General features: G+C 40.3%; 1 protein-coding gene across 1 annotated transcript; it reads right to left on the reverse strand.

Moving 5' to 3' along the window:
• Window positions 1-12,081: 12,081 nt before the first annotated feature.
• npffr1l2 (neuropeptide FF receptor 1 like 2) lies at window positions 12,082-34,279 on the reverse strand. The gene is made up of 3 exons (XM_032579770.1): window positions 32,495-34,279; window positions 17,307-17,406; window positions 12,082-15,313 (listed from the first exon to the last, which is right to left on the reverse strand). Exons 1-3 carry the CDS (start codon window positions 32,835-32,837, stop codon window positions 14,311-14,313), a joined length of 1,446 nt encoding a protein of 481 aa, XP_032435661.1. The 5' UTR covers window positions 32,838-34,279; the 3' UTR covers window positions 12,082-14,310.
• Window positions 34,280-72,089: the final 37,810 nt, after the last annotated feature.

A 72,089-nucleotide genomic window follows, 5' to 3' on the forward strand; every position in this document is an offset into this window, starting at 1 on the left:
TAGTAAGTGAATTCAGAAGCATTTTTCCTCTGTATTTGGTAGAACTACATTTTAATCTATGTAGATTTTTTAAAAATCCACCATTTTTAAGCAGAAGAAGAGGAAAGGAACAGATTTTTCCTTCTTTTTTTTAAGTAGGTCTATTCTCGGCAACAAGAACAGGATTTGAGTCACTCATATCCCAATATTCATTAAAGATCAAATACTTTTTTATATGGCTGACATAGTTCATTTTCTAAATATTTGTCACTAAACATTTTACACACACAAAAAAAAGGTCTTTATCTTCATCAACCACCTGCACTAGCAAGCCCCAAATATGTACAGTCCTGGAGTTGCAATCAGGGGCCACAAATGGGCCCCTGGCCACACTTGGGACACCACTGTTACAAAGTAATAGCTTCTGGCTCACCGAGTTCCCTGGACTTGTTTAATCTCAGATAGCAGCACACTCTTCCCAGCTTCAGCCAACCGCTTTTAAAAGATCATTTGCTTTTGCTCTGAGGCAGATCCACTCAATTTGCTCCAAAACATGTTCCTGTCTGGGACACTGAACCCCTTCTCCTTCCTGAGCTATGCAGACTACCAGGACGTTCCCATGCAGTCTCAGAGAGCCTGGCTTTTGGTCATCTTTTTTTTAAATTGGAGCACTTTGGAAAAAAACTTGAGTGCCAAGTCGCTTCATCTAATCCACATTTTCACTTTGGGGAGTCCATCCCGGACACGCCCGGCCCCAGGGAGCTGAAACGACAAGCTTCTAAGCGGCGCTCTCGATGCAGGTCTGTCGATGTAGCACATCTGTTTCAAAGTATCTCTGGTAAAGTTTGGGAGGTTTCGTCACCCGTGGTGCCTTTTTTTCCCCCGCTTCTGTGCTATCTCGGACTTTCAGACCGATGAGGGGAAAAACTTTTGAAAGCAGGCTCCGGCGGAAAGCGGAGAACACCTCTGGTCGCCAAGAATTGACATTTGTAATTCATGGATTGAAGACCGTCTGGCTTGTTATGAGCGGTGATGGCACTGCAATCCGCATGACTAACTTGTACATCTGTGAAGGCGTCGTTATTGCTGAAAGATATATACAGTGCACATGGTTTGAAGGGACATACTGTATGCTGCCATAGACATGGCCTTGTTTACTTATGCAGATCCAAACATATATGCATCCGGCTGCTGTTGCAGCTGCCTGACTCAAAAAGGAGAAATGTGCCAGGGCTAAGCCCGCCGGTGCGCGGTGCAGGTGGGAAACCTCTTAGTGCATAACAATGCAGAAGTGTTGAGGTGTGTTGTTGCCAGAAATGTTGGTTTTTCGATTTATTTCTGAACATATTTTGCACTTCATACAGCATCCAGATTTTGATTTAATAAAAAAAACAAAAAAGAAGAAAAGTGGTCGTGTGTGTGGGGAGGATCAAGCTTTTGTCACTTTGACTGGAATAGGATGAATTCAAAGTCATCGGAGTAATGTGAAACAGCTAACAGGGGTTCTGTTGTGATATTGATTAGAGCTGGACGATGTGGCTGAAAAACGTATCACAATATCAATATCCTGACTATTTTTATCGACGGGTATTGATGAAATATCTGTTGATTAAATTACATGCGTGCATTGATATTGACCGCATGTCTATTGCGATATGTATTGTTATTGATCTGTTGTCCAGTCCTGAGACTTATTGCAATCACTTCCTCCAACTTCCCTGTGACATCGGAAGGTAGGAGATGGGCATATTTATAATTAAGTTAATCAGATTACATGTGAAGCACCAATGGGTGTTCTCACACCTGATAGTCTAGTAGACTTGGTTCAACTTGGGACCAGAATTGCGATATTTATTAGATTTTCTTCTGGTGTGGTTCACTTTCACACTGCACCGTTTTAAAACAAACCAAACTCTGTGGAAAAACCCGTTCTCCCTCCTCGCCTGTGGTGGCGCTGCACCAAGAACCACTGAAGTAAACAACACAAACCCCTCTGAAGAAGACGCAGAGCGCAACTTTCTTCTACGCAAAATGTAAATAAATAAATGGCACAACGTCAGGTTTTAGCGCTTGTAGGCCACGCCCCTCAGTAGAATGTGCTTTTTTTTCTGCTTAAAAATCTTCAGTAAAAATTTAATTTAAAAAAAAAATCACAGAGTCAAAGTCAATATCGCTGGTTTATTAGAGGTTGCAGCTTGTCAAACATTTTCTCATCGATGCATTTGCCATTAAAGCAAATAAATAAATGAATAAATAAAAAGACCTCAAACGAGGAACAAAAAGAGGTTGCTGGGGTGAGAAACTCAGCAACACAACCCTAAGAAAAGCATGTGGGGTTGAATCGTTTTGAGACGGATACGAGGAGCAGCTGCGAGCTTCACAACACAAGATCCACAACACCAGAGAGCTCAGAGAACCACAGCACACACTGTTCAAAGTTTGCACTGCGAGCCACAGACACGGACTGACACGTTTGCTTTTCCTGAGTTTTCATCAGGGAACACTGACTCACCGGAGGGGAAGAATAAATCATACGGGGCTTCTTTTTTTTTTTTTCTTTTCTTTTTGACATCTGTAATACATTCACAAAAAAAGTTCAACAGCGATAACAAAACCAAAGCCCACTGTGGCTTAAACATTCTTTGTCTATGACACTGGAGGAAGTAAGCACACGTTGTTTTAAAAATACAGACAGACGTTTTGTCACGTTGCGCGGACAGTGACTCAAACAATGACGATGACACACGTCTGTTCTGTGCTTTGATAGAAAATGATTCTGCTAATGAAGACACAGACGTGACCTGGAAACATTAACACCACATTTAGTCACCACATTTAGTTACCAGTCGACAACAAACTGTGCACCACTGCGAACCATCAAAAATCACATTGACCTAAATGTTACTGAGACTTGCAAAATGTTTTCCCATCCCTGCAACTTTTCCGCGTTTTGTCACACGACGACTTCGATGCGCCTGACTGGAATTTTACAGGACAGAACCAAAAATCAAAGAATTGACATTATTGTCAAGGGAAACGAAAAAGAATCAATGTTTTGTTTTTTTTTTCACAACTAAAAATCAAAAATATTTTGCGCTTTTTAAAAAAAATAGTCATTCCTCTTTACTCTTCCACCCCTGAATAGGTTTTGTTGAAGAACGTTGGTGAACAAGCGGCATCGTGAAGAACAGGAAGCTAATTCTGCTGATGTTACACATCGTGTGTCACAAACAGCGCTGGTCTTTGGGAGTCTAACATTTCCCCCTCCTGGTTCTAACTCACATAGAAAGGCATAAATCTAAACAGCTTTTTAAAATTCATCCGAGAAATGCCAGCTGCACAGCGGCAGAGTTCTGGTGGCAAATCTTCCTTTGAGAGGATCGACATATTAGATGGATGTTAAAAGTCTGATTTGTTCCTGACCCGTTACAGTCATTTACTGGATAAACTAAAATTGTGTAAAATTGTACTTCAATCTTCTAGAGCCAATGGCCTAATCGTTGTTGCTTTCCAATTTTATAAGAATAAATTTATGGTTAGTCTTATCTCCCAAAAATAAAAAAATATATCAAAAATGAAAGAGAAATAATCAATAAATAAATGATTAAATAAGACAAAAAAAATGAAAGAGCATAACCACAATAAATAATCACATAATTATGCCTTTAAAAGATGACTCTAATGTGACTTTTAGTCTGTTGCGTTATATTCCAGTCGTCTATTTCGAACACCTCACATTTGTCTCTCTTTGCACTATTTGGGAAAAAAGCAATAAGGTTTAATAGTTGACATTTCTCCACACAGAACTTTTACATATTGTGCTTACCCACCTTATTCGCTTTTACAGTCATCTTTATGATAAAAACATAGAACTAGAAACATACAATTTTTACAGTAATCACATCTGCTCAGAGTTTGCAATTAAGGTACTGTCATCATGCTTCACATTTGTTCAGTTTCGTGGTTGTTGTTGTTTTTTTTTTTTCAATGCACTTTATCCCTGTTCATTTTGGGAACACAACAAGGCACAGCCAGATTACCAAAGCATTTATAATTAGGAATCTGGCTTTAAGTTTATGGCTAACCAATACTAAGCCACATCAACACATGACTGCTTAAGACCACACAGGCCTTGGGTTGTTCACCCTTACAGATACTGGCAACGGGTTTAACCCAGGGTCATGATTTGGGAAAACCACTTTGAGGTGCATATTTCATGTTGGGTTCTGTGAGAAAGGCTGGGGGTACACATGACGAAAAGAGGAACTCTATCTAAAGGTGAGTTGAGGTCAGTAGTTTTCCATTCATCACATTGACTAAAGAGTTTCTTACTTCTACTGGGCTCAGCTTTATGGGCATGTTGATGTCCTAATTTAATGTCCATTTTCATTCTGCCTGTGCTAATGCAAACATATACTACTCACAAAAAGTTAGGGATGATCCCACTTGGACAAAACAAAGATGGGAGTCAGAGACGGCCAAAATAATTTCTGACGAAGCATGGGAGGGAGTCTGGACTGAGGCACATCGTGTTACAAACTCAAATACGTGGCGGGAATATAAATGGAAAATTATTAGCAGATATTTCAGGAACCCAGATGTAGTTGCTAAGATGGATCCTAAAGTACCAAGCTTGTGTTGGAGAAACTGTGGCTCAGCGGTCCCCAATCATACACACATTTTTTGGTCATGCCCCAAACTTCAAAACGTTTGGGATGAGGTGTACAGGGCTATAAACCATATCTTTCCGAAAGTTATACCAAAGCATGTTACAGTTGCGTTACTTAGTATTTATACCAGATGGTTTGCAATGACGGCCAAAGTATATCTGTTGAATGCCCTTTTTACAGCAGCCCTGAAATGCATTACAATCAGGTGGATGCAATTGGAACCACCTTCCTACAACTTATGGGTTCAAAAAGTAAGGGAATTGTATAAAATGGAAAAAATGACCTACTCATTAAGACTTCAAAAACCTATTTGTAGCCTGCGCTGGGGGCCAGCAGAAGCTCTGTTGATGTAAATAAGTCCAACAAGTTTGTCTTTTGGCATATGGTGTTTAGCTATCCCACCCAAAGTGTTATCCTTATTTTATAGTTGTAGGGTGATGAGTCTACAGATGTTATACTGAGGTCGTAAGGTATCATGCTAAGATTTTTATTTTATGGAAAGCTTCATATTGTCAACACTTGTGTTAAATACTACTGATGTATGGCTGTATAATTGCTCGCATCTGTAAAAATAATAAAAGTGTAAGTTCTAAAAAACAAAAGTTAGGGATACCCCACTTTTGGGTAAAATGCATAGAAACCATGAAAGGCTCATGTTCCTATGATTTTATATCATAAAAGTATGGCATAAATGGAGACGAATGCAATGATGATTGCAACATAACAGTGGTAGGCATGCCACAACAAAAAATATTAGGGATTTGATTCCCTTGAGCATTATTTCCAGATTGGCAGCAATGTCTCATGATGTTCACAAGTTGACTCATTGTCTGTTCAGGCATGGCATCCTATTCATCTTGAAGAATGGCCTTCAAGTCATTGAGGTTCTGGGGTAGAGAGTTATGATCATCTTCATGATGACTCAAGTCTGGAGAAATGCAGGCCACTTAATTTGAGGTACTCCAGTTCCCCTTAGACGTTCCCTAATGATGTAACCTCAATGCAACCTCAATGAAGAGAAAATTAGGCCTGTGTTGTTCATGCGGGGGCACAGTGAACAGATTTATAATGCTATTCAGGTGGTACGGGCTGGTCACTGTAACCTTGACAAAATGTGGGGTAGTTCTGTATTGACTAGACACATCTGCCCGCTTTTTACCAGCACCATCACCTAAAACATCTCCTCTGCCAAAAACAGTGGCTGATGCTTAGCACTCTCATTGACAAGTCCAACATCATTGGTGGCTATAATTTCTGCTCAACATAAATCGACTTTCATCAGAGAGCAGTACTGAGGCCAGTGTAAACTCTCTGGCCCATGCAAGTCGATGAAACCTGTGCGTGGTGGTCTGGTACCCCCACAGGTCATCTAGCACACAGAGGTAAACAGTTTCGAATGGTCTGATGTGACATTTGGGTGCCTCTCAACTCCCTTAAATGTGGTTCGGCGGGACACTACGCAATGAAGCGGCCATCAGCGTAAAGTCTGGCCAACGGACGTTCATTTCTATACCTTCCTGTGTCTCTCCCAGTCTTTCTGATGACGCACTCTAAAGTGGCCACTTCCATCTAGGAAAAACATCCTGTTCGAATCCTGAGTACTGTTGACCAGTTGTTAGGTGACGTGTTGGTCTTAAGAATCATTACCGATTAGGACACTAGACGTGGAAGGATACAGCTCTGATCAGACATTTAAACAACATACGGCAGCCGCACTGTAACATCCAAAAAAATAGTCTCAAGAGGAAATATATATATTTATATATACAAAGAACTGCTGGTGTTCTTTGTAGATCTAAGATTTCTTTAAGATTTATTGAATATCATACTATTCAAAATGTGAATAGTATGATAAGGAGAACTCTTTAAATACCAATTCTGATTGAACTAGGAAATGAATTGGTTGATCAATGGATCAAACACCTGTTGTGAATTTTGTTGTTTGGCTCCTTGTTAAAGAACAAAAAGTTGTGCAAAAAGTAGAGAAACATTGAACAGTTGGACATGGGAAATTGACTGTTTAGAGAAAATCGCCTTAAGTTCACCTGTAAAGGTTGTTGTGAATCTCAGTTTCAAATTTCACCCAAAAGGAGAATATCTCTAACATTTTGCGAGTAGTGTACATTGGATTTACCCAAATGCCATTTCGGTAGTCTACAGTGCAAGTACATCCATACGGTGCTGATCCATTTTGTCTGCTAAGACTTTGTACACAGCTGAGAAATTCCTCTGCAAGTCTGCATAGCGACACTTCCGGTGTGAGCTGAGCAGTTTCAGACAGCCTGGATGTTCTGCCGCCGTCATCAAGGGAACCAACCTCGACTGGGTTCAGCGAACTGAAGTAAATAGAAGCTGACAACATCCATGGAGAAGTTTTACATTTTAGAGTTCTTGGACAGCTGGAATTCAGCCCAAAACCAAAAGATGCGACACCTTTCTAATCATTTACTCTGACTCCAAGCAGCCCTGTCAGTTAACTGGGAGGGGTTTTTTATTTTTATTTTTTTGGCTCATGTGTAAATTCTGCTGTGAAAGTATGAGTCACTTGGTGTGCCAGGCTGTGGTTGTTTAAATCTTCACCGCAAGAGCCATCTAAGTGCAAATTTGGCAACTGAAACATAAATACAGTCTAAATTCATCCAACTTCTAAGAAAAATATTCGTAAGCAGCAAGTAATCATGATTATCAGTTTAGACTGCCTTTTTAGTATGCTTAATGTCATAAAGTTGCACGTGAATAAGCTCGAGTTATTTATCGTTAATTGTTATGAAGCGTTCTAATTTTACACAGCAGTTTGCATATTATCCAAATGCACAGTTAGTTTATTCATGCATCAGAACACATTTGCATTAGAAGAAGCAAGAACATTAAATTAGGTAACACCTAGTAAGCTGTACTGTTTAAGTATCTTTTATAAATTGAACTTTATGTTGGCTTCAGCTCATATTTTCACTTTTCACTCTCTTACTTCAGTACTTTGTTCATTTTTACTTTGGTTTCTTTTGACACATCTTCTTTCATGTGTCCAAGAACTTTTTTTTTTAGGTTTTTAGTTCTCACACCTTAAATCTTTGAAAACTTTATGTGATTCCTTCTCTATACCTGGATAAAATAGAGTTCAATTTAATCATCTTCTCTCCTCTCTGCTGACTCTCACACAAAACAGTAGGATGAAAAGTCAAATTAAGAACGATGTCATTGAACCTTTATTCTCCTTCATTTTAACAGATTTCCCCCCCACCAATGCAGTTCCAGTGCCAAACCAGAGCTGGCTCTCAACTGGTTCTAGCAATCTGTATGGGTTTGGTTTTCCACAAACAGACCACGGCATAGTTAAATCACTCAAAATGTTCCTTTCAGTCAATAGATTTCCCCTCTCCTGTGTTACGACTTTGTGGAGAAACAGCGTCTGTCTTAACATTACCGCTCCCAGATTTCCTAACATCACCATTCCAATGCTTAAGCTCACAGTCGACCCGAACGCTCTCTCAGCTGGAAACCGGCATTTTCATCTTCTGACTGATATTTATTGAAGGCTGCTTCCATCTGGAGATATATACTCCGAGCCTTCAACACTTCTTAAACCAATGACGGTGCTGTCATGAGGTGGTGTGTTGAGGTGGTGAGGCAGACGCAGCGGACCCAGGTATGATGAATTATGATGATTTAATAATAAATAAGTCCAGTACACGGCAGCTCGCACAGAGACACACCGACGACGAACGGACTAAACATTGACGAGGACCCGACGAGGAACAAGGAACACAGGTGGAGTTAAATACACGGGAGGGTAATCACAGAAACGAGACACACCAGGGAACAATCAAGGGGAGGACAGGACAACGAAGAGACTTAAGGACACAGAAAACTCTAAATAAACACAGAAAAACACAGATCCTGACAGTACCCCCCCCTCAAGGGCGGCTACCAGACGCCCACAAAACAAAAACACAACAAGGGTGGGCGGAGGGGCGCCGGATGGGGGGCCAGAGTCCAGAAAAACAAAAAACAACCCACCATTGTGGGCGGAAACACAGGAAGGGCCAAGAGTCCAAAAACAAACAAAAAACTACCCACAGGGTGGGCGGAGGCAAAGGAGGCGGGAACCACGGAGGTGGTCTGGCGGTCGTCCGCGGCGGCGGGAACCACGGAGGCGGTCCGGCGGTCGTCCGCGGCGCTGGAGGCGGGAACCACAGAGGCGGTCCGGCGGCCGTCCGCGGCGCTGGAGGCGGGAACCACGGAGGCGGTCCGGCGGCCGTCCGCGGCGCTGGAGGCGGGAACCACGGAGGCGGTCCGGCGGCCGTCCGCGGCGCTGGAGGCGGGAACCACGGAGGCGGTCCGGCGGCCGTCCGCGGCGCTGGAGGCGGGAACCACGGAGGCGGGAACCACGGAGGCGGTCCGGCGGCCGTCCGCGGCGCTGGAGGCGGGAACCCCGGAGGCGGGACCCCAGGAGGCGGTCCAGCGGCCGTCCGCGGCCCTGGAGGTGGCGATGATGAGCCCCGGGGGCCGCCCACAGACGGCGATGACGAGCCCCCCGAGGTAGGGTCTCTGGTGGAGCACAGGGGGTCTCGGTCGGAGCACAAGGGGTCTCGGTCGGAACGCTGGGGGTCTGAGTCTCGGGTGGAACGCTGGGGGTCTCGGTCTCGGGTGGAATGCTGGGGGTCTCGGTCTCGGGTGGAACGCAGAAGGTCAGGGTCTCGGGTGGAACACTGGGGGTCTCGGTCTCGGGTGGAACGCAGAGGGTCTCGGTCTCGGGTGGAACGCAGAGAGTCTCGGTCGGAACGCAGAGGGTCTCGGTCTCGGGTGGGACGCAGAGAGTCTCTGGAGGAACGCAGGGAGTCAGAGTCGGAACGCAGGGAGTCAGAGTCGGAACGCAGGGAGTCTCTGGAGGAACGCAGGGAGTCTGAGTCGGAACGCAGGGAGTCTCGGAAGGAACGCTGGGGGTCTGGGTCTCCGAAGGAACACTGGGAGTCTCGGAAGGAACACTGGGAGTCTCGGAAGGAACACTGGGAGTCTCGGAAGGAACACTGGGAGTCTCGGAAGGAACACTGGGAGTCTCGGAAGGTGCGCCGGCTGGAACGCCGGCTGATTCGGCCTCGGGTGCGCCGGCTGGAACGCCGGCTGATTTGGCCTCGGGTGCGCCAGCCGGAACGCCGGCTGATTCGGCCTCGGGTGCGCCGGCTGGAACGCCGGCTGATTCGGCCTCGGGTGCGCCGGCTGGAGGTGAGCCGGAGCGGAGCCTCGGGGCCGGCTGCGGGGGCGAGCCGGAGCGGAGCCTGGGAACCGGCTGCGGGGGCGAGCCGCAGCGAAGCCTTGGAACCGGCTGCGGGGGCGAGCCGCAGCGAAGCCTTGGAAACGGCTGCGGGGGCGAGCCGCAGCGAAGCCTGGGAAACGGCTGCGGGGGCGAGCCGGAGCGGAGCCTGGGAACCGGCAGCGGGGGTGACCCGGAGCGAAGCCTGGGAAACGGCTGCGGGTCCGGAAAGCGACGAGGGGCCGGGTCTGCCGGCGGCTCACGTCGCTGTCTCCGGGCAGACCGTGGAGGTGGCGGCTCCGGAGAGCGACGAGGGGCCGGGTCTGCCGGCGGCTCACGTCGCCGTCTCCGGGCTGACAGCGGAGGTGACGGATCCGGAAGGCGACGAGGGGCCGGGTCTGCCGGCGGCTCACGTCGCTGTCTCCGGGCAGACAGCGGAGGAAGTGGCTCCGGAAAGCGACGAGGGGCCGGGTCCACCGGCGGCTCACGTCGCTGACTTCCCGGACGGAGGAATCGACGGGGGCCGAATCCGGGGGGTGCCAACACCAGTCTTGTCCCCCGGAATAGCTCCCGCTGCAGGTCGGCGAGGGCTTCAGCTAGCTCCCTCTCCTCCCTGCCAGATCTCCGCCTCCCTCCGCTCTGCCTTTTTGGAGGGAACCGCACTCCAGCTGGGTCCATTTTTTAGCAGCCTCACCGTTCCGGTCTGGTCGGGTCCTTCTGTCATGAGGTGGTGTGTTGAGGTGGTGAGGCAGACGCAGCGGACCCAGGTATGATGAATTATGATGTTTTAATAATAAATAAGTCCAGTACACGGCAGCTCGCACAGAGACACACCGACGACGAACGGACTAAACATTGACGAGGACCCGACGAGGAACAAGGAACACAGGTGGAGTTAAATACACGGGAGGGTAATCACAGAAACGAGACACACCAGGGAACAATCAAGGGGAGGACAGGACAACGAAGAGACTTAAGGACACAGAAAACTCTAAATAAACACAGAAAAACACAGATCCTGACAGGTGCTTATAAACTCAGGTGCGAAGAGCATTTATAAATCCAGGAAAACATCACTCTACGCGACCTGTTCATCTCCAGCTGCATTCCAGGACAACTGTGTGCAAAATTTTGTAAGTGTTCTGCTATTGTTGAAATAACTCATGTTAAGGAAAAATGATTAATTTTAGTGCTTAATACAGTTAATCTTACAACATGTGTAAAAGTTATATTCAGCACTCTTATTTGGAACAGTTTTCTGTTGAGCATGTGGGAAGGAGCTGAAATAGCAGGCATTCAGCCAAGCAGGGGCCTCCCCCACACACAGGGCAATAAAAGTAACATTCCGATGGGGGAAGAGACTTTTCGGCGCCCGTATCAGACAGAGATGAGCACTAAGTGGTCCGCCCTTTTACTGAGACGAAAACCAGACGGCCTTCAATCTTTGCCGTAGATCAGGGAGTTCCAAGTTTCTCTGGGTGCCTGAGGGGGTTTCCAATTGGTCAAAGAACGGAACGCCTTGGCTGCATAAATTAAATAGGGAAACACCTATTTGGTATAAGATGACCAAAGGAGAGAAAATGCAGCGAGCGACCGCTATTTTTTTGCCTTTTTTCTTTGTCTTTGTTTCGTATTTTGTCTGTCTTCCCCTCGTCTGTCTTTATTTTTATGAGAAAATGCATATCTCTGTTCCTCTGCAGTTTTGTTGTTCATTGCTTTGTATGGAATAAAACTCTGTGATCTGTGACGTCAACACGCTTTGTTGTTGTTTCGTTTTAGCAGAACGCCGCCGCTCGTCGAGGATCCCGGGCAAATTAAAGAGGAAAGAGCCAAACGTTTTGTCCAAAGCTAGCATTGAATTATCCTCTTTTTTAACACTCAATTTCGATGCACAATTGTGGCGTTTCCAATAAGTAGGAAATGCAATTAAAGTCACACGTGAATAAGCTTGTTCTCACGCGTTAAGTCAATAAAGAAATATGCCGCGCAGTCGTCCTCCTACTTCCTGTCTTCTTCTTTATGGTTTGCAACCAGCGGCAACATCTGGTTGTTGATCATGTGACTCGCCTGATGCAAAACAAAGATTTCCATTGCAGTTTTGCAAAATAAACTAATTTTGATATGGCCAAAGAAAACCCATCTCAGCGGCACAATCTGCAATCAAAAAATTTGTCTGTTTGTAATTGCCGTGTTCCCATTAAGCTAATTTTATTTTCGAATTGTCAAATCGTGCAATATTCTGGTCAATGGAATTGCAGCTGCTGATGATCCACCACTGTTTAGTATTTTGTGGGAGTTTTGGTGTGGTGTGAAATTTACAGTAATCTGTTACAGACTGATGAAGTTACTTTCTGCATTTTTTCTTTGTTTCTTTCCTTCTTTCTGTCTTACGACCATCTGGATTAAAGTTTGATACTCTGCACACACACAAGCTATGACCACTGCCCCCCAGTGGTCAAATAAATATTAGCTAACTTATTCAATTGAAAGGGTGAACTCAAAGGCAGTCACTGCATCCAGACTGAAACAAAATGTCAACGTTCGTGGCACAGATTCTTACACGTATTCATACTGCAGTTAAGGGATCACTTACTCCAGTTTGGCACTGAATTACTTGTGGAAAACTTCAGAAAGGACAGCAGTAACAATAGAACAATATTTATTCAACCTAAAGCAATGTTTTTCGTTATTTAAATGAGATGAAGTTTATCTTATTTTGGGATTCAAGCTTTGTTTAAGTCAGAGTAGCTCAGAGTTAAGGCGGAGGCTTATGTAACATTACATTATGTAAAGTACTTATGATCAGCAAGGATTTTCTGATTTATTTTCAATGGAACTTAGATTTTTTTTTAATTTCAAAAATTGAAGTTGGTGGTGCTAAACTAGCTTGATGATTCAGTTTATATACAAATTACCCTGGCGTGAGTTGAGGTAGTCGACTAACAGTTTTTTTTTTGAGTTCTTAATTGTGTATGAAAGCAGCTTTCACTGACTTTTGTGCATTTACAAACAGAGGTAGTTTTATTTTCTTTAGAGGCACATTTTTCAGTGAATGCTAGCTGTTTTATGTTGCAGGATCTGACATTTTTTCACGACAGAGAACAAGCTGAGCTTAACGTACCGGTTGAAAATAAAAGAACAGCAAACAAAATGGCTGTAAAGCAGCTGTCAGAGAAGAAAGGAAGGCATGGCAGCTGAAACGAGAACGTAAATGCTCTGTTTTTATAATGTACAGGTCAGGCTGATGCTGAGCTTCAATATACATGAATGGAGAGGGAGCATTAATTGATATAAATTATAGTGGCAGTGTGATGAGGCTCTTTTTGCACTGACTACAGTGCATCTTAAGGTCACCTTTAATGCTTTTAATAGTCATTTTGTGTCCATTAAGCAGACTGGGGGACAGGTTGTGTAATGTTTAATATGCGCACATTTTCTTTAAAATTACTTTCATACAAGAGCCTCAAAGGTTCTGCGGTTCTTCTCGAAGGCTCTTTGTAGCCAAGCCGAAACGTACTTGACAATATGGCGGCTAAGAATATCTCAGACCTACATAAATGTATGTTTAGTCTGTGTTTCCATTTGAAGTAGTTGATGATTTCAGGTCCGACCAGTCGCCTTGTTGTCTCCTCATACGTCTGATAGTTTGATCTGGGTTTTATTCAAGATTGCATTCTTCTACAGGCATTTGCTTACAATACCCACAATGGAGTATTTTACCCCTTAATTCCACCATGCCTGCAAAGAGGCAGCAATATTCAGCTGAAACGACTTAACGCTGTACCTTTTACAAAAATATTTGTTAAAACTGATAGACAGCACTAGTGGCGCGTTCACACGAAACGCACTGAGTGCATCAAAAACGCGTCTGACGCTTCAAGTTCGACGAGTGTGCACTTTTGGTGCGTTTGCGCCAAACGTCTTTTGAGCGTCAGGTCTGGTTTACGTTTAAAGTCTAGGTGGTGCGTTGGCCGCGTTGGATGAGCTCGACGTGTCAAACTCTCAAAATGGTTCAAATTGTGCCGCGCTAGACGCTCGATATCGCGCCTCCACATAGACTTTGAATGTAAACCAGATGCGCCTGACGCTCAAAACGCGTTTGGTGTGAACGCGCCATAAGACCCTCCTCCTGGCTCTGATTGGTTGTTTATGATTGAGTGTTGTATTTCTGTAGTTACCGCAGAGAACTGAGAAGGCAGAGGAGTTTGATTTTTTTCACAGATTAGCTATCTTAAACTTTTAACAAATATATAAAAAGCATTTTTTTTATATATACTGCAGCTTTAACTGGAAAGTTTAGACTTGATCCAGGGTTTGTGGGTTTTGAGTGAGAGTCCTAATAATGACGTTGTCTTTACCAATGCACTGTGTTATGGCTTTGTTTGATTCATATTTTGTTCCAGGCATTCCTTAGTTATCCCATGCCTGATACACTGAAACCGCTAGTGAGCTGACCTTCTCGGAGCCTTCGTCATTACTGCTTTTCTTATGTATGGCTACCATTTCTATCCCCTGATCAGAGAGACTTCTGCCTTTGTGGACCACCATACACCCCATTCTCGAGCTCCTGTTTATTTCTGGCGTTTCGCTCAGTTTGTTGTCATTGTGAACGCGGTTTCTTAGTCCCAACAGAAAGTTGCTGTGGTTGTTGCTGCCATCTCTCAGTTCGGTCCCTTCCGACAGCGCTTGTGCAGATCTTCCTCTCCGTCCCCATTGAGGCATTCTGCACTGCAGCCGGGCGACGCAGCAGAAGGGCTTCGTCTTGCACACCGCCTGAAAGCCCCTCTTGAAGTTCTTATTGTAGTAGCCGTAGACGATGGGATTGACGCTGGAGTTGGAGAAGGCCAACCAGTGGGCGAAGGGGAAGATGTAGCTGGTGAGGAGGTCCAGCTGGTCCCTGTCCAGTCCACCATAGTCCGCCATCATCATGAGGGTCCAGAGGGGCAACCAGGACAGCATGAACAGCAACGCCACCATGATGAGCATCTTTATGACCTTGATCTTTTTCTGGGATACCACTTGCTGAGCGTGTCTCCTGCCTCCCGCCTGGACCGTGATGTTGCCCAACTGGGGCTCTCGGTTTGCGACTGCGGAGGAGCAGAGTTTGACGCCGATGCTCACGTACATCAGCGTGATGACGGTGAGGGGAACCAGGTAGATGTGGGCGAAGAGAACCGCCGTGTAGACCTTTCTCATGTGGGGATTGGCAAAGTTTTCATAGCAGGTGTAAAGGGGCAGCGTGTGATTGAAGTCGTCATTGTAGACCATGTAATGGAAAGGGACTTTCTCCACAGTCAGTGCTATTGCCGCGGGACACATAATAGCCACGGCTAACACCCAGATGGACACAATGGCTACCTTGGCAACGAGCAGAGTCAGCTTGGGCTGGAGAGGATACACAATGCAACGGAACCTACAGTGGAGAGGCAGAGAAGAGCAATGCTGCTAATTAGTGAGGACACAAGTATATGAGAGGTTAGGAAAAAATACAGTTAAATATTGAACTACAGTCAATGTTGTATTTGTACAAGACTTTAATGTACAGTATGCACTCCCTCTGTGTACATTCATGATCCAAGTGTCTTCCTGCTTATCCACAACAAGAGTTCTGCTATATCAGGACTGTAGCAATGTGCTCATCTGCAGAAACCCATTTCCTGAAAGATTTGAGACTGTTCTGGAAATGTCTCCAACTTGCATATACATTTTGGAACCAAAATGCAACTGACATGTTCATTAATCCGAGTTAGGATTAACCAGTGGCGCAGTTGGTAGGACAGTTGCCTTGCACCAAGAAGGTCCTGGGTTTGAATCCCTGTCTGGAATCATTCTGCCAGGAGTTTGCTTGTTCTCCTTCATGTGTGGGTCAAACAGCCCCACTGGTCTTTAAATTGTCCTCAGGTGTGAGTGTGAGCATGGTTGTTTGTCCTGTTTGTCTCTGTGTTGGACTGGATAATGGCTGGATGGATAAAACTCTGGTCCGGTCTTTCAAGTTTTATTTGTGCCTCTGGGTCTACATACCTGAATCTAAAGGAAGAATTACTTCCTTACCAAGTAGGTGAGCTCCACAAACTCTTGCTGATATGGTCATTATTGGAGTCTGGTGTGATGAAGCAGAGACACATCTGAACTCGTTCCTCTAGGATTTGAGTCTGTAACTAAGGGGGCACCGAAAAATCAGCACAGATACCCTTCATTTTGTGTGATCTGCAATCGGCTGGTACTAACATGAGAAACCGATTTTATGTACCTCTGCAAGACTCTGACAACCAGCCACCGAGAGAGCGTTGACTAACAGACCCGCCCACTAAGTCCCACCTCTGAATGTGCCCAGTTAACAAAACTCAACTCAATGTTGCCAATTTAGCAACTTTTCGAGGAAAAATTTATATTGGCCAAAATCGGAATCGGGTTTTTTAAAGCTCAGTAATTGGATAGGAATTTGCAATAGGTGCACCTTTCTTTGCAACCCCTGTATAAATGGTTAATGTCCTCACCTTCCTAAAATAATGTCCAATAATTTTTTGCCAATAGTATTTTTGTTTTGCCTCAGAAACATCTTTTGGAAAGAAAGAGGTGGTGATTTTTTTAAATATTCTTATTATTTTAGGAAGGTGACAATGTGACCTCTCTAAAAAGTTTGCTATGGTTTTCTTATTTATCATAGATTTCTCTAAAGTATGGTCGTTGGATACTATTTTACAGTAACATTTGTAATGTTTTCTCTCTTTTTGGCTTGAAATAATGATTTACAATGTTTGACTTTTTGTTGAGCTACAGTTTGCTTAACATCTCTTACAGTGCGTTCCCATGGCGATAATAAGGGTCTCTGTTTACACTGAGAGGCAGCAGCTGCGGGTCACCAAATTCCCACACCCGCCTTGATTACAACTACATCCCGGCAGAAGTGGAGACATGATGGATGTGTGAAGAACAAGGAGGAGAAATCACAAGCTTTCTCTTTCAATCGTCAGGGGAAATTTAAGTTCCTTACTACAAAAGATGGATAGAGGGCATGACTTCTGAGAATACTGTATAATGTTTTTCTCCAAACTCTGGTTGAAGAAACATAATATTTGATGCATCTGTATTTGGATTTTCGGCACAGATTTCGTACATTGCTCTTGTGGATGTGGGAGAGTTTTGATGAATAGCAGTGATTTTTTGTTGTTGTTGGATTCGGAGTCTGATATTGATTTTAATGCATTGATAGTTTCTAATACACTGTCAGCTCAGACTCGAAAGGTCACTGATATCCTACAGTGGTTCTGCTTTTGGCCTTTTTTGTGTCAAGATATGTTTAAAATGTTTGAATCTTTCCACAATATTTGCTACAACTGGTCCAAGAACCATATTCTTTGGAATTATGAATTTAGAAAAATTATTTTTATGGTTGCCAACCTCACCTTTCAATGGCAATTGCTACCAGGGTGAATACCGAGGCTGACACGGACACGCCCTGCACAAACCCACTCATCTTGCACACTGTGTTGGAGAATGGCCATCCTAAGGGTAAGACAGAGAAAGAAGATTAAAAACATGTGCTTAATGTTGGAATAAGAAATGTTTCACACAGTCAGACTCAGTTCTGTTGGGGATCAAAATTGCAATATTTGTTACTTTTTCAGCTGGTGTGTTTTGTGTGTCAAACCAACAAAACCCTTTGAAAAACCTGTTCTCCCCCTCACCTGGGGTGGCACTGCAACAAGAGCCATTGAAGGAAACGACACAAACTTCTGAAAAAGGGATGAGTGCAACTTCCTTCTTCTCAAAATGTAAACAAAAAATGGAGTGTCGTCAGATCTTAGCGCTTGTAGGACTTCTCTTTTGTCGTTGGTAAAAAAAAAAAAACTACTAGTCATTTCTCCTGCTAGCGCTTTTGCTTTAGTTGTATTTACCCAGGATGCCCCACACTGTAGTCCACTTCCTGCTTTTGGAACGGTCTCTAGTCCACTTGGTGGTCACATATGCATTCAAACTGCTCCATAGTTCACTTCAGTCAAACAAAGACCGAGGCTTTCAGGCGGACCAGATTTAGCTTCTTTTTTTTTTTTATCTGCATCAGAGTTCATTACACATTCACACCTCCTCAAACGAACCGGACTTTTCTAGACAAATGAACTGGAGTTGGATTAAAGCGGACTAAACAGGCCTGGTGTGAATTCACCGCAGATGTCATCTTGTCTGTTCTGTTTTGAAGTTATATATATTTTGTTTTTAGTAACTAAGGTCATTTATGTAGGTCAAAACAGGGGAAAAGCCTGCCCTCATGTGTTCTTTACAGGAATTGCAAACCCAGCAACCTTTGGTTATTTGAAACAAAACTTTATTGAACAGCAGTAGCAGTCAAGCAGACAATATGGCGTCAGTACCCACTTTGTGAGGTCTGGTCGGAGTGAATATCTGCAGACATTGTCATTGTCATTTATAGCTGCATTGCCGGTGTGTACTGCGGGAGTAATTCTGTGGGATTATTTCCGTGCCAGATGTAGCTTACTAATGTGTTATTTGACTGTACAATAAGTTTCTTTGTTATGCAAATTCATGTGATTCGAGAGGTTATCCCATATGGCGTTGGTAGCATAGATTTATAGATGTATTTAGGATGGTATTTGGCAGAAACTGAGTGTAGAAGTGCATTCTATGCTGCACATATTCATGTATTTATTGTATTCTTTGTCTTGGTTTCAGTTTCACCCTTTTGGTCAATTAACCTTCTGACAACGGTCTTCGGTCTTTAGGGTTTTGATTAGAGAAAGGTGTTAGCCAGCCTTTGCATCAGACATGCATCAGTAACGGCACACTGTCTTTACATTTTAAGAACAGTATAGGTGATTATCTTTCAGCTGGCAACAAGTTATTTAACCCCAGCTGATGCAATGAGTAACTCCTCATTTCTTAAACAACCATGGCAAAAGACACATCCTGTGGTTGTGGAAAAGACGTTAGTCTGTTTAAGAAGGGTCAAATCATTGGCATGCATCAAGCAGAGAAAACATCTAAGGAGATTGCAGAAACTACTAGAATTGGGTTAAGAACTGTCCAACGCATCATTACAAACTGGAAGGATGGTGGGGAACCATCGTCTTCCAGGAAGAAATGTGGTCGGAAAAAAATCCTGAATGATCGTGATCGGCGATTACTTAAACGTTTGGTCAAATCAAATCGAAGAAAAACAACAGCAGAACTCAGGAGTATGTTTAATTGTGAACGCAAAAGCATTTCCACACGCACAATGCGAAGGGAACTCAAGGGGTTGGGATTGAACAGCTGTGTAGCCATAAGAAAACCTCTAATCAGTAAGGCTAACCAGAAAAAAAGGCTTCAGTTGCTAGGGAGCATAAAGATTGGACTCTGGAGGAATGGAAGAGGGTCATGTGGTCTGATGAGTCCAGATTTACCCTGTTCCAGAGTGATGGGCGCATCAGGGTAAGAAGAGAGGCAGGTGAAGTGATGCACCCATCATGCCTAGTGCCTACTGTACAAGCCTGTGGGGGCAGTGCTATGATCTGGGGTTGCTGCAGTTGGTCAGGTCTAGGTTCAGCAACATTGTGTGCCCAAAGAATGAGGTCAGCTGACTACCTGAATATACTGAATGACCAGGTTATTCCATCAATGGATTTTGTCTTCCCAAATGGAACGGGCATATTCCAAGATGACAATGCCAGGATTCATCGGGCTCACATTGTGAAAGAGTGGTTCAGGGAGCATGAGACATCTTTTTCACACATGGATTGGCCACCACAGAGTCCAGACCTTAACCCCATTGAGAATCTTTGGGATGTGCTGGAGAAGGCTTTGCGCAGTGGTCAGACTCTCCCATCATCAATACAAGATCTTGGTGAAAGATTAATGCAACACTGGATGGAAATAAATCTTGTGACACTGCAGAAGCTTATTGAAACAATGCCACAGCGAATGCGGGCTGTAATCAAAGATAAAGGCGGTCCAACAAAATATTAGAGAGTGTGACCATTTTTTGGTGGAGACTTTTTTTTTGGCCAGGCAGTGTATATATACAGTATATATATATATATATATATATATATATATATATATATATATATATATATATTCTATTAACATACTGTCACAGTCTAATAGCTAATACCTATAATAGAACATGGGAAACTCTGCTGAAGCACAGACACATTGAGAAAAATGTACATGAATTGACATTTACCTCAGTGAAGATAAGATTCCAATTCAATAGGGAACCAACACTTCTTCACACAGCTACCTGCAGAGGACGGCTGAGGTAGCAATGGTGTCAGTGATATTGCTCTTCCTCTAGCGTAGCACTCGCTCCAACGCTTATAAACAGTAGTGATTTGATTGTGATAATTGCATCCAAAAATGCTGTAGACCTATGAATCATGGCTTAAACAAAACAAAATGTTTTTTAAAAACAGCTTAACATGACTAATTACGTGGTACAGTATAAAATAAAACACTCAAAAAACCATATAATTGCACCTTTTAAAGGAGCGGGCTAATAGGCTTTGTACCACAGGGGGGCCTGAATCTGGTCCCTGAGGGGCGGCGTTTTAAAAGTGTCCATGTTCTGAATCACACCAATCAAAAGGATTAATTACCTTCTTAGAATGTCATCGAATTCAGAAAGAGGCTTGGCTGTGAGTCATTCATTTCATTTGGGAGCTTAACTGGGGAGAAATCTGAAGGGTTCTTGTTGTTTGTCATGTGTAGTAGAAGGAAGAGTAACAAATGTTGAGGTGTATATTTTTGGAGTAAACAGAAGTATATTAGATATACTTTTAACTGTCGCTTTGACGTGGTTTGGTGTTCAAGTTCACCTCAAATTCTAGTGGATATATTCAGATCATTTGATGAAATAATGTGTGTGTATCCTTGGAAGGTTTTTATAAAACCATTTTTAATGTGTCTTTCATTCAAGTACATTCATTCATAATTAGATTTTTTTTTTCGTTTTGTTTTTCTATATTTTACATTTTCTCCACCTGTCCAATTATTCTACGCCTGCTGCTAGGAATCAAAGCACCAAAGTCATTGGATTATATGAGATTTCCCACTAAAATTACAAACTTCAATGTGTTTTATTGAGATTTTACACCAAAAAAGTAGCAGATAATTGTGAAGTTGAAGAACAATTCAAGATTTCCAATAGTTCTTCTTAAAAATTTGTATTCAGGTCTGTGAACTTCTCACAGAGCGCTAGCGCTCATCGTATCAGCCATCAGACGAGACGTCGGCGTCTTATTCAGGCTTTGGGGCGACAAACCTCTCATACTCGGGAGCGGCTTCTCATGTAGCGTCTTTGGAAATTATAGTTAGTGACATTACAGAAAAGTTATGGATTCAACACTATGGAATGACAGACTCAACTTTTGATGAACTGAGTGATGCTGAGGGAGCTCTGGAGGAGCCAGTGCCTACAAATAAGGCTCATTGCTTCTGTATGCAAACTTGTGTGATGGGGAAAAAAAGTGTTTCCACTGCAGTTTTGCAAAATACACAAATTTCGATGCAATAATTCTCAAAAACTGTTATCGAAAAATTAGTTTATTCCAAACTGGCGTGTTTCCATAAAGCATACGTATTTTTGTAATTTCAATTTGCTACATGTCCATTGACCTTAAAATTGCACAAATCGGTAATGCAAAAATAAATTAACCTGATAAAAACACAACAATTAAATAAAAAAGACTCCTGTTTTCGCTAATAGGTTTTGGTGCTTGGAGGAGGTGGGTTTTTGGTTCTATGTAAATTTATTTATTTCTCAAAGCTGGAATGGAAACAATTTTTTTTTTGCATCACACAAGTCACATGATCAACAGTCCAATGTTACTACTGACAAAAACCACAAAGAAGAAGACGACAGGAAGTAGCTAGAAGATGGTGGCGAGGCATGCTTTTTAATAACTTATCGCATGAACAAACTTCTTCATGTGTGATTTTCCTATTTAATGGAAACACCACAATTGCTAAATAGTTTTTTTCTTTTTTGACATTAGCAGAATACCGACAAAGCTTTATGCACATTTGCAATGGAAATACAGTTTTTGTGTGGCAGAAAACTGTCACTCTACGTTATCCCGAATATGCCTCCCCCACTGTGAAGCACAGTTGTGGCTGCATCATGCTGAGGGGACGTAAAGCTGGTAGACATACCTCAACAGAGCTACGTATGTTAACCACGGGCAAAGGTGGATTTACAAAGTATTGATCCAGTGTGTGAGAACACAAATCCTCGCCCCACTTTGTAGATTTGTATTGTAAAAAGACTAAAATAATGCGCTGCTTTGCTGCAGTCGATCACAAAATGATCAACGACATTGTTTTCTGGTTGAAGCGTGACACAATGTGGAAGAGTTGAAGAGTGGTACCATGTTAAATTTAACTTGATTCCAAATCCTAAACACTCCTGCTGTTCTTGCCACTGCTAAGCTATCCAGGTGTTGGATCTTTTTCTTCATTCTCCCTTAAAAACAGAGAGTTGTGAACTGCATGGTGCAAAACGTTCAAGTTGAAATAGCTCTGAATCTGAGCTAACGGCACATTATTGTACAGAACAATTGACACCTGAAAAGAACTGCTGTTGGTGGAGAATTTCATTATGTTGTTTGTGCTGTGGGAAAGTGGAGCCTTTTCTGTCGCAGCAGCTTCCTCACAGAACACATCCCTGCGACTATAAGGCAAAGCATTCCATTGATTCTGCCAGGTCAGACTCTTCAACATGCAGAGTGCTGATCATGTTGAAAAATCTCCGGAGAGATGAAAGTCAGACATTCCTACCAATTCACTATGCCCCACCTTGTTTCTTACCTTTCAATCAATCACTCAAATTTTATTTGTATAGCACATTTCAGCAGCAAGGCATTTCAAAGTGCTTTACATCATATCAAACACAGAAACACAATGCAACATAGAATCAACAATCAAAACACGACATTAATTCAGGTATCATCAATAAATTTGTAATTGATTACGTTTCAAATACAATCCTGGGTTTTTAGTCGAGTTTGCATCCATAAAAGGTTTCCCTGTTACACTCCTACTGTGTTATATGGAACAAAATACATGTTGCTATTTTTATTCCCACTCACGCTCACAATCACAGTCTAAAACGATGTAAACAGCATTTTAATGGGCTTCTGGCACAAGGCTCCGTACACCTCTTTCACGGAATTTCGAGCAGGGACTCCGTCGTCCCTCATGGATTTTTGTGCAATTCTATGGTACCTGTTAGTGTCTAGAATTTACAGGGTTTCCGTTACGCACAGTTGTCCATATCCGCTATGAAAAGAGTCTGGTAGTTGCTGCAGAGCCTTCTATTCTGGCTTTCTTTGAGGTCAAAGGCGACTGGATTGCATCATCATACTGAATTGCATCTGGAAAAATCTAAAGTCACGCAACCTCTCAAAAAGCTCACCATATCTTGTCGCGCCTAATTAAATGAATACAGGGCTGAACAAAATGCTTTTGTTTGTATCTTTAGACGTTTTGTGTGGTCTCCTCCACACTTTGGCATGACGCGGGTTCAACATATTTAGGTTTTCTTTGACAAAAAGACAGAATAATTAACCCTGTGATTGAAGTGCGCACTTGTTTATGATATTACAAAGCTGGAGGGAGAGAATAGGAGGACGACGAGGAAGAAAAAAGCCCCCCAAAAATCCAAATCAATACACTTCAATGTCACAGTCATATTTCTGAAACATTAACGAACGTAACATTTTGTTATTGCAAATGTTATATCAATGATATTTGCTCTATCTATCTATGGAATCCAATTTCAAATATATTTAATTTCTAAAATCAATCAGGACCGATCCAGTCCTGACTGATTACTATCAAGAAGAAAAATGTAAAAAAAAAAATAAAAAAATCTATTTTAAATATTGTAATTTTAAAATATAATATATATAAAATTGTACAGTGTTAAATGTAACCAAATGAGAAAAGAGAGAAATAAAAGAATGTGAGAACAAAATAAGTTAAACATACGCTTAAAGATATGCTTTGAGTTGTCCTTCAAAACTGAGTAGCCTTGAGGTCTCCAGGAAGATCATTCTTTTTTAAAAATAAGAAAAACGGCTGACATTAGTTTCTAATCCTGAGCTTCAAAAGGAGTCAAACTTTAATCATTTTTGTTAAGATACAAATCTATCATTACTCCTGCGACACGTCTCTGACAAAGATGTTCTGGTAAATAAAGCCCAGCAGAGTAACCAGATGATTTTTCATTTTCTCTAGCTGTCAGAGGCAGAGCTTTTAGCAGTTTTGGTCTCCAATCTAAAAACTTAATCCGGAGCAGGTCGTGCTTCCAGCATAAGTTACCATGGGAACCATGTCTACACAAGGATGATTGACGGCACTGAAACTCTCTTCCTGTCCTACTGCCATCTGCTGAAACACACCAAGGTTTGTACTGTCCAGACATAGTTACAGTTTTAGAACATGTATAAAAAGATGGTGTTTATAAAAGTCACTGCAGCTTCAAGTTTCATTGTTAAAGCTTGCAGCTAATTAAGACATAATGTCCTAAATACTTCCAAACTGAAGTAATTATCCAATATGTGCAGACAAAGTTCTGTTTAATTGGTAGAAGACGAAGAAAAAAATTATAATTTTTTAATCATTGTGGACTGTTGGTTTCAGTCCTGCAGAGTTCCATCCAGACACTTTAGCAAAAAAAGTAGAGAGCAGAGTTCAATCTAAACACTTCAAGGCAGAGGTCAGGAAAAAACACATTTATCATACAAGAAATACCAATAAATAAAAGTAGGATATACAGTAAAACACAGGACTTTACTGTGGTCAGATCAGGGTAGCTGGTCAGGACTGAACCTTCGCTGTAACTAAATTAGAGCAGGTTTTGTGCCCTTGGTTCTGCTTCCAGTTCATGTCTTTCAGTATTACACCTCCTACACCTCGGCGTCTGCAGCCAGGACTTCGCTTTGGCACTCTCGACGTAATTAACATACACCTCAGCATGCCGCTGCTTATGTCGGCCGTGGAGAGCAGGCTCATGTGCGTAGTTTCATGTTGCTACAGTAACAGAATAGAGACTCAATGAACGATGAAGCTACGAAGCACCGTTGGATCAGCCAGTCGTTGAAGCAGAGATGAAGAGATGAAGGTTCTTCTGCTCGGTGCAGATTCTCAACAACTTCGGTGTTATTACTTATTAGCACTTCCACTCATCTGTGACATTTCTTTATTCACATCAACTTCAATTGCTAAAGGCAGCGCTCGTTAACGGCCCACTTTCATTCAACTCCAAAGACCTCATTTGCTCTTTTTTGCTATTTTTTTCTTTTGAAACAGCTGTCAGACATGAACTGTGTGTTCCGGAGTTGAACAGCTTGATGTTCTTTCGTTTCTTACTTTCAGGTGTGAATCTGAGATCGCAAAAGGACAAGTGTGCAGATAAATATGAAGTGCCAAGATGAATTAAAAACTAAAATAGTCCTTGTTGTTTATAACAGTTTGCACGCAGCTTTAAAAGTAAGACAGAAGCTCGAGCAACTTCCAGGTGCCAGTAACCATAAAACTGCACAAATTGATATTAGAAAAATAAATTTGCCTAATGGAAATGGAACAATTTTGAAAATAACTCATGTTTGTTGATTAAAAGTTCTTGCACTTGGATGAGGTGTATTGAAGTTGATGTATTTTGCCAAAGTTCAATGGAAAGACTTTTTCCACATCACAAGTCATGTGATCAACAGCCGGATGTTACTACTGGCAAAAACCACAAAGAAGAAAACAGGAACTGGTTGGTTTGGTAAAATTATCTATGGATCACTACATCTTCCCCAGAATGCCGCACACACAGCCACTCCTAAGTATAATGGACTTGTTGCTCCAACGCCTGAATAAAACGTGACGTCTCCTCTGATGGCTGATGGATGACAAGAGCTAGTGCCATGGCTGAATTATGAATGTATCTCTTTTTTTTATTTTTAATGACTTATCATGTGAGCAAGTTTATTCACATGTGACTGTAATTTTATTTCTTATTTAATTGAATCACCGCAATTGCAAAATTGTGTTTTTTCGACATTAGCCGAATTTGCGCACACTTGTAATGGAAACACAACTTCTGTCTACTGCGTTGTTTTCATTTTTGGGCTATAGATGTGTTTTCTACGGTGAGGATTTCTTTGTTCCAAATTGCTCTGTTCATCATTCACTATTCCAGATACTTCCAGTAGTGATTTAAAAAGGTTTTGCACTCGCCTTCCTGTTATTTCCCCAGTTATGTGTAATTATGCATCCCAGTTCCTGTTAGCTTGTAGGAGCCCTCTTTGGATTCCCACACTTCCTCTTTCAAAAACAGATTGTAATGAGATTCAATAAAACCGGGCTCTGATACTTGGGCTATAAGTTACATAAGTTATAAAGCCTTCATAACCTATGTAAAATAAATAAATAAATATGCTTCATTAACTGGAAATCAAGAGGGCTCACCCTAAGAACATTTTTCACAAGTTCAACAACATAGTGCTTTCAGTCAGAGGCTTCTTCTGACTCCCAGCAGCACAGACCCCTGCATGAAATGCTTTCTACCCACAGCCATCACTGTTATTAGCTCTCCAAGAAACATATATGAAGATTACCATCTAATTGACATTTAGGATTAATGAAGTATTAGTGAAATGAACTGAATTAAATTCAGCTGTCAATCCTCCTAGTTAGTGAGAGTTCCACTAAATTACACACAAGGTCGGACTTTGGGGGAAGCAAATGGCTGCAGAGCTCCACCATCTGCTCTCCAGGTGTTAATAAGCATTAGAAAAGTCAGTTTATGACAGTCCAATTAGGAAAAAGATTGAATAGTTTTAATTAGAGAAGGAGCAAATCTACAATTAAATGACTGAAAAAGAAAAGAATGAAAATGTGACAAAAGACCCTGTCAAAGTTCAGATCTAAACAAGGCTGATGTTCTGTGATGGGATCTTAAGTGAGCTTTGCACAAATGAATATTTTCTAGTCTCAAAGAACTAAAGTTATGCAGTAAGTAAGATTTGAGAAAAATCTCAACACAGCTCATCTCCTTCAGCTTCCTGCAACTAAAAGTGGTTCTTAGTGTTGGTGGTGGTGGGGGGTCTTCCCCTCTGGTGTGGTGGTGGCTGTTGGGCCATAATGTGGAGTCGTGGGGTCCGGGATGGTCACCTATGGCTTCTGGGGACGAGTTGGACTGACTGTGGACTGTGGGAACTGAGCAGAGTCCTGATAAGGATCCTGATCCCTTAATCCCACTGGGGGAAATCCAACATGTGTTGGATGACAGAAAGACCGGGTCTTTCTGGGTCCTGGTCACGGTGGATTGCCAGTCCCTGTCCAGCGGGTTGGAGCCCTCTGCTGCGTCCTTGTGGAAAACCCAGAGCGGCGGAGATATCAGAGGCTTATAGCCCGGTGAGGCTTATATATGTACGTTTCCAGTTTTTTTTTATAAACTTTGTGGGTGCGGCTCATAGTGAGGTGCGCTCTGTAGTCCAGAAAATACGGTAACTGGTTAAAAGTGGAATAATGGAAGGAGTCTGCAAAAAATCATAATAGGGTACATTTAGTAGAATCCCAGTAATTCTATTGTGATGAAATGAACTTATTAGTAGACGGGACCTTTCGTCTTTATCTATTTTTAATAAAAACCATTTTGTTCCTAAGAAATGAGGAAAAAACAATGTCTAATTTCAAAAATAAAGGATTTACTCTAAACTCTACAAAGTGAGTAATCTTTATCTTTGAAAAAGAAAACTTTATCAAAGGCATCATCAGAAATCTGGCAAATGTCAGATTTATTCAGCACAAAAAGAAGACTGACGCCTTACATTCTCTTTTTTTATTAGAAAAGTGGAAAACAAAAACCCACTTGCAACAAAGAATTAAAAAGCGAAATGTTAAAGAGCAATATAAAGCAGTAGTTTCAGGTTCTTAATAACTCTAAAGTTTATAGACACTGTGACAAATCAGTAACATTTCAAACTTCAACAATGAAACCACAAGATACTGAACTCAGTGAAAACTTGTTTTTTAAAGTTCCTTTTCAATTGGGATAAGAGTAAACCTGAGACTTCAAAGAAGAAGGGTTTTGCTGACATAAGAGTGACAGTCCTCCAAACATCGAGCAGACAGACACACTGCTTTGCACTTCACTGCACTCAATCTCAGAAGTACGCAGCAGAGATTTGATGAATCTTAAAACGGCATCCAGCAAGGTTTTACCCATGAATCCATGACAACAGAATATTATGATGAAACAAACTCAAAATCATAAAAAAACCATATTAAAGTCAGGCTCAAAAGTGGAATTGAAAGATGCCGGTGCCAGAACAAAAGCTTCTAGTTCCTGAAAGAGAACTTCTGTGCAATCAGTCCAAACACCATTGATGGCTGAAGAGCTTCAAGTGCCAACTTTTCAGATGCAACACCTGGAGGGACAAAAGCAACCACGATTCAGGTTGTTCTCCACCTGGGGAACCGCAACAAAACAGCTCAACTAAAGCTGCTGCTATGCACAACAAAGAAACAGCAGGGTTGAGTTTCTTTTATCATCTTTTGTTATTTATCTTCACCATTTGTCAAACAGTCTTTTTGTTCTTTCAAATAAAGTTCAAATATAACAGTTCCTTTCTAGGTGTCTGCAGCCCTTCCTGTATTTTATTTATTTATTTTTTTATTGTTTTCTATTAGTTTAATGATACACAAGCTTCATAGGAAAGGCATCACACAAGATTAAGAAACAACTACAAACCTCTGTCTCAGTTCGATCGAAATTAACTCTTGTGCGGTTTGAATAGGTATGTGGATGCAAGTGGACTTTAGACCACTCCAAAAGCAGGAAATTAATTATAGAGCAGGGCATTCTGGGTAAATATAACCAAAACAAAGGCCAGAGTCCAGTGCTATCGAGGGAAATGGCTCATGGTCTTTTATCAAAGACAAAAGACAAATCTGCTAACACATGACTGCTAACACATGACGCAACTCCATTTTGGTTTTTGTGAAGGAGGAAGTTGCGCTCAGTGTCTTGTTCAGAAGTTTGTGTTGTTTCCTTCAGTAAGTTCTTGGTGCAGCGCCACCACAGGCGAGGAGGTGAACAGATTTTTCAAGTAGTTTGGATCGTTTGACAGAGTGCAGTGTAAAAGTGAACCACTGTAGAAATGTTGCAATTTTCAAACCGAGTCCACTGGACTATCAGGTGTGAAAACAGCCTAAATTTCCTCTGTATCCAAGATGACTGACAAGAAGGCACACTTGCTTGTTGAGCATTCCAGGAATATCAGTCTATCTATAAAGATTTCATACATTTTAAGCAGGGTTTTAAAGAATCTCTGTTCAGTGTAAAAATGATTAAAAAATAATAATTCTTAGTATTTTTTGGATTAGGCATCTGCTCTCATAAGAAGCTGGACTTAAGCTCCAGGAGCCAGCAGCTCAATGATCTCTCACTGCGTTCACAAATCATTTGTGTGAAAATGACTGGAAATATTTGAGGCATTTTTGATATAAAAGATCCACAAAGGGGAGAGGTTTTGTGGACAGCTATTAGACACGAGTCATTCGTCCAAAAATTCTGTGTCTTTGCTTCAGCGCCCGCGACGCACGGCAGTTAGAAATGAAGAAAAGTTCATTTCATAGTCCGACTCTTGTCTCATGTTGTAATTTTCCTCCCCATGCAGCCCCATTTTCACATTATAAGCGGCACACGGTATAAATGGCTTAATAAAGAGCTGAAAATAATTATAAAGATATTGTATAAGAAATAACTACAGTTCTTGTCTCAGGCAGTACATTATTGAAAAGACTTGAATGTCAGAGTCATCTTACAATAGGCAACTCTTCTTAGTAACTCACACAAACCTTGTACATCTACACAAAGGATCTCATAAATCACAACATTATCAAATTTTCTGCTTTTATTTCGACATATATGACACCCGTTCCTTATGTCAACAGCGATGAATCAGAAAACAGGGAGAAAAATGTCATAAAGATATACAAAGACCTTTAAAGAGAATAAAAGACATTTTTTTTGCAATTATCAGCCATCTTTTTAAAAGTGTCGGAGGAGCAGAAAGCAGCCTTGAGTGTCAGATCCCACGTTCCAGTCAGTGGCTCGGAAAAAAATGAAAGAGGTTTGTGTTCGCAAGCGGATAAGCCGATTTCTACATGCTGGGAGATGTGATTGTATGTGTGACTGCTAGAGATGCTAAAAGACATGACCACTGAACCAGCTAGAGAATCTGTTGATTAGGAATCGCTTAGTTTTGTGAATACACAATAGGGAAAGATGCACTGATTTCAGTTTCAAAGTGAAGTGAATAAATTCCACAACTTGCTGCAATCTGTTCAACAGCAGGATGCAGATCGAGCTCGGCTCTTTGTGGAGGAAAAGGAGAACAGGATGGATGAGTTCTGTTCATTTTAAAGGGAAATCAAAAACACACCTGGAGTACTGCTTTGATTCTTTCATGCATGTTTGAGAAATCCTTTCATCTCCCATGGCAACCATTAGGCTGTGCAAAACACCTGGGAGACCTAGCATTGCCTTCAGAGCTGCAGTTTAAAATGTCCACACTTCTGCCTGACAGAGCAACCCCTTACCCCCACTCAGCTCCACTCAGCTCCTTCAGACTAGCCAGCAGCAATTAGCAAACACCTGGACCTGAACTGAACATCTGCTGAGCTCATTATAACATTTCTAACAACTGAAGGTAATGTAGTTACTTGATTCTGCTATGAAACACATAATATTGCTCCTTTAAAAGTACTTTATTTTATATCAGCGTTGATGTAATGGTAAGCAAATATACCTTAGACTTGATGTTATCAATAGTTAAATTTTTTTTTTTTCAAATACTACAAAAATCAGCAGAAGCTACTCTTTCAGAAAGTAGCTCTGAAGAAAAGTAACTTCATAATCCAAATAGTTGTTTTTCTTACCAGCCACACGTATATGGGGATGATGAGGTCGCAGTCTTTGTCTGTGGACACTTTAAAATCAGGAGATGTTGATCATGTGATTGATTGCCATGAGAAATCAATCACATGGCAAGGCAAACGTTCCCATCCCTGGAGCATAATTACATTGCTGTTAGTTGTGGCCGAGGGGATTCAACCTGAAATGTGTTTGGGTAAGGCTCTGACCGCACTGCCCACTGCTGTTACACGTCTCGTCCGCTCCCTGAGGAGCCAGCTCTAACCTCCGAGCGCTGGAGGGGGAGCGGAGCTGCTTATAAAAAAATCAGTTTGGCCTTCAGGTCGGTCTCACCAGGCTGTACTTCCCTGAGATGCTGTAGCAAGTTTTAAAGTTCACAGAAGTTGATATTACTTCCAATCACTGCTCCCCTTATTAAAAGCACTTTAGTTAGCTTCAGGGTGACCATTGAAACGTGCGAGCTTAGCCAGACACCTGCTGGTGCTTCGTTTCATTCTTAAATTACACTAAGTCAGCCATTCAGGGGCTCAGATCTCATTAAGCAGAGCTCTGCGGGAAGGAACACTGACGCCTGAAAGTGCGCCTCCTCTCATCACTGTAATCAGCTCTGCTCTCGGCTCACCAGGCTGTCTGCAAACACGGCACCCGCCTAAGCACTGCTGGCGTTAACCCTTTTAAGAACGGGCTGCATCTAACCTGTGCAAAAATATGTTCACATAAAAAATATTCTCTTTAATACAAAATTTCCTGATGGATCTTAGCATTTATAATACAGTAAAAACTGCAGTGCAGCAAAAAACAAAAAAAACCCATAAACCACGACATATTTTCTTTTCAATACCTTAAAGCTACAAGATGCAAATGCTATAAAAAAAGTTGTTTTGTTAAACATATTTGTTAAAACGCACATGGTATGAGACAGATAATGAAAGACGTGAGCTCCTCTGCCTTCTCGCAGTACTAGTTGTAGAAACACGCCGCTAATCAATCAGAGCCAAGGAGGAGGGTCTTAACGCTGTTAATCATCCCATACAAGCGCTGCTCACTCTCTCCCTCTTGCTCTCGGCTACGCTAGAGCTTCTTCCCTGCCATGAATGCTGAGGTAAGGTGAGTTAGGTAAGGTAAGGCTTTTATTTTCAGCAACAAGGCAGTTCAAAGTGCTTTACATGAAATACAAGAAAATACAACAAAACAACAAACCAAAGGAAAGACAAAAAAGCAGCAAAAGAAAAAAACCCCAAAAAAGTACAAAATGCTAATGCTAATACTAGTGCTAGTTAGCATAACCACCAATAGAGGCGGATAATCGATTTTCTTGTAACAGCAACTTATTTCTCCGCACATTTAGAATCACGTATATGAGGATGATTGACAGCGCTAAGACTCTCATCCTGGCTCTAATTGGTTGGAGCAGTGCATTGCTTCAGATGACATTTGTAACACTGGAAGGAGCTTGATTTTTTTTCTTTTTATTTCTTTTTTTTTTTTTTTTTTTTTACAAATTGTCTGTGAAACAGTGACAGTTTTAATAAATGTGTAAAAACTTTTGTTATATATATATAAAAGTTACACACTGCAGCTTAAAATGATCAAACACACATTTTCAATTGTATTTTTTTTTTTTTACCAGTAAGAAGTCCATAAGTTTGATAACCGAACACTTACCCGTGATGAGGTTGTCCACCAGAGTTGTAGGGATGCAGAAGATCCCCACGAGGAGGTCGCTGAGCGCCAGGTTGAGGATGAAGAGGTTGGTCACTGTGCGCATGCATCGGTTCTCCATGACGATCAGACACACCAGGACGTTTCCCACCATGCACAGCAGGAAGATGAAGGAGTAGGCCAGGATGTAGCTGGCCGCTACGTACAGGGAGTGTTGGTAGTAGGGGAAGAAGGTGAGGTTGGTGAAGTTTGCAGAGCCATCCAAGCTGCCGTTGAGAAGGGTTGCCATGACGGCGGACCCCTCCGTCTCCATGGCTCCCTCGCCCATGTTCTCCAGGATCTCCATCTTTTACATGTGGCAGCACGAACTGCACAGGAGCCAAACAGAGAAAACTGAGACAATTGACGATTCCCTGACTGACAACACAGTCAGTGGGGGAAAATGTAACAGGAATAAACTAATAAAATTCTAACATTTTTAGAAATATAAAATAGCGCTTGCAATGACAGCTAACAGCAACCTCTATCTATGTGTATCCTCTATTTGAATAGGTCAGTCAGTAAGATGAATACCTGTTTGTTTTTTTATGTGGATAAATGTACACATTTTGTTTCATATTTTTCATGCTATAACCACATAATTCTGTATTTTATTGAGATTGTATGCAGTAGATCAACAAAAAGAATTGTGCAGTAGAAGACATTCTTTAGATCGTTTTCAAACCTTTTCACAATTAAAAATCTGAAAAGTATCTATTGTAATTCAACACCCCTCACTAAGTTACATCCACAATTCTGTTGATTTATATCTCTACCATCTTTGCACCTCTGTAGGTTAACATTTTGCACAGAGATTTATCTGAAACCATTTTAACTTTTCCAGTTTTAAGATGCAAAAAACGTTGAACACCATTTATACTTTTCATTTTACTTTATGACTATGTACTAGGCATCTGGTCTACTACATAATATCCTAATAAAACGCACGGTAGTTTTAAGGTGACAAATTGTGCAAACGTTAAATTGGTCTGAATTTTAAAATGAAATATTTTTTAAAAAAAATGCATCATTTTTGGTCCAATTCTTGTTTTAAATATTGTTCCCATCTAGAAAAGCAAGCCAATGCAACAACAACACTCCAGATTACTCCAATATAGTTTTGTTAACAAAATCTTCGAGCAGACACCATAAGATGTGAAATGGTATTAAGAGATGCATATTTTTTTTCTGGGAAACAACAGAAAATGTTACTCCGCAGATGATTGTGGTGTTAACAAAAGCTAGCATCAACATGCTATATTTAAAAAGTTGACATAAAACAATTCCCAGGCTGACTCATTCAGTAATTTACAGAAATATCAACCTGAAGGCAAAAATATTTTATTCAACGCTTTGTTTCATTTATGAACTGGTCATTATTACTGCCACCTGCTTACACTGCATCGTGTGTGTGTGGGTGTGTGTGTGCGTGGGTGGGTGGGGGTGTGTGTGTGTGTGTGTGTGTTATTAGCACAGAGAAGCCGAGCGAGAAACTTACAGCTAACTTGAGGCTAACGGCTAGCCCTGATTTGCCCTAAGAGTCACAACAGTCTTTAAATTCCCTTCATTCGCTACCTGTCTGTATTAAAGTGCTATAATAATACTAGTCCAGCCTTAGTTTTCAGATTACTTTGTTCCTTCATGTCCTCCAGACCCCTCAGGTCTCCGGTTGATACCAAAGCTGAGTTAATTATTTCTCTTCCTGTCATGGCCCTCCTGAACACCAGGGGGCAGCTCAAAGTTTGGATACGTTTGAATCTGTTCAGTCTTATGTTTTTTGGCTCAGTATTTTTATTTCCCTTTCAGTTATTAACAAATTAAACAATTTTTATATCATCACCTTACAACATAAGTCCCATGTTTTTTTTGTTTGTTTTTTTTGCCAAAAGACAATTTAGGCTAAAACAAAATCACTTTTGCAAAAAAAACAACAAAACAACAACCTTATTTTTGGAAGGCGACAGTATAATTGATTGGTGTTTAGATTATTAATATTCTTGTCTCGTTTGATTGATGCTGTCATTTGTTGTCTTAGATTTCATTTTCTAGCAATAACATTTTTGTAATCCATACTAATGGGTTGAGATCACTATCTGGAAGATTGAATTTTCATAATTCATCTCCCATGTTTAATTAAATAAACTATCTCTTTAAATTCTTCAATATTTTAAATGATTACAAAAACACTGCATTCTTCCATGATTCTGTGTAAAGAACGTGTTGCACTTGGATCAGTACTAAACTGTTCTGTTAATACAAGTTAACTGATTTATGGTGTGAAAGAGTTAAGATTTCTGAAGAAGAGATAACAGCAACACTTTAGGATTGACTCAAACAATAACACTCTCTCAAAATACATTTCCAATTTTACCAGCTTTACCCGCAGGCACACATCAACTCCCAGCACACTCACTAAGTCATTTCACAATGGCACCATCTTGAGTCATTTAACCCAAACTCAGCGACAGAGACGGAGCGAACGCAAAGCAGAGTCCACTGGCGATCAGGACGCAGATGGTCTGAAGATGCACTGATTTCCTGCGTCCTACAAAGGGATAATTAGGTTCTGAAAATGACTGTTTGAGAGGTGAAACTGAAAAAAGAAAAGTGGAACAAAACTTGTGCAGTTCTTAAATCTGCCGGGATTTAGCAAACACGCCAAGTGTGTTTGGCACAAACAGCACTTCTCCCCTCCTTATGCAGGATGAGTTTCTCTTTGGGATTTTGGTGTTTTGAAATCCTTAGAATATCTAAAACATGTGACTATAAACGTGGTGGAGTACAGCAGCAAGTGGCTCTTTCAATTTGTGATCCAAAACAAGGCTAACCTTACAAAAGAAAAAGTTTCAGACAGAAAAGTTGCTTTCTTGGTGAAAGTAAGTAAACAAAAGTTATTGTTTTAAGTCAATAATTCCTTAATATTGATGGAAAAAGTACTGGTTCTATTGGCAGATTATTATACTGAGTTACAAAACAATTTTTTTTGGAAGTTGTCTATGTTGTTTTTTTCAACTGAATTATTTTGCACCTCTGAATCCAAAAATGATGTCCATTTTTCTCAATCAGGTCAGGTTTTTATTCTAACTAGCTTTAGCATTCACAACTGGATCTTCTGATGGGAAAAAGATTTAGCAGTAGCAGAGAGCAAGGGGGGAAATGGGAGGTGGATGGGCAACACCACACGAGATTATGACTGACAGCACAAAGACCCACCTCCTCGCTGTGATTGGTTGTTTCTAGTTAGTGCTGGGAGGAGGCAGAGGACCTCAATTTTTATCTGTCTTCTATCAAACAGTCACAACAGAGCGACAGCTTAAAAAAATATGTATGTAAGAATCATACAAAAGTTACAAACTGCAGCTTTAAATCAGGGGAGTTAAAACTGTGGCCCGAGGGCCAATGTGGTCCCTGACTGCAGTTAAAGAGCGGTCCAAATTTGGCCATTGAGATTTTACATCACAAGTTCATATCTTAAATATCAAATCTGAACAACACAATGTATTTGTGTTTGTCCGGCTTTCATTTCCTTTTAATATATTAGTTGGGTCACAAACTAAATTTTAAAAACAAAACTTTACTCAGAAACTCATTTGCTATATAGCAAATGTTTTTGAAGAACTTTTTGCAAAAAATTTCATAGAAATCATTTTAGGAGCCTAGAAAACAGGAAACGTTTGACCCAAAAAGTGTGCAAAACAGCAGCCAGTTAGTTTATTAAATAGTTTTTCTTAAGCCATAAGACCTCTGTTTAGACCAACAATTTATTCTGCCCTACTTTGCTTCACTGTAGTAGTGCATGTTTACTTTATTGCTGAGTAGGTCAAAAGAAAATAATTTACAAACAAGTTATATTAATTTTAATCAAAAGAAGAAGAAACTCGTGTCCCTTTAAATTAACTGATTTTGGTACACAGTTCAAAAAGTTTGAACATCCACTGCATTGAATCCACATTCTCATCTCTGCTGTCTTTCCCTTCCTGGCTTCCAACTTTCTGTGTGACCTCTAGCCTCTTGATCCCCATGACCCCAGCTGCTGCAGTGAGACCTCAACCTGCAGGCTTACAGCCGACCGATGCGGCACTCCAGACATTTACTGTTTTATTACTGCACATACTAAAATTGTGATGAAGAGACACTGGAAAAACACAATTCTTTTTTTTTTTTTACCACTTATCTCTGGTCTAGTTTCAAGTGCAAATATCTCAGTGCATTTGAAATAAGACAAAAGTAACTTACAAGAAATCTTTTAACCCAAAAAAAAAAAGCACTGATTTAAGTCAGTAATTCCTTAATTTTGCTGAAAAAGTTCCACTGCCAGGTTGTTCCCCTATTGTTATAAGTGCAATAAGACTGGGGAACAGCCAAAAAATTGTCTGAGGTTTTCAACTGTTTTAGGGTCATTTTGATGAGCTGAATTCAACAATCCCATTGGTTTTGCTCAATCAGGTCAACTTTCTGAACTATGGAACAACATGAGCATCAAAACTCATGACTTGTTCTCACATCTGGATCGGTTTCCTGAGAATCTGGATCAACGAGCAGGAGGAGAGACTCCATCAGGACAGAAAAGAGACAGAGACATAATGTTCACTATCCTTGTCAGTGTTTATTATTCAACTGACAGAAATCCAAGTTTGTAACATTTAATTAATACACTGTGTTAGAAAACCTTTTTTTCCTCCTAAAATCTTTTTTGGATGAGAAATATTAACAGGGACGAACTGATAATGTCACAAAAATGTAATTGATTTAGTGAGAAGATCAGATTTCTCTAAATGAAGTTAGCATAGCCACTGACGACGTCAGATAAACGGTTTTCCTGTAACAGTACGTTGTTTCTCCAGCATTAGCACATTAAGTACATAAGTTTGATCGACAGCGCTAAGTCCCGCCTCCTGGCTCTGATTGGTTGTTTTTGGTCGGGAGCGGTGTATTCCTTCAGGAAGAAGGTTGATCTTTTCACAGATTATCCATCTCATATTACAACATCACGACATGGTGACAGTTTTGACAAATATGCAAAAAACATTCTTTACAAAAGTTGAATACTTTTATCAAGAATATTTTAATGAAACTGAGTTGGTCATAGTTTTTACCTGTAAGTTGTTACTGTGTGATAAATGACCAGAACTGCTACAGAGTTGACTGTTATGATGTTTAGCATTTCTTCCCACAGCATGTCACTGAACTTAGCTGTAGCTTTAGAGGAACTCAGCATTTTGAGTCTGATAGTTTTGACACACGAGCCTCAAAATTTTGAATATGCTGTCATAGCGGTGACATCAGGATACATTTACTACAATGTCACATGCGAGGTGACTGTCACCCATGGCTGGAGTTTGGTCATTTGTCGTGTCTCTGCCTTCTTATTCACTGACAGAAATCAGCCACAGTTTCTGTCAGTCGCTTGTTTTTGTGATCACAGGAAACAAAGGTAAAGAAAGTTGTCGTGTAAATAAACTTGGTTCATCCTTTTAGATAAAGTTAAACAATTGCAAGCTGACTTCTTGTTTTAATGTTTCTACTCGATGGTACAAGAAAATATAAAACACGGCAACTAACACGGCAGCAGGACTTGAGGAGTGTGACTGACAGACGGACCAGGGTTGGTAAACTGGACTAACAAACTGAGACAGAAAGACAGGAGCTATAAATACACAGAGGGGTTGACAAGGCTGGTGAAAACAGTGAAGAGCAAGACGAGGACACGCTCGCACCAAGCAGTCAAAGTAACTCACACCAGGGCGAAAAAGAAAAAAGTTTTACACATGTCCATGGATTGGCGTCAAATTCCCACCAGGTATCAACAACAGACCAAGTAATCCACACATACAAAAGAATCAGAGAAAATGAGTCATGAGATGAGATTATGAGTGAAATTTGGAACACCATGGTGAATAAGTATCAGACACACTTAAGAAATGGAAAATACGTCTTGTTTGGAGACGACAGATTCAAAGACTCCAGCATAGAGAAGCGGTTCACAGCAGTGATTTTTGACAGCGTTCTTCAACATGAACTGTCTTGAAATCTTAAAAGTTCGGCGGGTCCTTTACATCCCCTTTGAGCTTCAGCGTTTTATTTTTCTTCACTGTGACTTTGGGTCTGTTGTCTCGACTCTTTCATCCTTAAAGTTTTATCAAGAATGTTCTGGTCCATTCTTCAGTCAGTTATATAAAGTCCTTCAGCTCATGGCATGGCGCTGAGTCATCCTGCCTCCAAACATGGTGTGAGCGATGACACAGAGATTTTACGTTAGGCCTCCTCCAACCAGACTAAATTTCCAGAGCATGTTGCTGGCTTGTTCCAATCTTCCACAATAAACTTTAAACCAGCCTAAACATTCCTTTTCTTCAACAGTGGAGTCTTTCGAATTGAGTTTGCTTTGAGGTTCCATTGCAATGGACTGAATTACTTGTTAGTTTCATTAGAAAAACTAAGAGAAATAGAAACCTTTAACTATTTTCACTGTCTTAAATCTTCCAATTGCCATGCCAGGTTGATGGTGAAATTCCACTACAAGATGATGGCTCATGAGAACTTTCAAAAATCTAGAAAAGCTATAACCATTCCCAGAAGATGTTGTCGTAGAAGACAGATAACGCTTCCTGTGGCTCTGTTTCTACAAAATGTGCGGGAGATTTTTGCATTTCCAAAGCCTGGGCATAAACGATGTGGATTGTGAATTTATCTCGGTGACTTCCTCGCCATTTACCCTAAGTTTGTTCACAAAATTAATGGACTGACAGTCAAAAAATTTGTTAATGGCTTGGATATGAGTAAAAAATATCTTTGGGTACAAAAAGAAATGGAAAAAAGTACAAAATACCATGGACAGAAAATGAATGCAATTTCAGATCTCAATTGATCAACTGATTTTTGTATCTAAACTGCCTCTTATCTTTTTAAACCAAGTTATTTAACTGTGCTGTCCCATCTCCAGCCCCCTGCAGATGGTGGATTGAAATTAACCCATCAGTATGATGATCCTCATCACTTCCAGGAAAGAATAATAAACCTGAACAAAATATGAACTGTAAGGGCAACACAGGATTGCAGAACAGACATAACACAGTACACAATGCAACACCAGGCTATTTAGTCAGTGGGTGCATGAAGAACAGAGACAACATGTCCTATGTGTTGTGTCTATTCAGATAAATATTTTGATTAACATAAATTATGACATGCAGAGAACGATGCTTAACCTGAATTTACGTCTCTGAAAGAGTCTGGACTGCTCATTTCTGATTCTATATCTATATCCTGTTCTATATAGATTGTGCTGATGATGTTAGTGCATGATATATCGGCACTAACATTGGCATCGAAATAAGTAATTTTTTGACTTATCGGTATTAGTCAGGCAAATTCAACCAGGCCAATATTAATAACTGACACTGGCTTTTATTTTGTTTCTGGCCATTTTTTTTCCAAAGGTGTTTAAACAGTAGAGAAATATTTACAGCATTGGTAAATATTGGTTATAAAAACATTAATATCCCTACAAGACTGTTCAATATGAACTGCATAGGAAAGGGTATGAAGAAAATCCATCCATCCATCCATCCATCCATCCATCCATCCATCCATCCATCCATCCATCCATCCATCCATCCATCCATCCATCCATCCATCCACTTACTTCTGGTTTGTCTCAGAAACAGCTTTCGTCTTTTGGTTCCCAGATCTATTAAAAGAAAAACCGTGTCTCATAATTTCACATGTGTCATGAAAATGAGTCAAATATTCCTCGCCAGCTGAATTAACCTTACACTGTCATTGGGGTTTTGCCAGGTGTCTGGCAGCTTAGCTGGCTGCTCTGTTTTTTCTCTCATTACGTCTGTCTGTCTGTCTGGATGTAGTGGCTGTAAATCTCTCACAGGGATCAATAGAAACAACAGGTTATTTGGAAAAATGAAAACTAACATTTTTTTAGATGGGCAGTATTATGTGTTTTCCAGACACATAGTGCCACTTTATAGCACAAGTAAGTAAAAATGTTACCATCAGATTCTTATAAGAATTATATATATATATATATATATATATATATATATATATGACTTAAAATAAATTTTACTTTGTAGTTTAATGCCTTGAAATTGGGCCTCTGTCTCTTTAAAAACTTCTGCTCTTTCTGAAACACCACCTTCAGGAAGTCATCAAACATGGCTCCTCTATTAACCTTTTCGCAATGCTTTTACCAGTGTTGTACTAAAAGAGATCCTATAATGAGTTTAGCTGTTCCACCAGATGTTTGCTAATTGCTGCTGGCTAGTCTGAAGGAGCTGATTGGGGGGAACATCAGAATTTCTCAAACATGCATAAAAGAATCAAAGCAACACACCAAGTATGTGTTTGATAAGGGGATATCATTATAGCATGATGTAAAGCTCAAAAGCATTGACTTTATATGATGCTGCCCCTTTAAAGTTTAAGAGATGTATAGAAGCTTCTTGGCCGCATAGAAAAACAACTTGTTACAACAATCATCTATGCAGGACATGTGGCTAAGCCCAGTGGATGTAAAGAGATGATGGATGATGAATTTCCTCTCAGTGAAAAAAACCCCAAACAAAAAAAGCAAGAACCTTTACGAACTACAAAGCAACTCAAATCTTGAATTTAGGGGAAGGAACAAGAAAAACCTGAGGAAGGAAGCAGAGCTGTTTATAGTTTTTGAGTTTATCAGGTGTGAAAATAATTTTGTTTAGCTGCAGTTTTTACTTCATTGTCAGCAAAAAGGTTCTTTGTCTGTGTCTGTGCAAAATAAAAGAGTTTGTTTTTGACTGCAGCCGTAGTCTGATTACACAGCAGTATTTTAGTTCCTCCTCCAACCACCATATGTGCAGCAGCAGCAGCTCCAAATGGGTTTTCAGGACCAAACATGTTTTTTGGTTGAACTAAATAATCTAGAGTTGCAGAGTGTGAACAGCGACGTCCTCAAAGAAACTTTTCAAACATTTATATTATTGAGGTGTTCTTAAACCCTCAAGGGTAAAACAAGGAGGAGACACTGGGGATGATGAAGTTTATTCTATTCTACTCTGAGGAGTGAACAGAAGTGACACTTGCACAATCGCTGCATGGCTTCCCGAACAACATGGTGACAGTTCCTGGGGACAACATGGTGACAGTTCCCTGTCACCATGTTGTCACCAAAATCTGTTACTTCTCCAAATGTGGATAGCTTATCCCTGTAGAACAAGAAAAGAAAAAAACAGCATTATTATTATTTTAGTGAGAAATCCATTAATTTGTCCTGTTGTTCTCCTGCTCTAGGCGTGTGAACCTGTCCATCATGAAAGGTTGCAGGGAAAACTCAATTTGTGTGAGTTCAGGTGAGTTAAGTAGCGTGAAACGGGGTTAGCTGCTTGTCTGAAAGGTCCAGTCTGTTCGTTCACACCAGCACCGAAGCTCCTGTCAAGGTTTTAAGAATTACAAGAATTTGTTTGTCTAGATTTTCACAAACGCAGCCTCAATAAAGCTCCACTACATATCCCTCAAATCAATGCAGAACAAAGGCTCCTTCTTCATCTCTTCTCAGTTTTAGCATATTGGTGGGAAATTTCCAGTCTTTCAAACCAAGCGGGAGCATGCTAATTTCTCACGGCTAAATAACCACAATGTTCTATTGGGTTAAGCGTCATTGATGCTTTACCAAAATGGCATACTATTGGTGTTGCTACATTGCCCAGTTTCTGAAAAACCCCATGCTCAGTTTGTAGACTCAAACATTGACTTTCTTCCAGACTCCAGATCCAACCTTTCAGAGACTCTTAGCAGCACCGCCTTAATCAAGACCTTTCAACCCCTACCGCCCTTCACCCAAGGCCTACATGTTCACCAAGACCTTTGGTCTCACTTTATTTTGTCTCTTCCAGTTCAATCGTTCCTGTATTATTCTCAGTTATTGTGTTTTTTTCTCTCCATCATTCTCCACGTGACTAGCATGTGCCGTGGGTTCACCAAAGGTCAGCCTATTCCCTATTATTATTTTTTTTATGTTTCTAATAGATTCATAGAGCTGCAGAGGCGTTGAGGAGGCCCAAGGCTTCCTGCTGATCACATATTCAAACGTTCACTCCTGCTAATTATAGTAACGACACTCAGGTGATAATTGCTCCACAATCAACAGATAATCACAGAACAATACAACAGTTTGGAAATGAAAAAAAATGGACAGTGCTAACAAATGAATGACTAAATACATTTGTGTTTCTGAAATAAAAAAAACAACTGAAACTACTTTCAAACTCGACCACTGAAGTATAGTTTAAAAAGGCTTAAATGCTAAGAAATTGAAAAATGTTGCAACGATTCAGTGTTTAGACTTCATACAGAAATCAGTCACAATCACAACATAATATGTTGTGATTGTAAATACAATCACAACATATTTAGTTGTAAATACAACTAAACAGTTGTATTTACTGTTTAGTTGCTCTGCAACATCTATGCTGATAACCAACAATATAACTTGTTGCTTTGTCTATATAGTCATAGCATCAGACATGTTTCTGTATCGGATGTGTTTCTGGTTCTAAGAACAATTTGAGGCTAAGAATATAATTATACTTATGTGTTTATGGAATCAAGAAGAGTAAACTTTGATCCTTTGAAGAGATGATGCATACTGTATGTTGTGAATGAAAGCACTATGCTAAGGGTGCTTCAGTTTTTCCTTTTTATTTATCATACGTTAGTCATTTGGTCTTTGTGATTATTACCAGTAGGAATGTCGGAGTATCTTTTTTTTTTTTTTTTGCAGACTGAGTATATATATAAAAATCAATTAAAAATAATAAAAGTATTTTTTTCTTTTTACAAGTACAGTTTTCCTAATCATGCAGCTTGCAAGCATTTCTATTGAACTGTAGCACATCTCTATGATGGCAGATTTTCATACTGTTGTTCACTCCGTTCTTCTTGTTTCTGGATTATTTGCTGCAACGTTGGTTGTGCTCTTTGAATCCTGTGTTGTTGAATTCTTTATCAGTTCTCAAGTGTTGAACGATTCTTTTTTTCATCCCTCCTCTTCACAGCCTAGCTTACCAAAGCAGAGGAAACTTATTACTTTGAATTATCTCCAAACTACGGACATTTTTGCTTTCTCCTAGTATCTAGCTTCTCTTTTCTTCTTCTTCTGTTTATTTTTTTGGAAGATCAGCAAATAATGTGTTGGTGCATTACCACCACCAGCTGTTGTCTAGCCTTTAAGTTGCAGTTCAACTCAGCCCAGAAGGAAAATCAAGCACAAAAGAGGCATCTGTTCGTGGTATTTCCCATTTTCTTTTAAACATATTGACATTCCTCTCATTTTCACTTAGATAAGTTTCAACTTAAGAGTTGAATTATCTTGTCGTGTCCCATGATTCAGCCTGCTGCTGTTGTTCTAGAGCCGCGTGGTACCGCTGGTGATGGCTGCTGACGCGCTGAATTAAAAGGATTTTTTTTTCAATCCTTTTTCGAGACAGTTTACATGGGCAGAGTCGAAGGAAATGCCGGCCCATGTGGAGCGAAAGATCCAGCCAGAAATATTCACAAGCATGTGTTAGCACGCGGATTGTCTGTTCTCATGGCAAAGCCTGCTTCACGCAGAGAGAAACCTCCTGTGCAAAATACCCCCTACTGCGGCTCTAAAGACCCAGGCAATGCAAATACAAAGAGCCGTCAGAAATGCTCCGTCTCCAAAGGCCTGCGCTGTTTTGATCCAATTTCTTTGTGGGGTGGATTTCTCGCAGGCTTCCTAATCCTTGTGGCAATGCGACGGCCTATTCTGCAGTAATCTGCAAACGACTGCAGAATTAATTGTCTATTTCTGACAAAAACCTAAGACTCTCATGTTTTGTGGTCCTACAAAAGTGTCGAATGTTATATCTAAATAACAGGAAGTCGTTCAAAGATGTTATCCAATCAGTGTTTTCTTATGACCAGCCATCCTGTCACTAGCAAAGCCTCTTTGACGTGGTTGTTGATTTTTTTTTTCCTACACCATTTTTAGGGAACAAAGTCCAACATCAAAGTAGCTTGTATCGAGTTAAGTTCATATAAAAAGTAATATTTTTAGAAATGTTCTCTTAAATTATAATAAACGTGTTTGAAAAATCGGTGCAAATATGTACATAAAACAATATGACATTAAGAGCTTAAAGAATGTACAAATATGTAGTTTAAAAACAGCATATACATGGTTTATTATTCTCATTCAGAGCCATATTACTAGGTGGAAAGAATTTAAAGCGCTAGTGTCTTGTTACTCTCCTACATCAGATGGGTGTAGGTGAGCTACACTTAAATTTCTTAGGCTGTAATTTAAGTGTAGGATGTACTATATTGCCAAAACCAAATTGGCATTAGTGAATTCTATATCATGTTTAAGATGAATATTTTAGATCAGCGGTCCGTGTTTCTTTCCAAGAACCGCCTTGCAGCTGGCCTTCTCTCATTTTAATGCTGACATCTTTTCTGGAAATGTTGACACTAAAGATCTATTGGATCACTTCTTAGCTCCACCGACATCGCTCCTTTTATTAGCTCATAGATCAGTTAATATACATTTTATTTTCTCATGTCAATAATGTGCCAGTAGAAATAATCAATAATGTTTAAACAACAGCAAAAAATTAGTCAATGAAGATGTGTGTGTGAAAAAGGTTAGCAGACAGAAAGAGTTTAAGAGGAAAAATAGCAACGTGGAGGTAATCAGAAGGGTTGGTGTTTTTGGTGATCATTTCCATAAAATGTGCTGAAATTTAACTCTCCATGTCGGTGTTACTAGGAAGAAGTTGGAGCCGATAGCAGGAGAACCCGTCACCTCAGTGGCGCATTTATGTTCGTTCTTAGATGTAAGTGGACACATCATACGCTGCATCTGATTATACATCACCATGGCGCTCCAGCAAAGACATTTAAACAAGTTTATCTCAGCCGAGAAACAAAAATTTATGTTTTACGACTCACCACAACCTGGCCGAACAAACGATTACCGTCTGAACAATAATAACCGCAAACAAGTTGCTTTGTTTTTCTCGTAAATGCAGACCACAGCTCATTCGCTGCTCCCTCCTTTTTCACGCTGTACAGGCAGAACATCAGACACCTTGTCTGTGTCTGGTGTTTGACAAATTGTCTTCAGTGCTACCTTTTTTTTTTGTAGCAGTACTAGTATTTACTGTTGGGTTTAAAAGCCCATTATTCATGACCTGCATTGCACCAAAACAGCTGACATCCAGGATTAATGACTGCCTGATAAAGTTGCCAGCACATGTATTAGATAAAACCTTCCCAGAGGAGAAGCAAGCAGTAATTTAAAAGCATCTCAGAGGAGTGAGCCCTTGACATAACACACACGCCTTGCTTTAAACACGGCTTGGGTTGTTTTATATTATTCATTGTTGCTCATTTTCCAGACCTACTTGTGGTTATAATTAGGCTCTGCTGTGTTCAAAATGTCTCCTTAATACAGGACTCCACTCATATTTACACCCAATGTAAAGATGTAAAAAAAAGAAGAAAAAAAAGCCTTTAAATAAACACATTTTGTAGTGCAGCAACAACCTCACGTTTAAAAAAAAACAACTGAAAAATTGCGCCTTTAATTCCAATTCATTTATTTACTGAGGGTAAATAATAGATTACTTTTAAATTAAATCAATTGTAACAGACTTAATTTCTAATAATAATAATAATAATTTAAATATTCTTAGGTTTAAAATTTTGAGATTATCAAAAATAATTTTTTTAAAAGTTTTTTTAGATTGTGTTTAAAATTGTAATCCATTTCTTTGTGTTTCACTGGGGTACGTAAATGATGCGACACAAAGGCCCGTTTCTCGCAGTGACCCTTACGGACGACAAGGGCGATTCGTGCGTCGACGTTTACCCGTCAGAAAATGGCTGTAACATAATTACTCACATGTTCCATATCAACATTCTTCCCTTCCCTCTAGATTCTGTGAAGACGGAAAAGTCACATCATCAAAACATGGTGTCCCATGAATGTTAATGCACCTAAAAATGCAACTCACACAGGTGCACACACGAACACATGTTGTAAAACACCGAGTCCAGTCGTGACTTTGAAAACGCCGTTACGTTCAAAGTGTGGTGAAGGAGATCAAGTTCACAGTCTTCAGCTGTGTCAGGTTTGGTCAAATGTCATCATCTTTTTCCTAAAATAATGGATCTGGAAATGAAACTTCAATCCTTTAAACACGTCTGCCTCAATTCACGGCCAGTCCAATTAGTTGGAAAACAGCCCCGGCTGCGGTCAGCTGGAGCAGCTTCATGCTTCCGGTGTGCAGACAGAGGGTTGGCATAGCGTAGCACGTCACAAGTCACCAGTCAGATTCCTCGGGAATAAAACAATCTCCTCTTATCTTCCTGATATCGTTGAAAGGGAAAACTGAGTGAAGTACAAGTCCTATTCATGAAATAATGTACTGTATATTACCACTCTATGTAAATACATAGTGTAAATAATACTTACATAGTTCAACTATGCAAATAGGGCCGATTCTTATATGAGAATGCCTCTTTGATTGACCTGCAACCAGATGGTTGATCATGGGAGAAAATTGTGGAGCTCGTTGAACCTGCACTGCACGCCATAAATAAACCATAAAGGTTTTTTTGAAAGCATTTGCAGCTTGTTTAAAAACTTTCATCATGAATACAAAGCAGCTGGTAGAGCAGGACTTCAACCCTGCAGCATGGGTAAATTTTGGTGGAGGCGAAGTAAACTCTTCTGAGCAGATGATGGCCTTGTGAATGACGGAATGATTATGTATGACAGGCATCACCCCAACATGTGCACAATAAAATAAATATACATGAAGTGGACCGCATGCTACTCTAAAGCAGAATTTCTCCCCTCAGGTAGATGCTTACAGGCTCCAGGCTGGGATACAGAAACTCAAGCAGGAAACAAATGAATAAACAGCAGGAGTTTGAACAAATATTGTTAGAGCCTAGTTTTATACATTCATATAAATGGGACAGTGTTGTGAAATCAACTTTTTTGAGCTTTACATCATGTTATAATGTTCTTCACTCATCACAAATCTTCTTTCATACATGTTTGAAAAATCCTTTAATCTCCCTTGGCAACCATTCAGCTGTGAAAAACGCCTGGGTGCACCAAGCCACTTTCTGTTTCACAGAGCAGGCCTCCTCCATGATTCCGCCACGCGGCTCCTTCAGACTAGCCAGCAGCAATTAGCAAACACCTGGTGGAACCGAGCATCTGCTGACCTCATTATAGGAGCTACTTCTCAGCGGCAGAAAGGTTGTAGAGGATTCATGTTGTGATGACTTCCTGAAAGCAGAGTTTGCATTAAAAGGACACAGACCCATTCTCAAGGTGTTAAATTATAAATAAAATGTCTTATAAGTCATATTTGATATATGTAGCACTTTTACAACAACCGAAGTTAATATAGTTTCCTGACTGTGCTGTGAAATGGCACCGTGTGCCCGGAAAAACATAATGCTGCAACCTTTAATTTAAAACCTTCAGGCAAACCATTCCACCGCGTTACCCCAGCAACAGAGATACACACACTTCTTTAATGTGGTGTTTGTACTCGCTTGTTTTTAAGTTAAACCTCCACTGAACAGTGAAGACACGGGGGAAAACTTGCAGCTTCTCACACAGATGCTTCACAGCAGGAGAATTTCTGCCGGAGATGGAGGCTCGCATCCAAACGCAGGCGGTAAAGTTTCAGCGTTGTTCCCTCTGAACATTCGCCGCTTGCTGCTTCCCTGACGCTCTGCTGCTTTCCACTCTGCCGCGGTTTGTCCGAACTGACAGGCCGTACTCCCTGATCACTGTTGCGGTGCTGATATCAACACCGGCTGCAGATTGATGAACGAGTATAAAGCAACGCGCAGGTCAAAATGATCGATCTAGAGCCTGGTGCATTCAGTTGACATTTCCAGTCAAGACACGAAGGAGGGCGGGCGGCTTTGGTTGCCAACAGAAGGCCTGCAGCTCCGTCCTCACTGCACCTGCATTCCTCCACTAACCAGGGCTATAATAGGAAAGGAGCCATGGGTGTTGATTATTATAATTGAGGCTTTGTAATAATACATTCACATCAATTGTCAAGCTTTGCAATAACAATAAGAAAAAAGGTAATAGCAACGGACTAAACACAATAAGATTTTGGATTTTGTACACAGCAGTGGAGTATTATTGTAAATATCAAGAGATAAGGATTTACACCTTCCTGCTGTGTGATGCTAAAAGGCACACGTCTCTGAAATTGGTCAAATTTGTTTGGTTTTTAACCCTGCTAGTTTTGCTGAATATTTTTACTTTTTTTTTAGTTTCACCAGGATTTTTCAGTCAGTCCTTGATGCCCCCCCCCACCCTCCCCCAGACAAAGTGTGTTTCTAGTCACAAAACCGTTGTCCAGAAGATTTCACATCTCTCCGCATGCAGATGGAGCTCACAATCACTCTGCTGCCAATGTCGTCTGCGTCCTGGCAGCAACCGGACTCTGTAGCACCACGCTCTAAAGCAGAGGGTTTAGAGCTGGCTGGTCACTTTTCAACTTCAACTTTTTAGCACTGGGACTGAACCTCATGCTTCGAGGTTCTTGTGAGTCTGTCATCCAGTAGCAATTTTCTTAGTGTTTCCCTTCAGACCATTCTGAACCAAAAATGCTGATGACTGAAGATATTTGGGTGGAGTCAAAGGGAACAATGTGTCTTTATGCACAATTTGTACGTTGATTTCAGTCTTTAGATCCAGTTAAAGCCATAAACACACACACACCAAGCTGCTTTTTGGCAATATGATGTTGTTGGTCTGGAAGACTAGCCATTTCAAAAACCTCCCGATTATTAAAGGGGCAGCATTATGTGCTTCTCAGGCACATAGTGCCATTTTATAGCACAATCACTATGTTACCTTCAGTTGTTAAAAAATGCCATATGTATCACATATGACTATTTTATTTTGTAATTTAATTACTTGAAATTGGGCCTCTGTGTCTTTAAAATCGACAACTCTTTCTGAAACTCCGCCTTCAGGACGTCCTCACAGCATGGCTTCCCTATTAACCCTTTAACGACGTTTTACCAGCATTTCACTGAGCAGTAGATCCTACCATCAGCGGTATGAGAATGGTTGCTACGGGAGATTCTGGGATTTCTCAAACATGCATGAAACAATCAAGGCAACGCTCCAGGAATGTTTTTAATAAGGGAATAAATTTATAACATGATATAGGTCGATTTTACATGACACTGCCCCTTTAGTTTCACTGCTGCACAATTTCTTCTGGAAAATACGAGTGTTTTCTTGCTGACTGCCATAAACAGCATGTGGCCGTGTCACAAACTAATGTTACACCAGCATAATTATAAACATAATTATAGAGAAGCTGTTAGAACCTGTAAGGCCAAACAAGATAAGCCTCAGTTTGACCCTCTTAACGCTGCGCTTTTTTCTGAAACACTTTAATCAGCTTAGACAAACAAAATAAAAGTGTTACAGAAAAACAATAAGGGAAGCCTAGATTAGAAAGATTAGTGGAGGTTCCTGGTTGAGCTTTATTCTGATTGTGATCCCTGCATCAAATCAAATCAAATTTTATTTGTATAGCACATTTCAGCAGCAAGGCATTTCAAAGTGCTTTACATCATATCAAACACAGAAACACAATGCAACATAGAATCAACAATCAAAACACGACATTAAGTCAAGTTCCATCAATAAATTTGTAATTGATTACATTTCAAATTCAATTCTACACAGGTGGGTTTTTAGTCTAGATTTAAAGGAAGTCAGTGTTTCAGCTGTTTTACAGTTTTCTGGAAGTTTGTTCCAAATTTGTGGTGCATAGATGCTGAAAGCTGCTTCTCCTCGTTTGGTTCTGGTTCTGGGGATGCAGAACAGAACCAGAACCAGAAGACCTGAGAGGTCTGGAAGGTTGATACAACAACAGCAGATCTTTAATATATTGTGGTGCTAAGCCGTTCAGTGATTTGTAAACTAACAACAGTATTTTAAAGTCTATTCTTTGAGCTACAGGGAGCCAGTGTAGGACTTTAAAACTGGTGTTATGTGCGCTATCTTCCTGGTTTTAGTGAGAACGCGAGCAGCAGCATTCTGGATCAGCTGCAGCTGTTTGATTGATTTGTTGGACAGACCTGTGAAGACGCTGTTGCAATAATCAATACGACTGAAGATGAACGCATGGATGAGTTTCTCTAGATCTGGCTGAGACATTAGTCCTTTAATCCTGGAAATGTTCTTCAGGTGATAGAAGGCCGACTTTGTAACTGTCTTTATGTGGCTCTGGAGGTTCAGGTCAGAGTCCATCACTACTCCCAGGTTTCGGGGCTGATCGCTGGTTTTCAGTTGTAATAACTGAAGCTGTGCATTGACTCTAGATTGTTCCTCTTTAGGTCCAAAAATAACAACTTCAGTTTTGTTTTTGTTCAGAAAGTTTTGGCACATTCACAAATTTTCTGTCCTAAGCATCAGATATGCTTAGAACATATGGCGCATCTTCCCTTGAGTTTGACAGGAAAGGAAAAGAACAATCCTCCATCACGGGGGGAATGGCTGTTCAAACAATACTCTAATCTACAAATCAGCTCACTGTGTTGTCTCATAATCAGCCCTCCTTCATGCCCATGGCATCTTCAAAAGGGACAAACGCTGTATCCTAATGTAATCTCTTGGATAATTAGCTGGGATCACTCTATGAATCATTTTGGAAATTCTGCGCTTTGTCAAATCAATGCAGAATGAATAAATAAACGGAAAGCATCAACTGTGCAAAAAAGAAACATTCTAAAAATATAAATGTTCCACAATCTCCCACCCCAAGCCCCTCACCAGCACCCCGTGATCAAAACTAATCAGTCGAATCCATTTAGCAGCCGCAATTCATTATCCTCATGCGAACAAAACACATAGAGCGCCTGGAAAAAGTGTTTCTCCTGCCTTTCTGGCGTTGCCACGTTTCAGATCTGAAAATAAATTAGAAAAAGTTAACCTCATAAAATATCAAGAGTGGTTTTCAAATGATGATTTTATTTATTAAGGGAAATAAAACCCCATCCATACCAACCTGGACCAGTGAGAGAACCCATCAGGGCAGCTGGTGATGAATATTTTAGTAATCTTAGTATTCTATCAAATAATTCATCTGTTATCCAAGGAATGGGGTAAACAAGGCATTCTAAACCTTTTTTCTTCCCGAGACCCCCGGCTCTACACCAGCTGCATCCTGTGCAACTTTTCTGCATCCAAACTCAGCCAACCATCTAGAGTCCTCTTAGCCATTTATTATTCATATGTGGGAAATTCTATTCAAGACGTTTTCTTTCAATGAAAAGCTCACACTGGGGCATTCGGGGGCTCAGTTGGCAGAGTGTGCAGAGGCTGTAGTCTTTGTTTGGGTTCGACTCCTGATCTTGGGACATTTGTTGCATGTGTTCCCCTCGCTTTCTCTCTCCACCCTATTTTCCGTCTCTCTAGTGTTTAATAAACTCTACTAGTGCCTAAAAAAATAATTCCAATAAAAAGCTAACCAACCAACCATCACCATCACTGATCTTGGATGGCCAGGAAAGAGTTGTTAGCGTTTCCACTGACAATATGAATGCGCAATTTGGCATTTCCAAAATAAATGTACTTAATGGAAACTCGGCAATTTCGAGGAAGACCTCGTTTATTGATAAAACATTTTGGTGCTAGGTTTTTCTTCATCGCGTCAAAATGGGTTTGTTTCGCAAATCTGCAATGGAAACACTTTTTTCCGCATCACATGAGACACATAAACAGGATGTTACCACTGGAGAAAACCACGAAGAAGAAGACGACAGGAAGTGGTTGGAGGATGACGGCTCAGCATGTTTTTTAATGACTTATCGTGTGAACACACTCATTCATATGTGATTTTAATTTAATTTCTTATTTAACTGAAGCACAGTTATTGCGAAATTGTGTTGTTTGGCATTAGCAGAATAACGTTTTGCGTTCATTTGTGTTGGAGACGCAGCAACTGTCATGCCACAAATGACTGTTTTGAGTTGCTGACTAAAATGGTAATGTAATACTTAGCCAGTTCCAGTGTTACGGCACCAGATACTCACATCTGACAAATGTTACTGGTCAAAATATAGGTTTGACTATATTTGTGGGCAATTTTGTGATTATATTAACACGTCTTATTCTTTTCTGCACATATTTTCAAGTCTTCTTTCTTTTGGCTCAGATTGATAGAATATATGTATATAGCCTTCCCAACTACTGATTTTTTTTATTTTAACAAATATAACCCATATATGGTTGCTGGACAGACTTCAAATTATCTGGACAAAGATATTGTCATGAAGTGGGGGTGAAGATGGTGAGGATAAAGCGGAGGATTCAGGTGGTTGAATGGTGAACAAAAGGACAAAAATCCAGGCAGCACAGAGGAGCAAAAGCTAGGAGCTGGTCTCTGGTAGCAACTTATAACCAGTAATAAACCAACAGCAGACACGTGACAACTAGACAGTTTAGACAAGGACCTGACAGCGAACAAGAAACACAGGTGGGTATAAATACACAGGGGGTAATCAAGGGATCAATAAAGGGTAGACAGGACAACACAGAGACTCAACTGACACAGAATCCTAAATAAACACATAGAAAAACTCAAATCCTTACAGATGTCGATGTTTCCTAATTACTTGTTTATTTATGGCCAAATACACAGCTCTCTCAAAACAGTGAATTAATGATGCTGGCATCACTGATCCCTTTCCAGAACCTGCCAGCAGCATATGCCCCCCGTTTTTTTTGGTCACTGTTGCAATTATGCAAAAACATGCTGTCCAATTAACTTTGTGTTAGTAGCTTCTTGAGTGAGGCAGAATCTACATACCTGAAATCTGGAAAGGAATCAAAAGAAAGTCTGGTCTCCATACCTGCCCAGTGTCGCTTGTGAGTGCGTATGAAGCGTTAGTTGTTTGTGTGCACATACAAACGTATTGGCACGGTTACTGATTTGCCTACAGTTTCACCAGAGAAATCCTCTGCATTTGGTTCCGAGACAAGAAAAGTGATGAGAAGTTTTAAGGTTTTGGAGTTTATTTTGATGGGTACAGTCTGTGAACTGGTAGTTGTGATTTCCAGTACAAATATGCTCAAATCTTTGTCTACGTCCTGCTGATGTCGAAGCCGCAAAAATATCGCAGTTGCTGTGTTTTAGTGAAATATGAAATCACGTTAAAATAAGCCTCTTCACTCAAAATGTCATTAAACGTCATGGCAGATGGAAACAGTTGCATGAGAAATATTCATAATGTAGCCATGAGGCTAGTGCTCATCATGTATCAGCCAATCAGAGGAGATGTTGACGTCTTATTCAGGTGTTGGAGAGACAAGCCCATTATAGTTGGGAGTGGCTGCCTATGTGGTGTTTTGGGGAAACTGTAGTCGGCCATTTTACAGCACACTTTCAAATGATACAACGTTTTTATGAAATGCGCGATGCTATGAACTGCACAGTCTGAAAATCCAACAACAAACCTTCATCCTCCTACACTTCCTGTCGTCTTCTTCATCCTTGGGAGGTAAAAAAAAGTGTTTCTATTCCAGTTTGCGAAATACATCTACATCATCTTTTTTCCTTTTTTTTTTTTTTTTTACCAAAATGCGTAGTTGTTTTTGTTGGATTTTTTCCCCAGAATTGTTGGGTAATTTCTCAAGACCCAGAACTCACAGGAGGGACATACATCCAGCCTGATGATACTTTGGGATCCACCAGGATAAGCCGGTAGATCTGGTCCAAACCCTTATGGACCTGCTGCTTCCTGATTTCTGGTGAGCAAAAGACATGGATGGACACGTGCAGCGTCACACATCGCACTATTTCTCAGAAGCTTTTTCTTCCTCCTCCTTGTTTCTGAAGCACTCTGACAGTCCAACAAAAAGCCTGTTTTCTCCGTTCCTGTCATGAGCACAGCCAGCTGCCCTGCCAGGCAATCCGGAAAACAACTTGGCAAAAACCTTCAGTTCACATTTAACGCCAGACAATTGTTAATTATACAATTAACTGTTACATTTCTCTCTCTCTCCCTCCCCACTGACAGGAGTCCTTGGCAGTGATTCCAAATGTTTGATGCCATTGTTTGCTGCAGATTGCAGACGGATTCAGGGGGGCACTTACTTTTTCACATCTTGTCAGTTTGGCTTGAATAGCTCCCCCCCCCCCCTTCTGAAATAAAATTGTCACTGGAATAATTTCTTCTGATGCCTTTAGGACTTCATATTGCAACAATATCCATTTGATTGTATCCAATTTAATTCCCATAAACTGGAGCGCTGCATAAGAAATTCCAGTTGTCCTTGCTGCATCCATGCTGTTCTTAACATACTGCTGTTTGGCTGCAGACCTGCGTCTTCCACAGAGACGGCAGCAATTCCTCCGAATGCATCACTGCCTCCTGGCTCTATTTCTGATTGTACAATAAATAAACGCTCCTGATTTATATCCTCAATCATTCTCATTAGAAGGTTTTCTGACCAAATTGAGTTAGATTTATTTATGTTGTCAAATTATTCAGGAATCTCTGAGTCATTTTAATTTAACCAGGTTCACGCCGTGGGATTAATACGTGACGACCACTCGTTTGTTTACTCTGCGACGTCTTGGACAGAAAGACATGCGAGGTTTATTGTACTTATCTATCCTCTGCTTATGAACTATTTAAATCACTGTTTGTGCTTTTCCTCTCACACTGACTGCTGTTATTTAAATCAGTAACGTAGTTCTGTACAGTTGGCAGCAAAATATCTGGTTATTATTATTGACAGCAGCAAACGATGCAACTCCCTGAATCATCCTATGTTTTCATATGGGTGTGAAACAATAGGTTTGATCATGAATAACTAATAATAAGTGTCAAATGCCATTCTTAAAGAAACGAGTAATTGAGATCAAAATTATACTGTACCAGCTGATTATCAGAAAATACAAGCCAAACAGGTTTTTTTTTGTTTTGTTTCTGTGAATTATTGTTTTATGAACATCTTCCTGGTGAGGTGTGATATTATAAACCAATAGATGGAGTGAATTCACATGGCGGACTTCACAATGCAAAGGAGGAAAAATAAAATGTTTTGATAAAATAATATTTCAAAAATCAGTTGCTGAATCAGAAATGCAAAAACCTTTTGCACAACTGGTTCTCCATGTTCTTTTTCATTAGCCATCACAGTGATTAAACGGAGTGATAGGCTATCAAGATGGCGGCCTAAAGCAGACACAGACTCACAATGGGTCCAAGTGGGAGGCGTTATTTTATAGGAATTAGCTCTATAGTGGCTATTTAGCCGTCTGTTTAAGTCCCACATGTACCACTAATCACAATTTATATAAATATTAATGAGCACTGGTGGAGGGTTAGTCACTGCACTAATAAAGAAAATTATGTTGTAATCAAAGTAGTGCTAGTTGTAGTTGCCGTCACAGCATCAAAACAGCTCTTAGCGTTAGCATGAGTAGCTCAGAAAACAGGGACGCATTTGACATGTTTACAAGAAAAGTGAGGACATCTTTGATATGAGTTAGTGACCTAATGCAGAATTTTACATCAGGATGTTGACACTTAAGCAGTTCAGCGAAGCAACACAAATTGAAATAAAAAAGACATTTAAATTGTTTTATTCTGAGTTCATTTTTTCTGCCTAAACCCAACTAACAGCAGAATGCATGCAGTGTTTTCGTCAGTGAAATTCTTTTGTGTCCCATTATATTTTTCATAGACTCTGAAATACCTAATAGAAGCATGTTTACTTTGTCTCCACCTCCAGAGGAGAAATCATTTTTTCCTCTGGTAAAACTGGACGTTTTTGTTTCAGCAGTCTGTAACCTTCCACGTGACAAATGCGGCTCGTCCTTTTGTTGCTTCAGCTTGGAACGCCTGAAGTTGGCACTGTTATTTTTTTGACATTTGAAAAGGCCTTCTGTTCTCCAAATCTATAATCTAAATCTCTCCCTGAGACTGCTGGGCTCTCCTCTCCGTGTAAACTGGTGCGCACGGTTCTCCTTGTGCTGCAGCTCCGTCTTATGAGATTTCACAGCAGGACTTTCCCTTCAACAACATTTCAGTGGAGAGTGTTTCTATAATTATGCCGGGGAACATGTAATAATAATCTCAGCTGAAAGCGAAGTGGGGTGAAGGTGTGGAGTCAAACATTGATTGTGATTGGATGCAAGAGGTGAGCATTTATTTTCCCACTGTAAATAAAGAATAAATGCACAGGGAGGGCAACATTCAGACTGATGTTTGCGATTCTTGGTTTTGTATGAATATACGAGCCGCAGTTCATCACAGGAGCTATCGATTCAACATGGAACGCTAAGATTTTGTTTCATAGCAGCTGAAAATCCCAGCGATCCTGCTTTTGGGAAAATAGACTCCAATCCGTTCAACAAACATCAAAGATAGTTGAAAACTATTATGAAGAAGCCACTTTGGCATCTTCACACTATTTTTGTGTCGGGGCTCAACAGTCCATTAGTGACGCCTGGAATGGGACTCATTTTAACCAACACACACACCGACACACACTCACGTTTTCTATATTGACATGGATTTTATATGGACTTCCATTCATTTTCGTTAATTTCGAAATTTTATGGAAGAAAGCTAGAATACCAGGTATATTTATATATGGGGGAGAACATGCACATCTTTTTATAGAACGAAAGCATAGTCAAAGTTTCAATCCCTAAATAACTGACATAAATGACACTACAAGAAGGCAATGAACTGAAAGGTAAAGTATGCTTCCTGGTACTTCCATGTCTTTATTCCTCTACAGGATCTGATTCAGCATTTCTTATGCATGTCATTTCAGATTAAATGTAACATTCTACATAACACATTCCAGAAACAAAGCAATTTAAAATAGAGAAAGATGAACCAGGCAAACACTCACACTACAAAACCTGGAGAGAAAAATATCTGAGGGCACATTTTCCTGATCGTCACTTCAGCTGAAAAGACTCTGCTGATTTCTTCCGCTGCATGTAACACACACGACTGATTCCTAGAGAGCCTAACATTGTCATTTTCTCACAGGAATGAATGCAGGCTGTCAGAAAAGAACGGAGAACCGGAGACTTTCCCTTCCTTAATGACCTATTCAGCCTGTCAGCAAGACCCACATCGCCGTAGAGACCAGCTAGCCATTAAACGGCGGCGTGACAGTAGGAAAACTATAGAGGCATGACGAAGCCTTGAGGGAAGTTCATTCTTTGTTAATTCTTAAAACTTTGCATGTCTCTGAACGCAACATCAACGTGGATCTTCCACCGCAGGGCTGCGTTGTATGTTCAAAAGGAGGCCACACGTCAGTTTGAAAGAAAAACAAATGCGGATCATCACGAGGGCCAAAACACTATAGGCCTATAAAACACTACTTTCACAAGTGTTCACTGTTAATGTAACTGTTTCACTGCCATATTACAGCATAACGCAGAAAGAAAGAAATTTTCATAAAACATTATCTAAAGTAATTCAGTTAGTTCATTGAAAAAGTATTCAATTTGTAATCAATGCTGAAAGATTTCAAGCTCCGTTTTTAATCAGGCTGTATTTTGTGTTGCCATGGTTGCTAGGAGACAGGGCCCGGTAGAAGCCGCTCACTTCCGTTCTCCACGGTCAACAATGAATGCCGACCTGGTGGGTGTAAGTTTATTTTATTTTATTTTTTTGCTGGGCTGTTCAGTTTGATTACTTTGAAAAACATCAAACTTGTAAAGACGAAAGAGGAAACGAAGTGATCGATAAAACAGGAGAGAATTGTCAGAATTCCATATTTCACCGCGTGAACGGCTCAGGTCTCCTTAACTGTTGAAGTTGTGTTGCATCTTCTGGCACCAGACGTTTGTTTTATTTCATTTATTTATTTTTATCTTTAAAAGAAAAGCACTCTATTTATCAAGACATAAAAAGTTATTAAGTTCTAATATTTTAAGCTTAAATTTCTCAAAGACTTCATGGCCAAACATTAGAGCACGTCTCAGACAACAGAGCGCATTTTCTTTTGGCTGGAGGTCGATGAGAGACTTTACAATGACTACATGTTGTAGACGTGTTGTTCATGAAAACACGGCAATGCGCTCCGATGAGGTGGTTTTCCGGTTGCGTGTTTCAATGGAAACAGTTTTTTTTGCATCACACAAGTCATGTGACCAGCAACCGGATGTTACCACTGGCAAAAGCGTCAAATAAGACGGCAGGAAGTGGCAGGCGGATGATGGCGAGTCATGATTTTCACAACTTATCATATGAAGAAACTTATTCACGTGATTTTAACTGAATATCTTGTTTAATGAAATCACCGTAATTATGAAATTGTGTTCTTTTTTTTTTTTTACATTAGCGGAATAGCGACAAAGTTTTGCGCACATGTGTAATGGGAACACAGCTAGTGTGAGACTCCTACCATCAGATGGCCGGACCTCTGTTGAATTAGGTCAGTTAATCCACTTGGGTTTTTTTTATGTATGTTTTTTGTCATAATTTTGTAGAAACCCACTTTCACTTCGACATTACATCGTTTTTCTGCTTTTGTATTTTTGATCAAAAAAGTCAATTTTGTTGCTCATAACAGATTTGAAAAAGCAATGGAAAGTGTAAAACATCCAAGAAGGTGAGTACTTTTTATAGGCACAGGAAAAAGTTAACTTACTGTTTTAAAGTTCAGAATACAACTTTTGTTATCACATGGGATTTGAATTGTGTTTTGGATTAAAACTGGCCATGGGGGATTTTATCACGGCAATCATGAAAAACTAACCTAAAAAAAACTAAATTCCTAACCAGGAATGAATTTTGATTCAGAATTTAATTATCAGCCGATCAAAGTTTCTCTGATGAAATATTCACAAGGACCCACAGATGATTCAAAGCTGTATTTACACGAAGAAGAAATCTGTGTGTTTACTGCAAAATACATTCTTCCCAACGCGACGTCCGCACAGCTACGTCTGCGGTCTCTGGGCTGGTTGATATTCAGAGAAGTGGAGTTGAAGCAAGTGTCTGCCTGAAGGCACTCGAGAGCAGACAGACTAATACTGGCTCTGCCTCAGGGAATCAGAAATGTCAAAATCAGGAGGAAAAAAAAAAAAGTCAAGCGTGACCGAACTGTCTAATTTTCACTTTAAATATTGAAGTGAATCAAATAGATGTTGGATTTTTTTTTATATAAACAAAAAAGAGATTCTCAAAGCAATCCTGGTGTGCCAAAAGGCCAGACATCAGTATGAGGAGTGTCTGTCTGAGTAATAATTGTTTGGTTTTATTTCATATTCATGATGGGCTGCCATCGCCTCTCGACAAATAGCTTATCCTAATCGGCACCGGATAAAGCGCAGAAACCGGTTAGGTGTCCGTACCGCTTGGAGTCGGCACGCACCCTGATAAAAGTATTCATACCCCTGGAGCTTTTTGCATTTTGTCACGATACAACTACGAACTTCTGCTCCTTCCATTAGTGTTCAAGCAACAAGAAGAACCAAGTACACATGAAGTTGGCTTTCACAGTTTTAAACAGTAAAAATAGTAAAACAGTAGTAAAGATTTTAAAAGTGTGGAATGCATTTGTATTTACTTTCCATGAGCCTAAATGTTTGAGGACTACTTTCCTTCATTTGCAGCGGCAACTCCTTCATAATTCCCTTTGGCTCAGAATCATTCGTGCTCCCTGGCAGATATAGGCTTAGAGTCATCTTAGTAAAGTTACCAACACAAAGTTAATATTTCTGTTTTGTACTGGCCCAACTGAAACCTGACAGAGTGGAGGGAGATAAACATTAGAGTGTTGGCAAGAAGGTCCTTCCAACTACTAAGACGACACGATTTAGCTGTCATGTTGCAAGGAAAATATTGGGCAAAAATATGGTCAGCATTCATAAGATGTGTGTGATTGTGATGTACTGATTGCCGATAGAGCAGCCTCTCCCTGTGTTAATCGAGGAAAGCATAAAAATATGAACATTGATGGTTCTTTTGGTGCCTGTTTTTTTCTTCAAATCACAAAGAAATTCATTGGTTAAACCAAAAGTAACTTTGAATCTACATGTAGCAGGGTTACAGAGATTTTGAGCCTAACAGTCAATCAAATTTGTCTGTGAATTATTATTTCAGCAACAAGGCAGTTCAAAGTGTGTTACATCATGAACACACCATACAGCAGTAGTTTGTCGAGTGTCAACATCAAAATCATCAATACTCTTCAAATATGCTGATCCATTAGTGATGAAATCAGCTCTAAACAGCTGGGATTCCAGCCGTGATTTAAAGGAAGTCAGTGTTTCGTGCTGTTTTGTGGTTTTCTGGAAGTTTGCTGTGGATTTGTGGAGTAAAACTCCAAAACAGTTGTTTCCTACCATACTTTCTGATTTGGAAACGTACATTTTTGTCCAATTTTTTCTTTCTCCTTGCTGGAGAGTAGTATCCCCACATCATGATGCTACCAGTAAACTGGAATGTCGTACATCCATGTCTTTATTCCTCTACAGGATCTGATTCAGCATTTCTTCTGCATGTCATTTCAGATTAAATGTAACATTCTACATAACACATGGCAAGTCCTTGGCTTGCCCCAATTTTGTTTTTAGAAATAGGTTCAGTTATTCCACTGCTACTGTAACATCCTGATTTAATAGACTGATTATCTGATCTCACCCTCTTCTGAAAGCTTCTTGTTCTTTCCATTACGGCTGTGACAGCTCTGGGTATTGCTTCCTCACCTCGTCCACTTTTCTGTCGTTTTCATCACCGTTGCTGAATTTCAGTCTCATTAACCAACTTTCCTGCTTTTTCTATGTTGCTTCTTACCCAAACTATATTGTCCACCGTGTCACTTTTTATTTTTTTGAATTTCACGCAATTTCTCTATCAAAGCCATAACTTTCTATCCCAGATAACTTCGTAAATTATTAATTACAAGAATCAATAAAATCAGAATGAATATGACAATAAAGGGAATTAAACGTTGTGTAAAACTAGACGTTTCAGAGTAAATTGCAATTGTTAAAGATAAAGCGAGATGCACGAGCTCAGCCAAAGATAATTACTGTTTTGGGACGCTCTTTTGTGCCTGTGATTCTGTGTTCTGTGAAAGCTACTCAAATATTTTCAATTGACAAATAATATAGAAACACCTGCTTTTCAAAAACGTTATAGACGCATTACAGTGTGACATCCTGACCCCCAGCTTCCCTGCTGGAGGGCAAAAAGCTGCTTGCTGATGATGACCGCCATTTTCAGCTTTCAAGTTGTCAGCATAACTCTCTAAAGGGGTTACGTATAAAAGAAAAAGGGACAGAGTGCTTTGCTACTAGTTGTAAACACTATGGCAACTAGATAAGGTCAGGAAAGTTTTTTGGGTTTTTTTAAGTAGCGAAGAAGGGGGAAGTAGGTCAGCTATGCTAGCTTGACTTTGCCAACCTTAACATGTAGGTGTGCTGCAGAATTTGGTGTTTTTTGGTTTAGTTAAAAAAGAGAAAAAAAAGCGACCCACACACCAACTCTGACAGATCGTCAGTAGAGCAGGTGGTTAAATTAGCTGATCATCCTCAGCGGTGTTAGATTAGCTGTACAGTGGTGGCTAATCTACCAAAGCAATCACTTGCAAAATAAACATCAAGCCAGAAAACATAAAACTGTTGTGGGCTGAGTGTCCTGTTCTAAGTGTGGGAAATGTTTGAGTGTCTTTTGGGGTTGAAGCCTGATACATTTGTGGCCTTGTGGTCAGTTGCTATGGCAACGAGTCTGCATGTAGCATAGCGGAGACAGAGCGTGAGAAAAAGAAGAATACAAGTAGTTTTGAGATGTTTTTTTTCTGCATTGTTTTCCCTTTGCTGCGGCGCACTGCACTGAATTAAAAATACCTACATCTACGTAGCATAAAGTAGTTCATCTACTTTATGCTAAAATATGCCTGTGAAGTGCTTACTCTCAGCAAGCAGAGTTTATCATACTCATATTTATGTTGCACTTTGGTTAAATGTAAATTATTCAACCACACCCAATGCGCATTGTGCCCTGAGTTACACTGTAAGAATTATGAGGGCAGCTCAGCTTAAAATAGTCAGATCAATTACTGCCTTAGTGAGTGAACTCAACTTCAAAATGAGCTTTGCTTCAACTTAGAAAGGAAAGTAATGAAAGTTTCCCAATTGATAATAATTTATTGCTTAAACTTGATACTATGAGTAGAAATTACTCACTATGGGACATTATTCCTTCAAAAAAAAATAAAAAAAAAATACAAAGATTTCTCTCATCCAGCAAACTTGAAATTGTGTCTTTTGAACTCACATAGTTACGTGATGCTGATTAATCAGTGTTTGTTGTTTGAACTTGATACTCAACTCAAAAATAATTGTGTAATTATTAATGGATTTTGCATATTGCCATGCAAATGTGCAATACAAATAGACTTGACTTGAGCGGATACAGAATATGGATGGATGGAACATCAGAGTGTGTACATGCGTTGTTTGTCCTGTGTATCCTGTCCACGGTGTACCCCACCTCTCCTCCAACGAAAAGGTCCATCGTCTTTTTTTACCTATCACATTTTCCTTGTAAATTTTACCAATTTTTCTTACTCTGCCCCCTGCTGGACACTTCTTGTATTTGTAAATTCTTTTGCTGCCTCCCCAGTTGTAGATTACAGACTGCAATCTGGTTAACATTTTAGTGACTTGAAAGAGGAAAGGCCACTCTAGCATAAATACAGACTACTTAAGTTGCTGTGCCTCATATTATGTCTCCTTCAGGAATGAAATGTTTCAAATTTTACAATGGCAGCCTGTCGAAGCCCCCTGACTGCCCCGTTGCTCTGAGCTTGTTCTCAGAGCAATTTTAACACAGCTATGCTTTTCAGTTTACAACACTATTGCCTCTAATACAAGGAAAAAATTCATTTGATTTGTTTACATTAGACATTTACAGCCTTAAGTACCTGTAGGCGCACACACACTAGGGATTTACCAATGTGGTGAAATAACCAAGCAACAGTGTTTCACGGTGTGTTCACACCGCTTTAAACAAACCAGAGTTCATTTCTCCCAGTTGGTCCGTGTAACCCGGGGTAAAAATTGCCCTTAATCCCGCTTTTACCATTGGTTAGAGTGACAGTCAGTCACATAGTGCATCCAGCCAATCACTGCATCTGGAGTGGTTTTTCAGGCCCAGTAAGGTGTGAGGGCGAGAGCTGGAGACAAAGGCCCTACAGATTTGTGCTTCCAAACAATCAGTTCATCCCTTTGTTTGTTATGCACTTTTAAGACTCACAATATAAAAATCATTTATATCTGAATACCCAGTGAGCCTGGAGCCAGGACGTTATCATGCGCTGAACTATAAATGGAATTGGTGCGTAGTGAACACAATGTTGTTTTGTTTGTATAGCATGCTGGTGGTGGCAGCCAATGCTAATTGTTTGGCAGGCAGAGCTTGCGGCCATGGCCTGGAGATAGTGGACAGCCTGCCTGCTCCAACAGTCTGCTGCACAGCAGGGCATTCTTTGAAGATATTTCATTACACAGACATGCAGGGGGAAAACAATGTTTTATGTTTAGTGCAAACTTGTACAGCAGTGGAAATTCTGCTGCATTCTTTGGCTAATGGTGAGTGAGCAAGGAGCTCAGTACCGCAGGAGGTTAAGAAACTAGGAGTTGTTTTGATTTTCTTTCAACCCTTCTCTCATCGAACATGTTGGGGAAATCCTGGTAGCCTGTCACTTGACAATCCAAACATGTCACCTGAAGCGAGTTGTTTTCACCACATGTCAAAGTGTGAATGGCTATAACACCGAGTTGAAGCTGCCCTGTTGCTGTGAGGAAGACAGAACCAGAACCTCGTCTGTTTAGGGAGGGTCTTCGACGCTTAATGAACATCCACCCATCCATTTTCCCCTTGTCCCTTAGAGGGGTCGGAAGGACCTATCTCCAGCTAACATTCCTGGCGAGAGGCAGGGTTCACACTGGACAGGTCGCCAGTCTGCCGCAGGGCTGCTTAACGAACACGGCTTCCTCTATTAAATCTCGAGTCTTTTCTGTTTTAAATGTGAACACTGCCATCTCTTGTCCTTGTGACGTACACAGATGAACTGCTGAGTCCAGAGCTAATGAGTTTGGCCTCCCATGTTGGATCATCCTTTTGTGTAGCTGCTGTTTTTTTCTGTAGTTCAGAGATCTGAACAGCATTGGGCTGCATAAGACGCGCTGTGTTTGTCCTCGGGGATGAACTCGTCTCTGTCTGAGAGTAATGCTAGCTTCAAAATGACATATTTTGCTTTGACAATTTCCCTCAATCTGGATGTCTTGTCAAGCGTCCAGGTGGTCTTTACAGTTTCTAATTTTGTCATTTTCCAAGCTCCCAAAAGTTTTGGGGCTGATCGAAGTCTGTCCGTCCGTCCCTTCCTCCCTCCCTCCATTGACTTTAAAATACTGTTGTTAGTTTATAAGTCTCTAAATGTTCTGGCATCAAAATACATAAAAGATCTGATGTTGTGTCAACCTTTCGGAACCAAACATGGAGAAGCAGTGTTCAGCTTCTAGGCACCACAAATCTGGAACAAACTTCCAGAAAACAGCAAAACAGCCGAAACACTGAGATCTATTAAATCAAGGCTAAAAACCCAACTTGTAAAGCACATAAAATTGTCTTATTGCTGGGATGAGATTTGCAAATAAACTTGATTTCCAATGACTTTTGATGTTAGACAATTATCCATTTTCCTGAATACCAGAAGCTTCAACATAGCTGTTATTTATTTATTTATTTATTTCTAAGAATTATTCATATAAACTATATTTGGATTTTAGACCACACTTTGATCATTTTAACATCCCTTTGTGCCTGTCAGCTTGGGGTTTTTTTTTCCAGTATTTTTGCTCTCTTGCAATACAATATATGACTTATTGCTTCTAAAAATGAATGATTAATATGTTGGCTGCTTGTAGGCCAATGTTTCCTTAACATGAACAGAAGGCAAACGTCATTCAAACACGAGACTGTTTCTGGTGATCTGTTGAGATCGCCCAGAATTTGGGTCTGAATGTGAATTTAGTTTAGCTTTAGCATTAGCATTAACATGGATGATATCGGAATAAATGACCCATTTCTCCTTGAACATTGTAAAAGCCTCCACGAAACAGGATGAACTCCATGAAGGCGTTCCTGTTCTGCTTTGAATAGGCGGACTGAACTCCCCGGCTGCTGCAAGTGGTGCTTGCTGTAATGGCGTCACACACGGCTACATCACAAGCAGCTTACTCCCATTTCCTGGCCGAGCCAGGCGAATCCCTGTCAACCGCTGTGTTACAAGAGTAATGTGTTACATCTGTGTGTGCGAGGTCGGACTTTTCTTCGCCTGCAGTAAGTGCGAACCATGCAGGAAGCCATCCTCCACAGAGTAAACTGTTGGTATCCTTCATTTTAGCCACCTATTAATTTCAGCAGCAGTTAAAAATGTATGATAATTTATGCAAACAGCAGTGTAGGCCACGTGAATGTAACCTTTATGTTTGTGTTAAATCTGGCTTTCCCCCCCCACAGTAATTTGTATTTTATGTCAGTTGTGCAATGACAACAAAAAACAGCATTGTTAACATAAAATCTCTTCAACAAACCTTTTTTTTTTCCTCTGAAACATTTTTTATTCAACTTGCATCATTTTCTAAACTTGTGTCAAGCACAAGCCAAGACTATCTAAACACACTGGCATATTCAGGACGAGCAAAACACCAAGTATTTAACCTAACTCAAAGAAATGGATTTTAATTCAAAAATAAACATTACTCACGATAAGTGCACTCTACATAATAGAGATCTTACAATATGAACATTGTGTGCCTGCATTGTTTTAGTCATTTAAAGATGTTTCATGAGTTCATCCTTCTCTCACCAACACATTGTGTTTTCTGTATTGCATTTCGACCTGAACATGCAATTTACCCAAATACCCAAGTCCAGACTGCATTTTGCATCAAGATTCTCTGGTACAACGGTGGCAACAAGTTGAACAAACAAACCAGACCCTTCTGACGGATCAACCATCCCAAAGAATCTTTGCTGACGCTCGCTGCATTTATGCTCTTTGGTTGTTGGAATATCCCCTCTGCACTTGAATTGCCTTCTGCTGCCGTCTAATGCAATGACATTTTTATTGTCTCTGGTTTTAAATGTTAATGTCATTAAAGGTTTAACACTAATTAGATATTACTACATAGCAGAGGTGGGGACTCGAGTCACATGACTTGGACTCGAGTCAGACTCGAGTCGTTAAAATCACGACTTGAGACTTGACTTGAAAAAATGCTCAAAGACTCGGACTTGACTTTGACTTTCATGCCATTGACTTGGGACTTGACTCGACTTGAAGCTGTTTACTTGAAAAGACTTGATATTTTTTACTCAAAAGTCTTAAAATTTAAAACACATTATTTATAAAGTGGCGTCATTAATTAATTTCACTCATTCCGTATCAATATGCGCAGACCGTCACTATGGTTTTCCTCTCTCCTTATGTATGTATGTGTACGCAGCTGCAGCACAACCAATCAAATTAACAGGATTTGGACGTTTAAAAAAACGCGGCAAAGCTACAGAGCTCAGGGAACGAAATACGAAATAACCGCTTGAATATGCTTCCGCGAGTAATTTCTTTTGGCTACGTAGATTATGAACTTTCGACTAAAAAACGAACTGCAACTTGTAAAACATGCAAGAAGAGAATAGATGCCACGACGTCCAACTTTGTCCGGCATTTGAAGCTTCACAAAGATCGGTAGGTGGCGCTTTTCTTTTGCTGTAAGATAGCTGACTTTAGCTAACTTCGTGTTAGCATGTGTACTCCGGGTTAAATTGGTGATTATTTACCATAAATCCGGTCCTTCAAATGCCTCCACAAATAATGTGCACCGTGTTAGCTCAGGAAGCCGGTGGATAGTGAGCGGGGCTCCGGAACAGAAAGCAGATTCTGGACCTGAACACAGGGAACAGAGTCTCTCTGTCCCATCATGATGATGAGCCGGGTCTAGTATCATCTAAGGATGGTTGGTGTATTTGAAGACATCTACGTTGGGAAATTATATTGACAATATATTGTTTTGACAGGTCAGAGAAAAGAGGAAAAAACTGCTGTTATGGTTCTTTGTATTGTGCTGTGGAAATGTCAGCATTTTCGTCTTTTTTTATTGAATATCAAGTTTAACAGAACTGGGCAATAAAGTGGTCCAATTTAAAAATGTTTTTTATACTTTGTGTTCAGCTACACATGTTCTATCATTTGAGATAAATACATATTTTAAAACGAACAAATGGTCTATTATTTGAATTTTTTGTATAATTGCAAATTATAAAAATAAAATAAAATAAAAACGACTCGAAATGACTTGAAATTAAAGGTTCCTGACTTGAGACTTGACTCGACTTTTGCCCGTCTTTACTTGAGACTTGACTCGGACTTGAGGACAAAGACTTGAGACTTACTTGAGACTTGCAACACAGTGACTTGGTCACACCTCTGGTTTATACACATACATATAAATCTATCTATCTATATATATATATAGTATATATTGAATTGGAAAGAGTGATATGTGTTTATACACATACATATAAATTTATATATATATATATATATATATAGTATATATTGAATTGGAAAGAGTGATATGTGTTTATACACATACATATAAATCTATATATATATATATATATATATATATATATATATATATATATATATATATATAGTATATTGAATTGGAAAGAGTTATATGTATATATGTATACATATATATGTATAATGATGACATTAAAAGTGTCATTATTATGACACTTTTAATGTCATAATAAAAAGTTTGAGGCTTTTTAATTATAACAATCAAAAAGCCTCACATCTATCTATCTGTCTGTCTGTCTGTCGTTTTTGTAGGAAAACTGGAGCACCCAGAGAAAACCTTTTGTGTAAAGCAAAATTATTTGATTTTACTAAGAGAGCAAATTACAATGTCTGTCTGTCTGTGACTTGTGTTTTTAGAGAAACTGGAGCACCCAGAGAAAACTTATATTTGAAGTAGGATTACTTAATTTTACTAATAAAGTGTCTGTCTGTCTGTCTGTCTGTCTATCGTTTTTGTAGGAAAACTGGAGCACCCAGAGAAAACCTTTTGTTAAAATGACTAACAATAACTTAAACTTACTAATACCGTGTATGCTACCTTCAAAGATAAGGCCTCATATGTCTGACGTAGCTAACAATCTTACAAAGATGTTATGTAAACGAAAAGTGATAGTCGCTGTTTTCACAGACAGGCAGAAGACAAAAGGAAAGACTGGTTTGAAGAGCCATCCATCCATCCATCCATCCATCCATCCATTGTCTTCTGCTTGTCGGGTCGTGGGGGCAGAAGCCTAAGTATGGAGGCCCAGACTTCCCTCTCCTCAGCTCCAGGGGAATCCCCTCGCATTCCTTGGCCAGCTGAGAAACAATTATTCATTTTGTATGGGAATGGATGGGAGTTTTACAATGTCATTCTCAGTCTCTTGGCAATCCTCAGGGAGGTGCATAGAGCTAGAGTCCAGTGAGGGAAGTCTGACAGGCGTGGTACTGCTAACCTTCTGACGACTCAGTGAAGATCTGCAAGCATTGCTGGTTCTTCCCGCACAGGACTTGGAGCTGCTTCTCCCTGGTCTTGCTGCTGGCAGAGTCCCCTGAACAGGCTGTCTGCATTTCTGATGGCTGATTTTTCTACTACTTTCACCTCCACACACTCTGTCCAGCTCAATTAAGGACAGCATGTCTCTCCTCTCAGCCTCACGAAGTTCCTTTTTCTCCTGCTGTTTGCGTCGTATCTGGGAACCCCACGAATCAATCAGACACATGTTAGCTGCAGCTTTTTTCTCCTTCTCCAGTTTTTCAAGCTTCTGCTCTGCAGCTTCCCGATGTTTAATGTCTTCCATTAACTTTTCCTCCATAAAAGTCCTTTTCATATCTTCTTTTTTCTTTATAAGTGAAAGTTGGTCGTACACGATTTTTTTACGCATTTCAAGACTTCTGTTGTTATCAGCAATGTCACAGTGAGTGTCACGATCTAGAACGACCGATTGATGATGAACAGCTCTTCCTGGCTCAGTAACGTTGTTCTGTGTCTTCAGGTTCTGCTGAGCCGCCTTCTTCTGTCTACTTTCCTCACCTCGATATCCAGGAAGAACCCCTTGCCTTTCAGTCCTGTCCATTTCCCTCTTCTTTTTCTCTTTGCGTTTATGTCTGGCAGCCAATTCATCAGCCAGAGGGTTTTGCGTTGGAGTTTTCTGTTGCTGCTGTATTTTATGTGACAATGTGGCAGTCTCATCCTCGTAAAACATGTCACAATGCTTTTTCTGTAAAAGAACATCACATTTCTTTAGTATGTCCTCTAAACTGTAATCACTAGATTTCTTTTTTTCTTTGGTATGCAGAGTCTCATTCTGTCTCAAAAATTTCCGGCATTGCTCTTTCTTCCGTCTACTCATCTCAATTTCCTCAGTTTGATGGAGTCTATCTGACTCCATCATGGCAGCCCTGTATTGTCTTTCAAGTTTAGCTTGTTTCTCCTCCTTCTGTTGTTTATATTGAATTTGAGCATCCCAGGTATCAGTCAGAGACTGTTTTATTTCATCTTTCTGCTTCCTTTCTCTTTCCTCTTGCAACTTCTGGAGTAACTGCTGATTGGCCCTCTCTGCACAACGCTTGTTCTCCAGAAGAATGTAATTGGCAGCTTCTTTCCTCTTTATTTTGTCTAGATTGTCGTAAACAGTCTTCTTACAATCCTGTTGAGAAAGGACCTTTTCAGGAAGCCTCATCTCACGCTGGTGTTGAAACACAGATATAGAAGGAAAGTCTTCATTTGTCTCCCGCATAGCCATTTCTTTAGAAAAAATGTTCTCCTCTAAAGTGTCTTTTGCAACTTCTTTTTTCTTCAGGTCCTGTATGATGGGTTTCTGTTCTTTTTTACATGACAAAGGCTTCTTAAACTGTTTGTCATGTTTGTCTTTCCCAGTAACCTCATTGCAATTAGCTGTGGACACAGCTCTTTGTCTCATTTTTTGGTCATGTTCTGCATTTTTTGTATATATCGTCCAGTATGAAACAACGGTGTTTGAAGATTTTTCCTGCTCTCGAAGTCGTAAAGCTTGGTACAGTTCTTCATTTGGTTGTATCTTCTTTGTCCTTACCATAGGAATAATAATCTTGGGTAAACGAGGGGAGTCCATCTTCCGTTTCTGTCTCACGGTGCAAGGAGAACAATTCACTATAAATCCGCTGGGTTCTGCAGGTCTGGCTCTAGAACACAAGTGACAAACTATTTAAGAGGTTTCAGAGCTGATGTCATAGACCTATGACACAAAGCATCTGATCCTAATGACGTCATCAGTTAGGTAGAAGTGTAACATCAGTTGCTATTGCTATGGTAACCAGGAAAAGCTCTGAAGTGATTCACACCTTCTAGTAAAGGAGATGTTTCAAACTATTAAAACATTTCCAAATAAATTCATTCATATTAAGACAAATGAAACTTTTCCCAACAATTTAGACTAGTTTCTGCCAATGTGGCTGTAATTTCAATAGGCTTAACAATGCAAAACACAATCACCTGGTTTCCCATTAAATCTGCTCAACAGTGTTTTCCTCATCAAAAGACATTTTTGATGAGGAAAAGTGTTGGATGAACTCAGGTTAAACTGTCTCTCATTTAGACATCTTTAGCGCTTTGTTCCTTTATCTCATTTTATTTTGTATGACACATGACTTCCAGTTTTTGATTTGATGTTATTTTATTTTTATTTTGCTCTATATATGTTGTAGAATGGCAGCTTAACGGCAGAAAGGAACAGAAGATTAGCGGCCCTATTGATAGAGGCACAAGGTATGTTTCTTTTGTAAATGAGGATGGTTCTAATTTTTTAATCGATTGAAATTGTGAATTTGTTGTATATAAACACTAGGGCATAGTTTTGAATTAGAGTTGATATTTTTAGAGGTGAACATTATTTTTAGTTGAAACGTTCTGGTTGTAAGAGTGTGTTTTTGTAGCTTACACTGTCCTTTTTGTGTGTGTGTGTGTGTGTGTGTGTGTGTTTGTGTGCATACAGCTATTACAGTGAAACTCAGGGTTTACTTCCAATAAACAATCCTTCATTTGGGGCTGGGGGTGTTGCACTCTTTTTTTTATCTTTAATCCTATTAGGCGTGTGCTGCTGTTCATGCCTGTATACATTGTAAAGGAAAATGATTATTTTGGTGTTTAATGCAGTTAATCTTTCAACATGTGTTAATCACTCGTATTTGAAAAAACAGGCTTTGTGTGACCCTTCGAAAGAGGCCCGAGGAGACAAGCAGACACCTTCCAATGTCTGTTTAAGAGCATACAAAAGCCATAAAATTAGCATCTCCATGGAAACGGCAGCTGGAATGTGGGAGTCGGGGAGAGTTATAGCAGGACTGGGGGGTTTCCCTCCGGTTTGC

The sequence above is a fragment of the Xiphophorus hellerii genome, chromosome 12 (assembly GCF_003331165.1).
Source record: "Xiphophorus hellerii strain 12219 chromosome 12, Xiphophorus_hellerii-4.1, whole genome shotgun sequence".
Lineage (NCBI taxonomy): Eukaryota > Metazoa > Chordata > Actinopteri > Cyprinodontiformes > Poeciliidae > Xiphophorus > Xiphophorus hellerii.

Bases quoted from the DNA above. Each gene is read 5' to 3' on its own strand.
- npffr1l2 (XM_032579770.1), bottom strand. From the start codon at position 32,837: ATGGAGATCCTGGAGAACATGGGCGAGGGAGCCATGGAGACGGAGGGG. The intron at 17,407-32,494 runs GTAAGTGTTCGG...TCTTACCCTTAG, and splicing joins GGTGGACAACCTCATCACGG to GATGGCCATTCTCCAACACA. The intron at 15,314-17,306 runs GTGAGGTTGGCA...TCTCCACTGTAG, and splicing joins GTAGCAATTGCCATTGAAAG to GTTCCGTTGCATTGTGTATC.